Raw genomic sequence first — 72,089 nt, forward strand, 5'->3', positions numbered from 1 at the left:
GGGGCTTCCCCCAGTGGCTTGTAGATTCCCGACTTAGACAGTTAGCCTGCTTGGGATGTAATAATTTGCTTGCAGTGAAGTGGAGGGACACACGGAATGTTTTCACTTTGTCCTCCATTCACACAGATACGACAGTTGAAATTCCAACGGTGACTGGTGTTGTTGAGAAGCCCCCCTGTGTCAACGAATACAACCTTAACATGGGAGGGGTAGACTTCAATGACCAGATGATGGTGCCATAATAATGGCCCGTAGAGCCAGAAGCTGGTATATAAAAGTGTCTGTATACTTATTTCAATTGGCTCTGCTGTGTCCTGACGCTATGTGCTATACAAAGCATCAGAAAGAACTGGATCCTTCCTAAAATTCTAGGAAGAGATCATCACAGCCTATCCGTTTCCATACAGTGCCGTGCCCCAATTTCCCAATCCAAATGCAGTGAGCGGGCTGCACGAGAGGCACTTTCCAGAAGTCCTCCGTGGTACCTCTACCCAAAGAACACCCCAAAGAAGATGTCGTGTCTGCAGAAAACGCAGATATAGGCATGACACCTGCTTTTATTGTCTCTCCTGTCCTGACCAACCTGGTCTTTGTGTTGGTGACTGTTTCTGTTGCTACCACACACTAGTGGAGTATTAGCGTAGGGTACAGCATGGCACAGTAGGACACACTTACACAGGGTCTCGAAAGATGTTAGATGGTAACCGCATTTTGAGAGACCCTAACCTGGAATGTTCAAAGGTTACTGTGTTTTATTATTAACCTTACCATTATTTGCTTTGCAGGTACGCCATTATGCTGCAGCACAGCTTTATTTATTTTGACAGCAACAGGGTTTGCTCTCACGCTATGTATATCTATGACTCCAGCACTGTAGGAGGTAATTTCACCACCACCGTAAAAAAGCTATTCAGCTGCAGCACTGATTTATTTATTTTGACAGCAACATTATTTGCTCTCACGGTATGTAAATCACTGACTCCAGCGCTGTAGGAGGTGATTTCACTACCACAGTTAAAAGAAGAGCATATATGCCGAAGCACTGAATTCTATAATGGTTTTAGGGCACTCTCCCAGATGATATGGGAAATAGTACTTATAGATTGCACTATAGTTTATATACATATATGTTTACAGCTCCATGTATGGGTTAAACGACCAACGGCCACCACTCTAGCCCAGTCCTCTTCTTAATTTATCTTATCTTTAAAAAATACTAATGGGAATTAAGATAATATTGCATAATGTTAAGGGCTTTAATTCTTCGCACAAGAGAAGGAAAGCCTTTGGATCTTATAGACACTTGGGAGCAGACATTTTGCTCCTTCAGGAGACCCACTTCTCAGATTCCAACCAGCCTAGTTACTTTGATCGCCTCTATAAATATAAATATGAGTCTAGGTCTAGGGGGGTGGCAATATTTGTCCAAAATTTGGTTTGTTTAGATGTGCAGCACATTTACAAAGACCCCGCAAGTATATTTATGATAATCCATGGCTCGATCTGTGGCAAATCAAATACGATAGCGAATATCTATGCACCCTAATGACTCTCAAACCTCTTTTTTTACCTCATTCTTTCAGGTTCTAGACAGGTATCTTTTCCCCCATCTATTAATTGGAGGAGACTTTAATCTGGTGACACATCCTGGGTTGGACAGAAGCCAAGTAGTAAGTAATGCCAATGCCTTCCTAAAACCATCACCCACTTGCTCAGTTCCCACCAACTTCTAAACTCTTGGCGGGCTCATAATGTGAGAGCTCTGGATTATACTTTCTACTCACACCCCCTCGACAGCTACTCCGGGCTGGACTATATTTACAGTACTCCCGTCTTGTTAGCAAACTCAAATTCAGCAAACATACATCCATGCACGTGGTCTGATCATAACATGGTACTGTTATCATATTTAGGGATCTCCCCAACAAATGCCACCTGGCATCTTAATGAATCATTCCTCTCAGATCCTGAATTAGTTACTAAGGTCTCATACTGCTTAGACAAATTTTCGTATCAATAACACAACACAAACTTCCCCCACTATTCTGTGGGCTGCCCATAAGGCAGTAATTCGAGGACATCTGATAGAACTAGCCACAGCAAAGAAAAAGCGAAAGCTCACGGTCATTACTAAGCTCTCAGATGAGCTGACTAGACTATACCATATCCATAACCAGTCCTATTCCCCTGACACTCTCAGATAGATTAACATTAAGAGAATCAAACCAGACATGATCCTTTCTGAGCAAACAGAGAAATTGCTAAGATGGTCAAAGGCCCGATTTTTATTACATAGCAATTCCACTTCATCAATGTTCGTCATGAAACTTAATTCTACCATTCAACCTCCACACTCCTATAAACTCAGGAATGGTAGGGGCAATATTGTTTCCCACCCCTCAGATGTAGTCAAAATTTTCTCTAAATTCTACCAAGATCTATTATTGGCTCCCTCCTCCCAGCCTAGTTTGGCGTCTAGGTCCTGGTTGTCTCTCCCACTCCAATCTGAAGAGCAAATTAAGACCTTAAATGTCCCTTGTAGCGAAGAGGAACTCCTGGAAATTATAGCATCCCTGAAACCCTCAAAAGCCCCAGGTCCAGACGGATTTTCTTCCTCTTACTACAAAAAAGTTTTCTAGTCAATTAGTGCCCATCTTAAAAATCTTTATAATTATATTCTTAAAGGACACACCTTCCCAGAGACATGTTAATGGCAAACATGTCTTTGATACCAAAACCAAACAAAGATCACACTCTCCCACAAAATGACTGCCCTATTTCATAAACAACGATCTAAAACTTTTTGGTCGCCTCATGGCTGATGGACTCTCTGCTATTATTCCTAAGCTGATCTCCCCAGACCAAACAGGATTTATCCCCACAAGACATATCACAGATAATATCTATCTGGCCACAAACATAATACAAGATGCTGATATGTTTTCCCAGAAAACCCTTTTACTGAGCCTCGACATTCATAAGCCCTTTGACAGCGTGACATTGCCTTACTTAGAATCTATCCTCACCAAATTTGGGTTTCAGGGAGCTCTTGTCCATGGCTTTAGGGCTTTAAATCATCATCTACGCACTTGCATTAAGCTCCCAGAATGTACCTTGGATTATTTTACACTGGGCCGCAGAACCAGACAGGGTTGCCCCCTCTCCCCTTTATCGTTCAGATTGGCGATCAAGCTCAAACTGGCTCGCTCAATTTTCCAGAACACTAGCATTAAGGGATATAAGAAAGGGGATCAAGAATTCAAACAAAGTATATATGCAGACGATGTCCTCTTATTCTTATCAGACCCTGTAGTTTCTTTGCCAAATTTGATCTTCACTCTAAATATCTTTAAAGACTTGTTGGGTCTAGGGGTTAATCTGTCAAAATGTGTTGTACACTTGATCAATATCCCACAAACCACACTTTCTGGTATCTAGTCCACATTTGGCTTTGCTCTGTTTGGTGAAGCACTAGCATACCGAGGAGTCAAATTGGCCCCTTCTCTCTGTAAACTCTACTTTGCTAATAACCCCTAGGTATTCTCTTGTATCAAGCAATTATTGTGCTTGTGGTCTTCCTGCCATATTACATTTTTAGGCTGGATACAGGCCATCAAGATGTTTATACTCCCAAAGCTGTTTTTTTTTTACTTTAGGTCCTCACCTAAAGTAAAAAAGGATTTTATGTATCCCCTCAAACCATAGAACTTATACAGAAGGAGGTGAATATATTTGTCTGGCAGGCCAAGAAGCCCCGTCTGAGCAGGAGACTACTGCATAGACCACCAGGCTTGGGAAGTCTGGGACTGCCAAACTTATGGCAATACTATATTTCTGCCAAACGGATACAATTGGCACAATGGCATGCCCCCCCGAGGACATACAGTGGCTCCAAATTGAACAAGCCTGTATTACCTCCCCGGTCTCCTATGGGTGGACCAACTTAAGCCTGAAGACCGAACGCTATTAAATTGTGTAGTAGGCGAATCAATACACTATATACTCTGCGCTGGGTTATATATTCTACACTGACTGCATTATATACTCTGCACTATATTATATATACTACACTGACTGCACTATTGTCAGAAACCATTATATATACTACACTGACTGCACTATTGTCAGAAACCATGAATCAGACTGAGGCAGAAGTACAGTTAAATCACACGTGTTTATTAACCGCTTCGCGCCCGCCCTATAGCCAAAAGACGGCTACAGAGTGGACGCTAACTGCCGGGAGGCCTTCCCTGGACGGCCTCCTGTTTACTTCCGCAATGCGTGCTCCCGCGTGCTGGCCGTGTCCCTCGGACACAGCCAGTCACAGTTCGCTGGAAACGGCCAATCACAACGGCCATTTACAGCGCGATCGGCCTATCCAATGAGAGATGATCTCATATGTATACATATGAGATCATCTCTCAGCGCCGCTCTCCCTTCTCACACAGACAGCATGTGAGAAGGGACAGATGAACGGCTGCAGTAAGTGAAAAAAAAAAAGTACCATCCGCCCCAGTGCCATCCTCCCCCAGTGCCATCCTCCCCCAGTGCCATCCGCCCCAGTGCCATCCTGCCCAGTGCCATCCTTGCCCAGTGCCATCCTCCCCAGTGCCATCCTCCCCAGTGCTACCTGCCCCCAGTGCCACCTGTTGTCAGTGCCATTTATCCCCAGTGCCATCTGTCATCAGTGCCACGTATAAGTGCCATCTGTCATCAGTGCCACGTGTCATCAGTGCCACATAGTGCCATCTGTCATAAGTGCCACATATTAGTGCCATCTGTCATCAGTGCCACGCATCAGTGCCACCTGTCATCAGTGTCACGCGTCATCGGTGCCACATATTAGTGCCATCTGTCATCGGTGCCACGTATTAGTGCCATCTGCCATCAGTGCCACATATTAGTGCCATCTGTCATCAGTGCTACGTATTAGTGCCACGTGTCATCAGTGCCACGTATAAGTGCCATCTGTCATCAGTGCCACGTATAAGTGCCATCTGTCATCAGTGCCACATATTAGTGCTATCTGTCATCAGTGCCACGTATAAGTGTCATCAGTGCCGCGTATTAGTGCCATCTGTCATGAGTGTCATTATCCTGGTGCTCCAGGGCCTTCAAAAGCGTAATAGGTAGTCAACAAGTTAGATGTGTAATTTATGCTCCTAGAACACATGATGGTGCTCCCTGCTAGGGATGAGCTTCGTGTTCGAGTCGAACATAAGTTCGACTCGAACATCGGCTGTTCGCCCGTTCGGCGAATTCGAACATTATGGACCGTTCGCGCCAAATTCTTGTGGCACTCACGGCCCACAATGCACTGCGATGGTGCAGTGCATTGCTGGCTCATGATTGGCCAAGCATGCACTGTGACCCTGCATGCTTGGCCAATCACAGCGCCGGCAGCGAGGAGAGCCATGATTGGCCACAGGCAGGATGCCTGTGGCCAATCATAGCTCAGGCTGTGTAGTACACGCCCCACACTATATAAGGCCGCCAGCGCGGCGGCCTTGTGTAGTGTGTTGGCGTCTGTAGCAGTTAGTGGGTGTTCTCTGTACCTTCAACACAGTATACACTGATCGTTGTAAAGAAAGGTTACCCTCGCGCCACAGTAATTATAGAAAAAAGAAAAATACACAAACAAAAAAGATTATGGTTGCAGCAAAGCACCGACAGGGGTTCAAACCCTCCCCTGAGTGAGTAAAAGACAAATGTATAAAAGTGGTGTTGCGCTCCTTAAATAAATATAGCAGTAAATATGTGAAGTGCACAATGTACAAAATTAAAAGTGAATATTCCTACAAACTATAAACGCATGAAAAAAAGGTGCATTCAATAAAGTGCATACAAGTGCTCGGGTAGGTACATAATATATCCAAAGTGCACAGATTGCAGTGATAGTAGAATCTGCAACGTGATTAAAAAACACTCAATAATCTAATATCAAAGGTGCAACAAGGAAAAAATACATATATGACAATAAAATCAAAAAAAATAAATAAATTATATAAAGTATATTTCACAGTCCGCATTAGATCATGCACTGCAAAAAAATATATTAATCCACTCTATGTGCAAATATCTGGTAATCCCGTGAGTGAGAGAAAAAAAAAAATATATATAACAATAAAATTATAGACAGATTAATGTATTGTATAAAGTATATTCCACAGTCCGTATCGGATCATGCACTGAAAAAAGTCCACTCTGTGTGCAAATATCTGCTAATCCCGTGAGTGACTCTTTATTCCATAGGTGATAGCGTGCAAGGTGTCCACACACTGGTAGCAATGGCTACCTTACCTTACTGCTGTAAGGGAACAGCATATATCCTTTTGAGCAGGTGGTAGATGTAAACAACAACCTCTCTCGGTCCTCAGTCAAAGGTAGCATATACATCCATAGGAGAAGAGAAAATGCTAATAGTGAAGTATGTAATGCAATCCGAACTTTATTTTTTAAAAAGGACACAGTCCAGGGTACTCACATTTAGCATAAACCATAAATGCAAAAAACTTTACACGAAGCGACAGCATCAAACGAACGAGCAGGTAGTGTGTACTACGAACGTCACTTCCGGTATCCTCCTAGTCCAATCCTACGCGTATCGTCACTTGGACATGTGACTTCATCAGGGAATAGATTGTAGGAGGACGCTGCCCCTTAAATACCGGGTATAGATCGCGGCCATTTTCTTGTAGCCCGCTAACTACTATAATAGCATTTGGATGGCAAACACCTTCGGCCATCTTGCTGTAGCCAGTATATTAAAAAAAGGGGGTACGAACGCTATGGTCGTCGTTTCCCAATACGTATTATCAAGTAGGGGGAGAAAGAAGGTCCCTCACGTCACGATACACCTCATATAATTTACCACTAATTGCACTTTCGGAGAAACGAGCGTTCTAGTGGCCATCTTTCCGAAGCGCAAAACGCCTTGTCATGAGTCGTGGCGGCCATCTTCCCATAGTTCAAAGGACAGTGAAGTAAACCGCTAGCTATACTCATAACAACAGACGGAACAGAATATAGGCTATCGGACGTACATCCCATTACTACTTCAATGGCCTAATAAAGTACATTATATAGCCACAGAAATATCTATATGGTTACAATAATAGAGCCTTGCTCCATAGTGCTTATGGCTTATGAGCACTCACGGCTAAAAAACAAACAACAAAACAATAGCAACTACGGCCAAACTGCCAAGGATAATATATTACACTAAGGTTAAAACATTATAAAATAGCAGTGGCGCTGGGTTATGTACACATATGTAGCTATTGGGGTCACCCTTATTAAAAGGGGGAAATATAAAATGATAACATAAAATTGAGATACAGAAAAAGTAAAAAGTTAAAATTAAAATTAGAGCATATATTTAATCACAAAGCTAACCAGAGAGTTTTAATTTAAATCTTTTAAAAAATACCCAAAAGACCATATCTAAAACCTATCGTCCATCAATAAACAGGGGATTATAGACCTAGAGTAGGTTAAAATATTATACTAAGGAACCTACCCTAATTTAAGATAGTAATAACAGTATCAATAAAATCAATCATAATTGCAACAGGGGTTCCAAACACAGACTAGATAAAAATATATATATATTGAGCCTTATCCTGATGTAGGGTGGTGATATCAATATTCAACATCAATTCAGTATGATTACTAGAGGGGAGTTAGCCCAGACCGGAAGAGATATTCTACCTCAAAGGAGGAGATGGGAGAGTGGCTAAATGATACGAAAAAAATTCAGAAAAAAATTATTTCCTGGTGGATACCGGAAGAGAGGTCAGACAGTACCCACTATAACATAGTATCACAAGCTTAAGGATTATTAAAAACTTATTAAAAATTATTAAAAGATTATTAAGAATATATATCACAGGGTAGACCCCTAAGGATATTAAAATTACTAAAAAATTACTAAAAATCGCTAATGAAACAGTTAAGATCGAAGTCAACATTCAGGCCCTGAGGTACAAAGGTGTCTAACGTGAATATCCACTTGGATTCTAATTGGCTGAGTGTTCTAACCTTGTGACCTCCCCGCCAGTGCTTCTTATAGGGCTCAATTCCCCAAAACGTGAGGTGGGTTGGGTCTTTATTATGATGTGTGCAGAAATGCCTTGATACACTATGTTTATCGAACCCATTGATAATATTCTTAACATGTTCTTTTATTCGCACTCTTAGGGGTCTCTTAGTGCGGCCTATATACTGTAGGCCACAGCTACACTGTAAAGCATACACAGCGCCTTCTGTGTTACAGCATATGAAGTCTTTCACCTTATAGGAGTTCCCTGTACTTGTAGATTGAAAAATGAACTTCTTTTCAGGTGGACATCTCGTTCTCTTACATGCGTAACACCGCTTACAAGGGAAGAAGCCTTTTCCCGTAAAAAAGGTCAGCCCATTGAATGGTGGATCGGGGATATTTTTTACAACCTTATCTCTTAGATGGCCACTAGAACGCTCGTTTCTCCGAAAGTGCAATTAGTGGTAAATTATATGAGGTGTATCGTGACGTGAGGGACCTTCTTTCTCCCCCTACTTGATAATACGTATTGGGAAACGATGACCATAGCGTTCGTACCCCCTTTTTTTAATATACTGGCTACAGCAAGATGGCCGAAGGTGTTTGCCATCCAAATGCTATTATAGTAGTTAGCGGGCTACAAGAAAATGGCCGCGATCTATACCCGGTATTTAAGGGGCAGCGTCCTCCTACAATCTATTCCCTGATGAAGTCACATGTCCAAGTGACGATACGCGTAGGATTGGACTAGGAGGATACCGGAAGTGACGTTCGTAGTACACACTACCTGCTCGTTCGTTTGATGCTGTCGCTTCGTGTAAAGTTTTTTGCATTTATGGTTTATGCTAAATGTGAGTACCCTGGACTGTGTCCTTTTTAAAAAATAAAGTTCGGATTGCATTACATACTTCACTATTAGCATTTTCTCTTCTCCTATGGATGTATATGCTACCTTTGACTGAGGACCGAGAGAGGGGGGCATCCATTGTTGTTTACATCTACCACCTGCTCAAAAGGATATATGCTGTTCCCTTACAGCAGTAAGGTAAGGTAGCCATTGCTACCAGTGTGTGGACACCTTGCACGCTATCACCTATGGAATAAAGAGTCACTCACGGGATTAGCAGATATTTGCACACAGAGTGGACTTTTTTCAGTGCATGATCCGATACGGACTGTGGAATATACTTTATACAATACATTAATCTGTCTATAATTTTATTGTTATATATATTTTTTTTTTCTCTCACTCACGGGATTACCAGATATTTGCACATAGAGTGGATTAATATATTTTTTTGCAGTGCATGATCTAATGCGGACTGTGAAATATACTTTATATAATTTATTTATTTTTTTTGATTTTATTGTCATATATGTATTTTTTCCTTGTTGCACCTTTGATATTAGATTATTGAGTGTTTTTTAATCACGTTGCAGATTCTACTATCACTGCAATCTGTGCACTTTGGATATATTATGTACCTACCCGAGCACTTGTATGCACTTTATTGAATGCACCTTTTTTTCATGCGTTTATAGTTTGTAGGAATATTCACTTTTAATTTTGTACATTGTGCACTTCACATATTTACTGCTATATTTATTTAAGGAGCGCAACACCACTTTTATACATTTGTCTTATACACTGATCGTTATCGGCCGATTTTTCGTTCTTGCTCTTCTGTAGTGGTTGTTGTCTGCGTGCCCTGACCGCAGTATACACCGCTATATTCACCTATATAGCTAGCGATATATCTATCTTTTATAATAGAGCTTGCAGTCAGTGTTAGGAGATTGTGCGTGCTGTCTGCATGCTCTGAACCCAGTATACACCGCTATATCCACCTATATACAGTGGTGTGAAAAAGTGTTTGCCCCCTTCCTCATTTCCTGTTCCTTTGCATGTTTGTCACACTTAAGTGTTTCGGAACATCAAACCAATTTAAACAATAGTCAAGGACAACACAAGTAAACACAAAATGCAATTTGTAAATGAAGGTGTTTATTATTAAAGGTGAAAAAAAATCCAAACCATCATGGCCCTGTGTGAAAAAGTGATTGCCCCCCTTGTTAAAACATACTATAACTGTGGTTGTCCACACCTGAGTTCAATTTCTCTAGCCACACCCAGGCCTGATTATTGCCACACCTGTTCACAATCAAGGCATCACTTAAATAGGAGCTGCTTGACACAGTAAGGTCCACCAGAAGATCCTTAAAAGCTACACATCATGCCAAGACCCAAAGAAATTCAGGAACAATTGAGAAAGAAAGTAATTGAGATCTATCAGTCTGGAAAGGGTTATAAAGCCATTTCCAAAGCTTCGAATCCAGCGAACCACAGTGAGAGCCATTATCCACAAATGGCGAAGACATGGAACAGTGGTGAACCTTCCCAGGAGTGGCCGGCCGCCCAAAATTACCCCAAGAGCGCAGCGATGACTCATCCAAGAGGTCACAAAAGACCCCACAACAACGTCCAAGGAACTGCAGGCCTCACTTGCCTCAGTTAAGGTCAGCGTTCATGCCTCCACCATCAGGAAAAGACTGGGCAAAAATGGCCTGCATGGCAGAGTTCCAAGGAGAAAACCACTGCTGAGCAAAAAGAACATCAAAGCTCGTCTCAATTTCTCCACAACACATCTTGATGATCCCCAAGACTTTTGGGACAACATTCTGTGGACCGATGAGACAAAAGTGGAACTCTTTGGAAGGTGTGTGTCCAAGTATATCTGGCGTAGAAGGAACACTGCATTTCATAAAAAGAACATTATACCAACAGTAAAATATGGTGGTGGTAGTGTGATGGTCTGGGGCTGTTTTGCTGCTTCAGGACCTGGAAGACTTGCCGTGATAAAAGGAACTATGAATTCTGCTGTCAACCAAGAGATCCTGAAGGAGAATGTCCGACCATCTGTTCTTGTACTCAAGCTGAAACGAACTTGGGTTCTGCAGCAGGACAATGATCCTAAACACACCAGAAAGTCCACCACCGAATGGCTGAAGAAAAACAAAATGAAGACTTTGGAGTGGCCTAGCCAAAGTCCTGACCTGAATCTTATTGAGATGTTGTGGTATGACCTTAAAAAGGTCGTTCATGCTCGAAAACCCTCTAATGTAACTGAATTAGGACAATTCTGCAAAGATGAGTGGGCCAAAATTCCTCCAGGACGCTGTAAAAGCCTCATTGCACGTTATCGCAAACGCTTGGTTGCAGTTGTTGCTGCTAAGGGTGGCCCAACCAGTTATTAGGTTTAGGGGGCAATCACTTTTTCACACAGGGCCATGATGGTTTGGATTTTTTTTCACCTTTAATAATAAACACCTTCATTTACAAATTGCATTTTGTGTTTACTTGTGTTGTCCTTGACTATTGTTTAAATTGGTTTGATGTTCCGAAACACTTAAGTTTGACAAACATGCAAAGGAACAGGAAATGAGGAAGGGGGCAAACACTTTTTCACACCACTGTAGCTAACTATCTTGCCATTTTTTAATAGAGCTGTCAGTCAGTGTTAGGAGATTGTGCGTGCTGTCTGCGTGCTCTGAACGCAGTATACACTGCTATATCCACCTATATAGCTAACTATCTTACTCGTTTTAAATAGAGCTTTCAGTTAGTGTTAGGAGCTTGTGCGTGCTGTCTGCGTGCTCTGAACGCAGTATATACCGCTATATCCACCTATATAGCTAACTCTCTTGCTCGTTTTAAATAGAGCTTGCAGTCAGCGGTAGGAGATTGTGCATGCTGTCTGCGTGCTCTGAACGCAGTATACACCGCTATATCCACCTATATAGCTAACTATCTTGCTCGTTTTAAATAGAGCTTTCAGTCAGTGTTAGGAGATTGTGCGTGCTGTCTGAGTGCTCTGAACGCAGTATTCACCGCTATATCCACCTATATAGCTAACTATCTTGCTCTTTTTAAATAGAGCTTGCAGTCAGCGGTAGGAGATTGTGCGTGCTGTCTGCGTGCTCTGAACCCAGTATACACCGCTATATACACCTATATAGCTAAATATCTTGCTCGTTTTAAATAGAGCTTGCAGTCAGCGTTAGGAGATTGTGCGTGCTGACTGCGTGCTCTGAACCCAGTATACACCGCTATATCCACCTATATAGCTAACTATCTTGCTCGTTTTAAATAGAGCTTGCAGTCAGCGGTAGGAGATTGTGCGTGCTGTCTGCGTGCTCTGAACCCAGTATACACCGCTATATCCACCTATATAGCTAACTATCTTGCTCGTTTTAAATAGAGCTTGCAGTCAGCGGTAGGAGATTGTGCGTGCTGTCTGTATGCTCTAAACCCAGTATACACCGCTATATCCACCTACATAGCTCTTCTCTATTTGAGCCATCTGCCATCTGCCATCTGCAGGAGTTAGTGAAAGTTGTGTGTGCCTCCAGCACAATATACACTACCCAATTGCTGGTTTTCCCAACTCCCTTCAGGCCATTACCATGTCTGGAAGGCCAGCAAGGAGAGGCAGACAGGCGTGAGCCGATAAAAGAGGGCAAGCAGGCTCTGTGTCTAGAGACAACAGTGCTGGTCGTGGACGCAGTGCATTGTCATCATCAACACGTGGCCATGGGACACCCTTGTCCTTCTTTTCGGACGCTGGACATGTTGAGCCGCAACATGCCAACGACTTGGTAGAGTGGATGACCAAGCCCTCTTCATCCTCTTCATCCTCTCTCACCCAGGCTCAGGGTACTAGCAAAGCAGCTGCCAACGCATCGTCTTCCCTCCTCTCAATGTCATCATCAGTAACTCCTTCCCTAGACCCACCACGTCCTCCTGAGGAGTCTCCAGAACTCTTTGAGCACAGTGTTGGGTACATGCTCCTGGAGGATGCCCAGTGTTTTGTAGGCTCTGATGATGATACTAAGCTAGAGGAAGGCAGTAGCTTGAATGCAGAGAGAGGGGATGCTCAAGAAGGACAGCAATCTGGCAGTCATGCTCCACAAGCTGCAGCATACTGCCAGGTTTGCTCCAGCGATGAAGAGGGAGGGGATGATGAGGGCACTGACTCCACGTGGGTGCCTGGTAGGAGAGAGGAGGAGGCACATTTCCAACGAGGCAAGATGCCCTCCAGGGGCCAGCTTAGGGGCAGCACACCGACTGAATCACACTGCAGCGCTCCACCTGTGCAGGGTGCTGCCTCTGCGCGTTATTCTAAAAGTTCTTTGGTGTGGGCCTTTTTTGAGACGAGTGCATCAGATCGCACCGCTGCTATTTGCAACATATGTCTCAAGCGTATCTCACGTGGCCAAAACATCAGCCGCTTGGGCACCACATGCTTGACCAGACATATGTTGACCTGCCATGCAGCTCGTTGGCAAGCGTACCTCAAAGACCCACACCAAAGAACAAAGCGGACCTCTCCTTGCTCCTCATCAGCTGGGATCTCCAACCCCACTAGACCTTCAGTTCTCTCTGAAACCTGCTCTGAAAGGAATGAAGGTGTAGAATTAGGTGTGTCACAGCCAAGTGCTTCCGGGCACTCTGCTAGCAGTACACCCACGTCCGATTATAGCAGGCAAATGTCCCTGCCCCAGCTGCTGAACTGGCGAAAGAAGTTCACTCCCAGCCATCCACATGCCCAGCGGTTGAATGCTAGCTTGGCTAAATTGCTAGCACTTCAATTGCTGCCTTTTCAGTTGGTAGACTCGGCCCCCTTCCGTGAGTTTGTAAAATGTGCGGTTCCTCAGTGGTAGGTCCCCAAACGCCACTTTTTCTCACGGAAGGCAATTCCGGCTCTCTACCGGCATGTGGAAGGCAATGTCCTTGCCTCGCTGGACAGGGCGGTCAGTGGTAAGGTGCATATTACTGCTGACTCATGGTCCAGCAGGCATGGACAGGGACTCTTCTGGCAGCTGGGAAGGATGCAGGACAAGGTGCAGTAGTGTTGGAGGTTGTTCCGCCACCACGCCTCCAAAATGCTACTATTGGTTGTGACACACCTCTCTCCTCCACCCCCTCCTCTTCTTCTTCCTCCATGGCCTCTTCCAGTGCTCTGTCCTCAGAACCAGCGGTGCTCCGTAGGCGTTCCAGGGGCTACGCAAGTACGCAGGCAAAACGATGCCATGCCGTGCTTGCGCTGGTTTGTTTGGGGGACAGGAGCCACACTGGGGCGGATGTTTTGTCAGCTCTGCAGGGGCAGGCCGAGAGGTGGTTGATGCCACGCCAGCTTAAGCCAGGAATGGTGGTTTGCGACAATGGCACCAACCTCCTCTCCGCCCTCCGACAGGGACAACTGACCCATGTGCCCTGTGTGGCTCACGTCCTTAACCTGGTGGTGCAGCGGTTCTTGGGCAGGTACCCGGGCTTACAGGATGTCCTGAAGCAGGCCAGGAAAGTCTGTGTTCATTTCCGCTGATCATTTAATGCCTGTGCTCAGCTGGCTGAGCTCTAAAAGGAGTTGAACCTGCCCAAGAACCGCTTTATATGTGATATGCCCACCAGGTGGAACTCAACGTTGGCCATGCTGCAGCAGCTGCACATGCAGCAGAGAGCCATCAATGAGTACCTGTGCGACTACGGCACCAGGACAGGGTCAGGGGAGCTAGGTTTTTTCTCACCACGCCAGTGGGGCATGATCAGGGATGCATGCACTGTCCTGTCACCGTTTGAGGAGGCCACAAGGATGGTGAGCAGTGACAGTGCATGCATCAGTGACACTGTACCTCTTGTCCACCTCTTGGAGCATACGCTGCGTGGAATAATGGACAGGGCACTTGAGGCAGAACAGAGGCAGGAAGAGGAGGACTTCCTTGCCTCTCAAGGCCCCCTTTATCCAGACAGTGTTCCTGCTGTGCCACCCATCACACAGGAAGAGGATGAGGAGGAGGAGGAGGAGGATGATTGTGTCAGCATGGAGGTGGAGGCTGGCACTCAGCATCAGCAGCAGCAGCAGCAGCAGCAGCAGCAGCAGCAGCAGTCTTGTAGGGATGATTTACAGTCCCAAGAAACCCGTGGACTTGTACGTGGCTGGGAGGAGGTAGCTGCGGATCATGTTGTCCTTAGTGACCCAGAGGACTCCAGACTGAATGCCTCAGCTAACCTACGCTGCATGGCCTCTCTGATCCTGCAAAGCCTGCGGAAGGATCCTCGTATTCTTCGGATCAAGGAGAGGGACCATTACTGGCTGGCCACTCTCCTTGATCCACGGTACAAGGGTAAGGTTGCCGACCTTATCTTGCCATCACAGAGGATGAGACATCTCCGGGAGGCCTTGCAGAAAGGTCTGTGCAACGCATTCCCAGAGACTGGGAGGTCACAAACTCCTGGTCCTGGACAACGTGTTGCTGAGGCATCGGTCAGAAGGAGCGGTGGAGAAGGTGGCCGTCTGACCGATGCTTTCAGACAATTTTTTAGTCCGCAGCCCCAAGGTATCATTGGTTCCAGCAACCATCGCCAGCGTCTGATTTACATGGTGCAGGAATAACTAGGGGCAAGGTCAGATTTGGACACCTTTCCCACCGAAAATCCTCTGGCTTACTGGGTCTTGAGGATGGATCACTGGCCAGAGCTTGCACAGTATGCAATTGAGCTACTGGCCTGTCCTGCATCCAGCGTTCTTTCGGAACGCACCTTCAGTGCTGCTGGTGGCTTTGTTACCGATCACAGGGTGCGCCTGTCCACTGAATCAGTTGATCGACTGACCTTCATCAAGATGAATTAGTCTTGGATCATCCACAGCTACCAAGCACCTGAAGCTGATGTAACTGAATAATTTTTTTTTAAATATCACATCCCTTCAAGACTGCCTATGCTGATGCTGAGTGACTGTCCTGTTATGTTGATTGTCAATTTTTGATGCAATGCTTTGCAGCAGGGCTAATTCCTGCACTACAACTAGAATATATGGGAGAGGTTGCAGTGTCGTGGCACCAGCACCAGTGCCTAAGGCCCAATTTTTCTGCCCCTGTTTAACAGGGGCGTTTAATTACAATTTTTGATGCAATGCTTTGCAGCAGGGCTAATTCCTGCACTAAAACTAGAGTATATGGGAGAGGTTGCAGTGTAGTGGCACCAGCACCAGTGCCTAAGGCCCAATTTTTCTGCCCCTGTTTAACAGGGACATGTAATTACAATTCTTGATATAATATTTCACAGGAGGGCCCGTTCCTGTGCCCACCCAGAGTAACTGTGAGGACTTATAGTGTTGTGGCACCAGCACCACAACCACCAAAGGTCAATTTTTCTACCACTGTTCAACAATGGCATGTAATTACAATTCTTGATATAATCGTTCACAGCAGGGCGCTCCAGCGCCCAGCAAGAGTCACTTTGAGGGCTTACAATGTTGTGGCAAAACCAACACCTTGTTCCGCCATTTCTGCAGAGCATATAGGGCAGGCCCCTACTTTCAAACATCCAACTTACAAACATCTCCTACTTGCAAACGGAAGGAGACAACAGCAAGTGAGATTAAAAAAGACGGACGGCAAAAAAATTATACAGGGGTGATAACCCTTCCTTATGTTTTCCAAAAAGCTTAAAAATTGTTTTTTTGATTGGAGCTACACTTTAAAAATGTACCAGTTGAAAATTACAAACAGATTCAACTTAACACAACAAACCTACACAGTCCCTGTCTTGTTTGCACCGCCTGTATACTGCTGTTCTGAGTATATAGGACCTGGGGGCCACACATATTTCCTTTTTTTAATATGGGTACGGGGTTCCCCTTAATATGCGTACAGGACCCAAAGAGGCTGGTAATGGGCAGGGAGGGCTACCCATGCCATTTTTCTCAATGATTTTCAACCATATTGCAGGAACCAGATATAACATTAAAACCGTAAGCAGTTTTAAATGACGTTATTTCCGTTAAATGTCATGTCAGTGTAGGGACTGTTCTAAACACGGGAAACACGTGGCACTTCACAGGCATACTACAGACACCCCCCAGGCACGATATTTAAAGGAATATTTCACTTTTTTTTCACTTTAATCGTCATTAAAATCAGTGCTCCCGCCAAAATGGCAGTTTTTAAAACTTTTTTTTGCATTGACCCATGTCTCCTGGGACAGGAGCCAGGTCCCCAAACCCTTTTTAGGACAGTATCTTGCATATTAGCCATTAAAATTAGCACTTTTAATTTCGAACGTTCGAGTCCCATAGACTTCAATGGGGTTCTAAGGTTCTTACAAATTTGGGGTCCGTTCGAAAGTTCTGATGCGAACCGAACCGGGGGGTGTTTGGCTTATCCCTACTCCCTGCATGTTGGGCCTCTCTATGTGGCCAGGCTGTGAAAAAGTCCCACACATGTGGTATTGTAATACTCAGGAGGAGTAGCAGAATTTTTTTGGGGGTGTCATTTGTGGTATACACATGCCATGTGAGAGAAATAACCTATTACAATGACAATTAAATACATTGGAATGTCTACTTTCCAAAAAGGGTCATTTGGGGGGTATTTGTACCTTCCTGGCTTGTTAGGATCGCAAGAAATGATATAGGCCACCAGTACATCAGATGTGATCAATTTTGTATGATTCGCACCACAGCTTCTAGACTCTCTAACTTTCACAAAGACCAAAAAATATTCACTAATTTGGGTTATTTTTACCAAAGATATGTAGCAGTATAAATTGTGGCCAAAATTTATGAAGAAAAATTTATAATTTGCATAATTTTGTCACAGAAACAAAGAAATATGTGTTGTTTTTCAAAATTTTCAGCCTTTTTTCATTTATAGCGCAAACAATATAAACCCCAGAGGTGATCAAATACCACCAAAAGAAAACTCTATTTGTGGGAAAAAAAGGACAAAAAATTAATTTGGGTACAGCGTTGCATGACTGAGTAATTGTCATTCAAAGTGTGAGAGCACCGAAAGCTGAAAATTGGTCTGGGCAGGAAGGGTGTTTAAGTGCCCAGTAAGCAAGTGGTTAATAATAATAATAATAATAATAATAAGGTTAACAGAGTAAACATAGTCAAAACATCTATATACTCTGCACTGGGTTACATGTTCTACACTGACTGCACTATATACTCTGAACTGTATTATATATTCTCCACTGACTGCAAGCTCAATCCACTAACTAACCTGCCTAATCTCTCTCCATGCATAAACACTATACACAGCCACTGTGTAAGCAGCCTTATATAGTGCGGGGCTTGGCCAAAGACACCCTACTTTGGCCAATCATGGCTCTCACAGCACATCACATGTGATTCACCCCAAAGCATACAGGTCAGGTACATGCTTTGGCCAATCAGCAGCCTTCAATGCACTGCGATCCTGCAGTGCATTTTGGGGCGCAGCAAGGCAGGTGAATGTCCCGCAAGCACTTCATATGTTCATTTGTTATAAGAACAAATGAACACTCGATTTTTTATTAGCACTTTTAAATTTATTTCCCATTGAAATGCACTGGCCAATAGTATGCTCTTAAAGCACTGCCATTTTCCTCTGTGTTCTTTGTTCCTAGGATTTTATCCCATTCAATATCTTCTTTTGAAATTCAGTGTCTTTGTATTACCCTTGTGCTTCCTATTTCTGTGATTTATATCATACTTAATGTGATTGTAGCCGTATCAGTGCAATTGTGACAGAGAAAATTGAGTACTGTCTGTAATACTTTTTTTATTTGCACTAACATACAATTTTTCAGGACAAGCTTTCGGGGTATGCCCCCTTCTTCAAGGTCCAAGCAGTACTGATTTACAAATTTTTAAGCAGAATGTAAAAAAAAAAAAAAAGAAACACATCTCTGAGGGAAAGGAGAGAAAAAAAAAACACATACAAATCAATGGCAATAAAGATAACAGCAGAGTTAGTGAGATAAGACAGAAAAAAAGGAAACCTATATCTCTCTCACAACCAGACCACACTATAGAAGACCTCAATGTTTTAGTTCTTAAAGGGAATTTCAGAACTATCCAGGAAAGGAAAACTTTTGAACTAAGAATGATAATTCTTTTTGACACAAAAAATAATGGCCTGAATTTAGATATAGGTTTCCTTACCCATTATACTAAAGTTTTACAACCCACTCTGTGACTAGCACCCAAGTCCCCCCCCCCCCCCCTCCATTCCATAGCTCTCCCTTTGTCTTATCTCACTAACTCTGCTGTTATCTTTATTGCCACTGATTTGTATGTGTTTTTTTTCTCTCCTTTCCCTCAGAGATGTTTTTCTTTTTTTTGTTGTTTTTACATTCTGCTTAAAAATTTGTAAATCAGTACTGCTTGGACCTTGAAGAAGGGGACATACACCGAAAGCTTGTCCTGAAAAATTGTATGTTAGTGCAAATAAAAAAAGGATAACGGGCAGTACTCAATTTTCTCTGTGATTTATATGAAACCAATTGACCTGTGGTTGCTGTTTCCTAAGTTGCCCCGTATTTCCACATCCTCACTCAGGTTTGTATTGTTAGTAATCAGTAGGTCTAGTAACGCATTTTTTCTTGTTGGTGCATTCACCTGACCCATGAAATTGTCCTGTGTAGTACTGACCCCCAAAGCAGCGGCTGATTTGTTGGGCTTATCGTTACCTTCTTGACCTCGTGTACGTCTAGGGGTTTCCCGAGGTAGATGGCCCAAAGAATTGTAGAAACTGACACTGGATCCGCTTTTGGGATTTTCATTTGCAAAAAACGAGTAGACAAAACACATTCTCTCAATGAGGGATAGATGGTTTAGGTAGAAAGTTCAGGTACTCTTGGAACTGCTCAAAATAGGAAGTATCTCACCATAGGAATCCAGAGAATAGCCACTCACAACTGGATTCTTACAGCTCTGGATAGACCTCCTCTGATTTGGCCTAGCAGCCAATAGAGTGTTCAGATAAAGCAAAGCCTCTGCCACTGACTTGCATATAGAACGGTTGAATAAAGTCTCTGCCATAGACCTGTTGTAGAAAACTTGTAGAATAAAGTCTCTGCCACAGACTTGTTGTAGAACACTTGTAGTAACTGAAGGATGTAGAAAAATTTTGAGAGCCCTCATACGGTACCAATATCTTGCAGCCGGTCCAGCAATACTGTACGAGTGTAGATTCACTTGGTGTCTTTCAACTGAGAAGCCAGCCTTCAGCGTGACCATCTCCCGAAGAGTCCTCCCCTGGTTGCTTGCTAAGTTGCTGGGCCTCTCCACAGATGAGACGGCACCGGAACACCTTTGAATCCTCCCTCCAGTTACTTTGCCTCAGGCTAGCCAGCCCCGAGACTCGGAATTGGATGGATCCGCACCCCAGGCCTTGAGAGCCATGGGGGCTGATCAGGAGGACCAGGACCAAACCGACAGAAAGATCTTCTGGACCGGAACCCAGAAGCACGTGATGTCAGTATCTTAAGTACCCTCTCCCAGAGTGCACAGCAGGATGACTCTCCCACTGGGCTGGTTCCGAGAAAAAGTGTCACTCAATGCGCCCAGCTGAATTGCATTCTCACACTTGCCAGTGATGACAGCGCCACCTGTGGCCAAGCAGAACACTGTGCAATCCAGCTAGACTGGTACTGATTAATTTGGTATAATTAAACCCAAACTGTGGTTCTAAGAACTTTAAATAGAGAAAAAAACACATAGCGCGTGCTCTTCAGGAGCCGATGCTACACCTGCAAGATATTTAGGAATAGACAAACCTTAGATGAATGTGCGGTTCCTTCCACCCAGTCTATATCTGAATAATTAAAATCCCCCATTATAATGACACTTCCCATCCTTGCCACTAAAGATGAGCCGAACACCCCCCCCCCCCCCCCCCCCCGGTTCGGTTCGCACCAGAACCTGCGAACAGACCTAAACTTTGTGTGAACTTTAGAACCCTATCAAACGTTCAAAATCTAAAGTGCTAATTTTAAAGGCTAATATGCAAGTTATTGTCCTAAAAAGTGTTTGGGGACCTGGGTCCTGCCCCAGGGGACATGTATCAATGCAAAAAAAAGTTTTAAAAATGCCTGTTTTTTCGGGAGCAGTGATTTTAATAATGCTTAAAGTGAAACAATAAAAGTGTAATATTCCTTTAAATTTTGTACCTAGGGGGTGTGTATAGTATGCCTATAAAGGGGCGCATGTTTCCCGTGATTAGAACTGTCCCTGCACAAAGTGTCATTTCTGCAGGAAAAAAGTCATTTAAAATCACTTGCGGCTATAATGAATTGTCGGCTCCCGTAATACAGAGAACAGTCATTGAAAGTCATTGATTAAAAAAAAAAAAAAAGCGTGAGGTTCCCCCAAATTCAATTACCAGTCACATTTAAAAAAAAATGACATGTGGTTCCCCCTAATATCCATACCAGACCCTTCAGGTTCCCCCTAAAAATCCATCCCAGACCCTTTATCCGAGCACGCAACCTGGCAGGCTGCAGGAAAAGAGGGGGGGATGAGAGAGCGCCCCCCAACTGTATCAGGCCACATGCTCTCAACATTGGGAAGATGCTTTGGGGGTCTGTGACCCCTCAAAGCACCTTGTCCCCATGTTGATGAGGACAAGGGCCTCATTCCCACAACCCTGGCCGGTGGTTGTAGGGGTCTGTGGGCGGGGGGCTTATCAGAATCTGGAAGCCCCCTTTAACAAGGGGACCCCCAGATCCTGGCCCCCCTGTTTGAAATGGTAAGGGGGTACAAAAGTACCCCTACCATTTCACAAAGAAAGTTTAAAAGAATGTTAAAAAATACACACACACCGTTGAAAAAGTCCTTTATTAAAAATAAAAAATAAAAAAAAAGATTCCAGCGGTGGTAATCCACTCTTGCTATCCAGCGACGGATGATCATCTCTCCGGGGTCCAGCCATGGCTGATCTGATCCAGCGACAGGTGATCTCTCCGTCCAGCGCAGTGCAGTCCATCCATCCTCTATCTCCACTGGCAGAGACACTGCGGGGATCCCGGCAGCCTGACATTTCTTATATGAGGAGGGCGGGGCCACCCGTCACCTGACTCTGCCCCCTCTGATGCAAGTGGGGAAGCCTGGCTTCCCCAATGACGTATGGCTGACCCGCCCCCCTCTGATGTAACGCAGGTTTCCGTTACATCAGAGGGGGCGGGGTCACCCACGCGTCATTGGGGAAGACAGGCTTCCCCACTTGCGTCAGAGGGGGGACAGAGTCAGGTGACGGGTGCCCACTTCAGTCTGAGTGCCTTTCCTTCCCTACATGTGGCGTCACGATCACGTGACTTCATCAGAGGATAAAGGGAAGGCACAGAAAGATGTCTTTAAATAGTCTCCACTATTAACTATAACGAGCCACCATTTTCTTGTTGCTCAATTTGAAAATGGTATAGCGGCCATTTTCCCAGAGACTGTGTGTGTATACGAGCACGGCCATTTTCTTGGTTATTTATTACTATGGAGCGCAGCCATTTTCTTGGTTGTCAATTGATATATAGTGTGGCCAATTACTTGGTTATCTTGTACTCCGCGCGACCACATACCCAGAAATCTTGTATGTCAGACTGGTTTATTCATTCACTGTTATGTGGTGTGCGGTAGCTGCCAAAAAAATCTTCAAAAAAGTTCAAAATTTTCAAAAAAGGGGAGTAAATGTACAGGCTGCACACAACAAAGCTAGTGCATAAATATAGGTAAAAAAAATCTGATGTTAATTATGCTTAAAAACGGGTGGAAATAGACATCAGTACTGACGTATGCATAAAATAAATTTATGATAAATAGTGCAAATGTGCAAAAGTATATAAAATGCATGTGTATAAATGAGAAGAGAAGGAAGAGAGGGGTACATCTAAAATATTGAAATTAAGGATACACATGGAATAGCACGCTGGGAAACAAATATGTGGATAAATATAGGGGGGTAAAAATGATAAAAATCTAAAAGTCGCTAAGAAAGCAGTTGCAGTCAAATTCAATATTTAAACCTCTGGGCGAGAAAGTATCCAACATAAAGATCCATTTAGATTCCAGCTGACTAAGGGTCCTAAACTTATGGCCCCCTCGTCAGTGTTTAATATAAGGTTCTATTCCCCAGAATTTTAACTCACTGGGGTCCTTATTGTGTCATAACAAAAAGTGTTTTGACACACTGTGCTTATCATAACCCTTAAGTATATTTTGGACATATTCTTTAATCCAGATCTTCAAGGGTCTCTCAAGTGCATCTGATATATTGTAGGCCGCAGCCGCATTCGAGGGCATACACAGCTCCTTCCGTATTGCAGCAAATAAAGTCTTTGACCTCATATGTATCTCCCGTGCTTGTGGATATAAACTTGAATTTCTTTTCATTTGGACGTTTGGTTCTCATACACGCAAAACATCTTTTGGAGGAATATAAACCCTTTCCCGTGGAAAAAGTAAACGGTTTCTTGGGTAGATCTAGTACATTTTTCACAACTTTATCCTGAATAGTTGGTGTTCTTTTATATATAAATCTAGGGTTAGTTGGTAAAGTGTCTTGTATTTGTTTATCTGCCAGAAGTATATGCCAATGTCATTGATAATTCATTCTATCTTCTTGTGCTGTACACTATAGTCCAAAATTATGGGTGCTACATCCATTGTTGACTCTCGTTTAATGTTATCTTTAATTAGTTTGTTGCAATTCATACCTGTCACTTCTGCTATCTTCTTCTTAATAAACAGATGATCATAGCCTTTTCTGGTGAATCTCTGTCCCATCTTCTCTACCTGATCCAGAAACATTTCTATATTCGTACAATAGCACCTTAGTTGTCCTTTGGGGACATTGAAGAGACAGTTTTTGTGGTGACAGATCTATCGGGAGGTAGATGTTCCTATTGATGTTTTTAAAATGTGTTTGTGACCTCAGTATCGATCCTTCTTGTATGATTTCCAAGTCTAAGAATGTTATCTTCTCACAAATTTCCCAAGACAGTTTGATATACCTGTCGTTTATATGGAGATTTTTGAAAAATATAGTAAGTTGATTGGGATCTCCCTTCCACAGGATAAGGACGTCATTAATATATCTTTTGTAGTTCACCAGGTCTGTTATTAAAAACGTTTTCCTCCTCCCACTGGGCCATAAATAGCCCTGCTACACTTGGAGCAAATTTGCCTCCCATCGCAAATCCAGTCTGTTGATGCTAATAGTTTTTATTGTACCAGAAATAGTTGTTCTTTAGACAAAAATCTAGACATTTTATTAAAAACTTTCTCTGTATACACAGTAGCTTAGTATGTTTCCTCAAACCCCATTTCGCAGCTTCACAAGCTTGGTGGTATAGTATTATCGTATATAAAGATGAAACATCTGCAGTAGCCATTATCTACAGGCCATCTTCCTTGGGGATACTCTTGATGATCTGTAACATCTGCTTCGTATCCCTTAGGTATGCTTCGCTCTGTACAGCTAGTTGTAGATAATGATCTATGTACTGGCCTATTCTGGAGGTGAGTGAATCAATTCCATTCACTATTGGCCTCGGTGGTGGATTGATATTATCTTTATGTATTTTAGGGAGTGAATATATTATTGGTATACGACATGAGTCTGGTATTAAAAATCTGTCTTCTTTTTTATTTAGTATGTTTTTCTTTAATCCTAGGTGCACTACTTGTTCAAGTGCACTCCTAAACTTAAACATGGGATTTTCCAATAGCTTAATATAAGTGTTTTCATCCTCAAGCATACTCTTCATACTATTATGATATTGTTCCTTTGAGAGGACTACAATCGCACCTCCCTTGTCCGCTGGACGAATGACAAGGTCCTTCCTTTTTGTAAGTTTAAGAATGCCACTTTTTATGTAGTTCGGTTCTTCCTTCTTCTTTATCTTCAGATCCTTAATTTCCTCTAAAACCACTCTTTTAAAAACCTCAATATGTTTATTATCTTTCACGGGGGGGGGGGGGTTAAAAACAGATTTGTTTCTCAGTGTGCTGTGCAATATTCCATCCTCTCCAGATCCTGGAGGTCTCTGTTTGAAAGGGTTTCCTGCCATTTTTTAATATTAACATTTCTAACGAATTTCTGAATGCCAATATACGTCTGGAATTTGTCCAGATTGTTAGCAGGTGCATTTTTCAGGCCTTTGTCTAACACCCCTATCTCTTCATGTGTGAGTGGATGTCCACTAAGGTTAAAAATACTCTCTCGCTTTATTCCCTTTTTCTTTTGCTCTCTCTTTCCTGATCGCCGTCCTCTCTGAAATTCCCACAAAATCTAAATCCTCCTACATCAGCAGCTCCAGTTCTCCCATCTTGTCAGCCAGACGTCTGGCATTAATGTACAAGCCTCACAGTTTTGTTTGGTCGCATACGTGTTGGTTGTTATGAGGCTGTAATTTGGATTTCTCAAAATACCTACCGCTAATGCCCCAACACTACCCTCTGATCCTAGTTCCCCACTGGCTATCTCTACATCTGGACCCTCCCCCGTCACCTAGTTTAAAAGCCCCTCTAACTTTTTGGCCATCTTCTCTCCCAGCTGAGCGGCACCCTCCCCATTTAGGTGAAGTCCTTTCCTGCTAAAGAGCTGGTAACTGACAGAATAGTCTGTCCGGTTCTCCAGGAACCCAAACCCCTCCTTTCTGCTCCTCAGCCACTTGTTAATTCCCCTAATCTCCCTGGTGTGGCTCAAGGTACAGGTAGTATTTCTGAAAATACTACCTTGGAGGTCCTATTCTTCAATTTAGCTCCTAAGTCCCTAAAATCTTTTTTTAGGACACTCCATCTTCCTCTGACTTTTGTCATTGGTACCAATGTGTACCATGACAGCTACCAATGTGTAACATGTTGCTAAAGGTATTTAAGGATGTAAATGTGTAGAGAACGTCTTAATTATGAAAAGATGCAAAGAAACACAAAGTTCTAACAACATGTAATGTTCTACTGTTATGTTTTGTTTCAGGACACTGGAGACATGTTGCAGTATCAGAATCTATGGGGTTGATTTACTAATGACAAACACACTGTGCACTCTGCAAGTGCAATTGCTCCAGGGCTTTGTACATGTGGGAGAGCTCTGCTGACTTCCATTATCCAATTATGTGCAAGCAAAAATTCATTTTTTTTTTCCTTGCATGTGATCGGCTATTCTTTGCAAAGTGAAGCTTACCTCATTTACTAAGATCTGGAGCCCCTGCACTTGCAGAGTGCAGCTACACTTTGCAAAGTGCACAGTCTAGTTGCCTTTAGTAAATCAACCCCTATATTCAACTCCTATAAGACAATGTAACCACACTCAACAATATAAAAAAATAATATAACCATTAATCTGTTACAGTGCACATACTTTAGCCAAGTATGTTACAGAATTCTTGGTGCTTTTTGTTGCATGAGGTTTTGTCACACTTGTGCCTTGCGGGAACATGCAAAAAATTCCTGCAACACACAAAAATGCATTGCTCTTTTGGAGATGTGAAGCAAGGCCATTAATTTTTAATGGCACCCTCACGTATCTTGCTAATACATGCATGTTTGTGCTCACCAAAATGCATAGTAAGACAGTACCATTCATTTTGGTACAGCACAATTTTAAACATAAGTCAGTCACTTCTTTCTGTATTTCTTGTACATACGGCAACCCATTAATTTCAAATTAAAAACGTGATACATGAAAATGAGCAAAAACCTGCGAGGTGTGAATGGAGCCCAGCACAGGCCACAGTCTGACACAAAAGCATTTGTGAACTTGCACAATATGGCTGAAATGCATTGGATACAATCCAGATAAGGGTACTGTATATTGAGTGGACAGATATGGATAATTTCCCGAACAGCTCTACTTGTTTAACAATTTATTTCACATGCTCCCTGGAGCTGCTTTTTGACACATATAATAGACAACTACCTTCAAAAAAATATATTTTTTGAACAACTACTTTCTCTGAAATTATTTTGTAGTGCTTGCTACATTTACTTCCAATGTCAGCATTATTTAATACAGTATCTCACAAAAGTGAGTACACCCCATACATTTTTGTAAATATTTTATATCTTTTCATGTGACAACACTGAAGAAATTACCCTTTGACACAATGTAAAGTAGTGAGTCTACAGCTTGCATAACAGTGTAAATGTGCTGTCCCCTCAAAATAACTCAACACATATCCATTAATGTCTAAACCACTGCAAAAAAAAAGTGAGTACAACCCTAAGTGAAAATGTCCAAACTGGGCTCAATTAGCCATTTTCCCATCCCAGTGTCATGCAACGCGTTAGTGTTACAAGGTCTGAGGTGTGAATGGGGAGCAGGTTTGTTCAATTTTATGTTATTGCTCTCTCTCATACTGGCCACTGGACCAACAGAAGAACAAACACTGTTCAACATGGCACATCATAGCAATGAACTCTAAAAAATAGTTAAATAAGACAAACACACTTTTGAAAAATATCTTTATTAAAAATAAAAAAAATAAAAAAAAGATTCCAGCGGTGGTAATCCACTCTTGCTATCCAGCGACGGACGGTCATCTCTCCAGCGATGGCTCATCTCATCCAGCGCAGCGAATCCATCCTTCTTCTGTCTCCGCGGAGGAGACACTGCAAGGATTCCGGCGGCCTGGCGTTTCTTATATACGGAGGGCGGGGCCACCCGTCACCTGACCCCGCCCCCTCTGACGCAAGGGGAAACCCAGGGTTCCCTGTGACGTATGGGTGACCCTGCACCCCTCTGATGTAACACAGGCAGGTTTCCGTTACATCAGAGGGGGCGGGGTCACCCATACGTCACGGGGAACCCGGGGTTTCCCCTTGCGTCAGAGGGGGGTGGGGTCAGGTGACGGGTGGCCCCGCCCTCCGTATATAAGAAACGTCAGGCCGCCGGAATCCTTGCAGTGTCTCCTCTGCGGAGACAGAAGAAGGATGTATTCGCTGCGCTGGATGAGATGAGCCATCGCTGGAGAGATGACCGTCCGTCGCTGGATAGCAAGAGTGGATTACCACCGCTGGAATCTTTTTTTTATTTTTTTTATTTTTAATAAAGATATTTTTCAAAAGTGTGTTTGTTTTATTTAACAATTTTTTACACTTTCTTTGTGAAATGGTAGGGGTATTTTTGTACCCCCTTACCATTTCAAACAGGGGGGGGGCGGGATCTGGGGGTCCCCTTGTTAAAGGGGGCTTCCAGATTCTGATAAGCCCCCCGCCCGCAGACCTCCACAACCACCGGCCACGGTTGTGGGGATGAGGCCCTTGTCCTCATCAACATGGGGACAAGGTGCTTTGAGGGGTCACAGACCCCCAAAGCATCCTCCCAATGTTGAGGGCATGTGGCCTGGTACGGTTCAGGAGGGAGGGGGGGCCGCTCTCTCATCCCCCCCTCTTTTCCTGCGGCCTGCCAGGTTGCGTGCTCGGATAAAGGGTCTGGTATGGATTTTTAGGGGGACCCCCACGTCAATTTTTTTTGTAAATTTGAGCGGGGTTCCCCTTAATATCCATACCAGACCTGAAGGGTCTGGTTATGGATATTTAGGGGGAACCCCACGTCAAATTTTTTCTTAAATTTGAGGCAGGGTTCCCCTTAATATCCATACCAGACCTGAAGGGCCTGGTAATTGAATTTGGGGGACCCCCACGCTTTTTTATTTATTTATTTATTTATTTTTTCTATCAATGACTTTCAATGAGTGTTCTCTGTATTACGGAGCCGACAATTCATAATAGCTGCGAGTGATTTTAAAGGACTTTTTTTCCTGCATAAATGACACTTTGTGCAGGGACAATTCTAAGCACCAGAAACATGAGCCCCTTCACAGGCATACTATAGACACCCCCCCCCCCCTACGAAATTTAAAGGAATATTACACTTTTATTGTTTCAATTTAATCATTATTAAAATCACTGCTCCTGAAAAAAACTGCAGTTTTTAAAACTTTTTTTTGCATTGATACATGTTCCCTGGGGCAGGACCCGGGTCCCCAAACACTTTTTTAGGACAGTAACTTGCAAATTAGTCTTTAAAATTAGCACTTTAGATTTTGAATGTTGGAGTCCCATAGACTTTAACAGGGGTTCTAAAGTATGCTATAGACTAGCTCCGTCGAATCTTCTTTATACATTCGACAGACACCATAAGCCTTAAAGACAGATTCGACCGTAATTCATGTGGATTTTCAGACGAATGCAATTTTTGAACGAAAAACGAAATAAATAAAAACGAATTTCGGGAGTAACTAAATAAATTAAGTTTTCGGACGAAAACGAAATTCCGAAACAAAATATTTTACTCTGCACATGTCTATTGCCTACAGTCAAGCATGGTGGTGGGAGTGTCAAGGTCTGGGGCTGCATAAGTGTTGCTGGCACTGGGGAGCTACACTTTATTGAGGGAACCATAAATGCCAACATGTACTGTGACATACTGAAGCAGAGCATGATCTCCTCCCTTCAGATACTGGGCCTCAGGGCAGAATCCCAACATGATAATGACCCCAAACACACCTCCAAGACAACGACTGCTTTGCTAAAGAAGCTGAGGGTAAAAGTGAGGCACTGGTCAATCATGTCTCCAGATCTAAATCCTATTGAGCATCTGTGGGGCATTTTCAAAAAGAGGGTGGAGGAGTGCAAGGTCTACAACATCCACAAGCCCAGTGATGTCGTCATGGAGGAGTGGAAGAGGACTCCATTGGCAACCTGTGACGCTCTGGTGAACTCCATACCGAAGAGGGTTAAGGCAGTGTTGGAAAATAATGGAGGCCACACAAAATATTGACACTTTGGGCCCAATTTGGGCATTTTCACTTAGGGATGTACTCACGTTTGTTGCCAGCAGTTTAGACATAGATGTGTTGAGTTATTTTGAGGGGACAGCAAATTTACACTGTTATAAAAGCCGTACACTCACTACTTTACATTGTAGCAAAGTGTTTTTCAGTGAATTTCTTAAGTGTTGTCATATGAAATTATATAATAAAATATTTAAAAAAATGTAAGGGGTGTACTCACTGTTCTCAGATACTGTAGTATATTTATTTACATTCTACATGGTCTAGTTTATACATGTACATGAAATAGAGTGCATTGCACTGAGTGACATACCATTGCACAGACACCTATTTCAAATGCTTGGAGATGCGCGATAAAAGAATGTGTCACATTTCTTCTATTTGTTCTTCATTTAATCCTTAGTCCCGGTGCAGTGCTCACCACAGTCTGTATTATAGCATGGGGCTGTGCATCACTAAGCATTTTGTTCAGATGATTGGACAGCTAAGAATCAAATTAAATGATTCCAAGAAGCATCACTGACACCACAGGATGTTATTGATGGCACAATTCCTACGTGTGTATTACGGGTGTATTACATATTAGAGTACATCCATTGGAAAATGGCCGCAGAGAAGATGAGCTGCAGAACAGTTTGCAGATACCATTGATATGTAATCATATGTCTGTAGTCCTATTCACCGAGATAGATATGGTGTTTTAAATATTAATTATTTTAATTCATTATAATTTTCTCCTAAAAATGTTACATTCACACATATATACTGTTTAGGTGTGGAGTTGTTATTTTTTTCACATAAAAGAGGCATTGAGGAGTTGATAACCTTATTTTCTAATGATTTTTTTTTTTTTTTATCATAAGCTCTTGAAGCATTATTTTATAACCACCTCAATGGTTCCTTTTCTCATTCTTCAGAATACACAGCTCATTGGAACTCATGGTTATCAACAGCCAGAAGCTAGAAGTATTTTAAGGAGCAATTACCCATGCGACAATCTATGTAAATTGACTTTTACAGTAAAAATGCCTCAAAAATCGATATAATGTGTGCGGTAAATCCATTTGATCCTAGTAGAATTGCTTTTAATAAAATGGAAAAAAATAACAATTTTGATACTTAAAAAGCAAAAATGCACAGTAATGACAATCCCACATTAGTTATGCTTCTGTAGCTTGAGCCTACTGAGTAATTTAGGGGTTCCTGCAGACTCAAAATATTGTATAGTAACTCACAAGTTTATTTGGGGAATTTACATAATTAAGTATTGTGACTGCAAGGTAACACAATAGATATTTATGTTTAAAAAAAAAACTTAAATTCTAAAACATGAATAACAAAAATAACAGCTTCTAATATTCTATTCATCTTTGCTGATGAAGGAGAGACAGATAAATATATGCCTGAATGGCTTCTTACAGCTTCATAAATAGTAATGGAGAAATCACTTGCATGTACTGAATAGTGGATGTGCATTTTGGAGTGAAAAATTATATTCTAATGCCGCGTACACACGAGCGAAATGTCCGACAGAAAAAGTCTGACGGAAGCTTTTCATCATATATTCCAATCGTGTGTATGCCTCATCTGACTTTTTTTCCCGAAAATTCTGACGGACCTAGAAATAGAACATGTTCTAAATATTTCTGACGGAACCAATTCCTATCAGGAAAACCGCTTGTCTGTATGCTGTTTCGATGGACCAAAAACGATGCATGCTCTGAAGCAAGTACGAGATGGAAGCTATTGGCTACTGGCTATTGAACTTTATTTTCTAGTCCCCTCTTGTGTGTTGTATGTCACCACATTCTTGACGGTCAGACTTTCGTGTGATCATGTGAACGCAAGACAGTTTCAGCAGAATTCCGCCAGAAAAACCTTCAGGCCGCGTACACACGCGCGGACTGTTGGCCCAACTTTGTCCGTCCAACAGTTTGAGCGAACAGTCCGCTCAAACTTAGCATGGACGGACATGGCCACACACGACGGACGAACAGTTTGCTGAAACCGTGCGCGATGACGTGAACGGCACGTACGACGGGACGAAAAATACGACGTCCTATACACTGCAATGCAACCTTCCGACGTGGAAATCCTTTCTGAGCATGCGCGAGACTTAGTTGGCCGAACAAGCCTACACACGAGCGAACAGTCCGCTGAAACCTTGTTTCAGCGGACAGTTTTTCGGAATTTCCGTAAGACCTTGTTCGGCCAACTGTCCGCTGAAACTGTCCACTGAAGCCCCACACACGAGCGGACTGTCCGCCCAAACACTGTTCAGCGGACAAGGTTGGGCGAACAGTCCGCGCGTGTGTACGCGGCCTCAGAGTTTATTCTGATGGGAAAACCGATCGTGTGTACAGAGCATAAGGCTGAGCTACCAGCAGTCGATATTCAACACAAGACCAAAGAAAATTCCCAGCTCAACTCGCCAACTAGTCTGCTACCAACCAAATTATCCCATCTAACAGTTTGCATTAAAAACAGGGGTTCAGTTAGCACACATTTACAAGTACATGAGTAAGCTCCAGAGCTGATCCGAGGCACCCCGATATTTCTGCAGTCCAAACTAAAATTTATGAGAGTCTCTACAGTGGAAGCACATGCATTCTAATGGGTAGATGGAGGGCAGGTGAGCCGAAGGTAGCCCACTCCTCTTTAAAGGCACAGAGACTCACCAGTAGGCTACCTCCAGCGCACCTGCCCTCCATCTATTTATTAGAATGCATGTGTTTCCACTGTGGAGACTCTCATAAATTTACAAGAGTTAGGACTGCGTGAAATATTGGGGTGCCTTGGAGCGGCTGTGAAGCTCACTAATGTATTTGCAAATGTGTGCTAACTAAACCCCTGTTTTTAACACAAACTGTTAGACAGGATAATTTGGTTGGTAGCAGACTGGTTGTCGAGCTGAGCTTGGAATTTTCTTTGGTTTTGTTTTGTATGCGTTGCCCTTCCATGTGCTCCTTGCTGTGAAGGCCAGTTATAAATGGGTTCAGTGGCCATTTGTTTGTTACAGCAGCCCTTATTCACCTTTCTTTTATTCCCTCAATGCTCTATTTGGTATACCCACACATAATAAAGAATGTGATGTACTGCCCCTTCCCCCCACATTAGAACATTTATGGAATACAAGAAATAGCTTTGGACTTCTGTGATTAAATAAATATACTTGGACCCCTATACCTTTGGTGTGGTGCTCCCATTCTCCTTGTACCTTTTCTTGATTACACACATGTTAGAAATAGACATTATGGATGTACATTCACATAGAGGAACTCTAAGCCAACTTTGAATCTAATTGCAAATTACATTTCCTCAGCTGGCAGCAGAGAGAGTGAAAACAAAGCAGTTGCAGGCTGGCATCATAGGCCAAATATGCTCAAGAAAATAAATATAGCGCGCTAAGTGCCAAAAATGTTAAATAAATATCACATTTGAAACCGATGCGACTTTGATAAAAAAAATGCTAAAAAGTCCCATGCAGATAATTTGTTGCAAACATCAATGACCTTAAAGCAATAAATGTTCCAAATCCCAAGTAAAGTGCTTGTGCTCTACAAAGTGGATATGAATCCGTGCTTGTTAAGTGCTTGATATGTGCTCACAAGATGGTGCCCCCAGATAGATGTGAACTCAACCCTCCAAGTGGAGCAACTATTTCTAGGTTGGTCAAACACACATGTTGGGCTGTCCCTGTGGATTTTCTGTGGGCTGATGTGGTTTAAGATAGTTGTTACCTCATATGAATGGACGTAATAAGGCGTGCCTCATTTCTCTATGTACTAGCGATGTTTGGGGCAGAAAAAGCTTCATTGCGCAGTAACGTTTAAAACATTTATTTCAGATTAAAAAAAGCATGGTATTAGACTCACATGTAAGGGAGCCTAAAAGCCTGGCACCTGTGTAAATAGCAGGTAAGTTTCCAGGAAATCTGCCCATAAGCAGTGGTAAGCCGCCGACGCAGTATACTGGTTGATTTCTGGGCCCGGAAGTGTGTCGTGATGATGTGATGAAGCGTACCGACCTATACATGTTTCAGCCAATCAGACGTCTGTCTTCAGGAAGTTGTGGTTCCGCCATTTTAGTTTAGGATATCAATACCCTCACTTTAGGTCACATGTGTGATTATATCCATTCAGGATTTATTGGGATTTTTTTACCTGCTATTTACTTTAGGGTGCTCACAATCTCTTTACTAACAGATTCAGTGTACCAAATACTTAAAACATCACACCTGAACAATTCAGCATAATGTAGATCGTAAGATCAGAGAGTTAAAAATTATAATATAACTTCCAAAAAACAGAAGTGGAAAAAACGTTATTTCTCTATCAGAAACTGATTTGTACCTACAAATACACATTAGAGCCATCTTGTGGTTGAAATTAGGTACTTGTCTCTCTACCTTCATACTAATATGAGGCCATCTAGTGTCTCAAGGTAGTAATTAACCAAAACGCTAATAGATGCAAGAAAAAGATAAATGTATCAAAAAATGTAAAAAATAAAGAAAGAAAAATATATCAGATAAAATAAGAGAAGAACGATGCAAAAAATAAAGAAAGAAAAATATATGAGATAAAAAAAAGAAAGATATAAAAAAAGAGAGAAAGAAAAAAGGATACAAATCGGAGACAAAACTGTCAAATTTTAAAAATTTGTTATAAAACAATTGAGATCCAGCTCAATGTTTAACCCTAATGGTGCAAGGGTCTGGGGCTCAAAGATCCACCTAGACTAATTTTGGGATATCTGTTTAACCATATTAGAACCTCTCCTGTGTCTATCTATAATATCACTATCATAAAAAGATAGAGAGGACGGGTCACAGTTATGTACCATTTTGAAGTGATTTGACACACCGTGTTTTGGGAAAGAATTTTGTATGTTGGCAATGTTCTCCCCAACACATATGGCCAATGTCCGAGACATATGGCCTACGTACTGGTGTCCACAGCTGCACTCTAGAACATAGGTCACGTTTCTGGTATTGCATGTGATAAAACTTTTTATGGGATATTGTTTGTTAGTTTGATTTAAAATTAATACATTTCCTCTGTGCAGCCGAAGTGCTTCTACAGGGTAAGCATCACCCGCATCTGTAGAAACCCTTGAGGTCGAATGGTTGTCCTTTCCCAATTGGGAGGATCAAGAATATTTTTAATTAATCTGGTTCTTAGTCCAGGAGCTCTCCGATAAATTAATTTAGGTTTGAGGGGAAATATTTCTTTACATGTAGGATCTTTTTTGCAGGATTGGGCAATACTTCTTAAAGATCTTCTCTAAGTATTTGTATTGCTTAAAGGGAGTTTTAGTTCTAAGCTAAGCTTGTGAGCACATACTGTATCAAGCACTTATCAAGCACGGATTCATATCCACTTTGTAGAGCACGAGGACTTTACTTGGGATTTAGAGCTTTTATTACTTCAAGGTTATTGATGTTTGCAACAAATTATCTGCATGGGACTTTTTTTTTTCAAAGTCTCATCGGTTTCAAATGTGATATTTATTTAACATTTTTGGCACTTAGTGTGGTATATTTATTTTCTTTACTAGTATCATTTTGCACTTGCAAAGTTTTACTCACTGCAGCTGTCAATTGTAAATTTTCATATCATCACTTACTCATATCAATATTTAGATTTCTTTGGCACATTGTTTTTTTTCTTTTTCTTTTTACAAATATGCTCGAGGCCTTATTAAGTCAATGACGTTACCCAGGATCTCCCACTCTTTGGAGTCATTTATTGTGATTGACATCATGGACAACTTGATTGATGATATATTTATATTGTGAAGGCGCGTAGCCTGTATGATATTCTAGGGGTAATTCTTAAGTGTATAGCTTCCCACTGAGTTCGCTCCAGCCAGGAAACACTATTTAGGACTTGTTGGCGGTGGCGATATTAAAAAACCTGCAGAGGTAATGGAACTTTATACAGATGGAAAAGGATGCTAACACGTGTCTTCTCTTTTTTGGCACATTTTTTTGTGAGACAGTATCTAACAGCCCATTCACTTGAATAGGATGCTCTAAGTGCGACAAATGTGCCAAAAGAGGCTACCGTCTTCCCGTGTTTTCCACGCATTTCCAGAAAGCGTAGGTATAAATGATGTCTTAACAGTGCCCCAAACGTAGCTAGCCACACTCCTCCTCTCAACTATCGTTGTTGGGTGGAGAGGGATGGTGGACTGCTACTGGATTTTTTTTCTCCCTTTTGTTTTTGTTTTTCTCCTAGGATAAAATGTTTTATTTTTTGGGACTGGCTAGAGTTTGTTGTGTGTGTTTTTTTTTTGTTTGTTTGTTCTTGTCTGTATGAGCCTACACATAAATACTACCTAATTAATGTTGATTGGATTGGTGGGGTTTGCCTGGGTTTTGGACAGCCTCCACTGTTATGGGTGTGATGTTCCTCTTCTCTCTTTTTCCTCTTTTTTTTTTTTTTTTTTTTTTGGAGTTGTCCAATTTGAATCTGGTTCTTTTCCTTTGTTATAAAGGCAATCCTTTTATTCTTTGAAAAAAAAACTGTTCTACATTTAGAATAGTGTCATGGCATGTGAGGGGACTGAAAGAACCAGTAAAAAGGAGAGCTATTTTTCTGCACTGGGGCAATATAATTTGTCAATTGCTTTCCTGCAGAAAACACATCTTACACAGGACACAACATCAATATTACAGAACGAGAGGTACCCTATACAATATCATTCATTATACTCTACATATGCGAGAGGTACCAGTATATTAATATCATCAAAAATTTAATTTTCCTGCAGGAAGGCATTGATAGACCCACAGGGCAGATTTGTTTTATTGGTTTGCACATTATTTCCAACTGTATATATTGGGCTCAGTCTATATCCCTCTGCCATATACTGTAGCTCAGAAATATTATGCAAAATTGGGAAGTTTTTTTGGCAGAGCATACTGGTATACTGTTATTGATAATGGGAGATTTTAATAAAGTTTGTAATCCAGTTATGGATCACTTTCCAGCAGGCCAACATGTAGAAGCTTCATTTGCAATTCACCTACAAGAACTGCGGCTTCAGGATATATGGATGGTATTTAATTCTACAGGGCATGCTTGTTCATGTTGCTCCTCTACTTATGGATCACTATCCAGGATTGATTTAGCCCTAGGTATGGAACTTCCTCTCCCATTTGTCTTGGATGTGCTGTATCTAGCAAGGAATGTCTCAGACCATTCACCAATGTCTTTGTCTTTAAAAAGGATTAAACCCAGAATTAAATCAGAGTGGTTGCAGGTGCTGCCGTTGAATAGCCCCATTCCTCAATCTCTGGTCGAATAATGCAGATACTGCAACATCACAGGTGATATGGGATATGATGAAGGCATTTTTAAGAGGAATACTAATACAAACAATTAGCCAGTTTAAAAAATCAAATGTAGGTGGGAAACTCGCCTTGAATATCAATATATCCAGAGCCCTACTTTAATAAATCATTCTATATGAAAAGAGACTCAACTTTTATATGAATGAATGAATGACTTGTATAGCGCTACATATGAGAACTAAATCGCCTCAGGGAGCTTTTGCTGCCAGTGTCTGTCTGGGTTTTCAGAAGAGATGGGTCTTGAGCTTCTTCCTGAAGGTCATTTTCCTCCGAGCGGAAGTCCGTGGGTAGAGCATTCCACAGACGTGGTCCTTGTACTGTGAACCTACGTTCTCCTTTTAATTTGTAATAGGTCTTGGGGATGTGGAGGATGTTCTGGTTAGGTGACCGGAGAGTACGACCTGGGGTGTAGTGCTTTATTTTGTTGCAGAGGTATTGCGGAGCTTTTCCTTGTGCACGTTCGTGAGTGAGGCAGAGGGTCTTGAATGTAACTCGATCCTTCACAGCTAGCCAATGGAGGGTCCTCAGGAACGGGGTGATTGATTCCCATGTTTTTTTCCATTTACCAGTCTGGCCGCTGTGTTCTGGATGGTTTGTAGATGTGAAATTTGATATTTTGGAAGTCCTAGGTAGAGGGAATTTGTGTAGTCGAGTCGGGAATTGATGCTTGTTCCAACTACTGCTACTGTATCTTCTTCCGGGATGAAGGGGATGAGTCTACGCAGTAGGCAAAGACGGTAGTGGGATCCGATGACCACTGATCCTATTTGTGCATCCATCGTCATGTTTGAGTCAAATATGACTCAGAGGCTTTTGGCTTTAGTGCTGGGGGTGATGGGTTGTCCGAGGATGGTGAGTGGTGCGGACATCATGGTAGGGTTTTCGTGAAGGAAGAAGAGTTATTTTTTGGATCCGAGTTTAAGGGAGCTCTCCATCATCCAATTGTTGATCGATGATAGACAGTTGCCTGGCATTGGTCTTTTTTGTTGGTGATGAATAGGTAGAGTTCATTGTCATCTGCATAGGAGTGATAAAGTAGATCCTGGTTGCTGATGATTGAGGAGTGGGCGGAGATAAATGTTAAAGAGCATGGGTGACAGGGGTGATCCTTGAGGGATGTAATTTTACGTGCTTCCGAAGTGAACGTTCCTAGTTTCACTTTATGAGATCGGTTTTCTAGAAAGGATGCGAACCAGGGTAAGTCTGAGTCTACAACTCCAGCTACTTCTGTGAGACGAGTAAGCAGGGTTTTGTGGTCTACTGTGTCAAATGCTGCACTGAGGTCCAGCAACACCAGGAGACACAATTCTCCTTCATCTGCTGCTTTGAGGGTGTCATCCCAGGTTTTGAGGTGTGCAGTTTCTGTCCCATAGCCAGGGCAGAAACCTGATTTTAGTGGGTCCAAGAGTTTATGGGAGTCCAAATGGAGATGTAGCTGTTGCACTACTGCTTTCTTGATAACTTTGGAGAAGGTGTTGGCGCTTGTGTCAGGTCTGCAGTTGTTTGGGTCTTTGGGATCAAGGTTAGGCTTCTTTAGGAGGGGTTTGATTGTGCCTTGCTTGAGGGAGGCCGGGTCAATTCCTTCTTTAAATGACTGGTTTATGAGGTATGTTATGATAGGTGTCAGGATGTCGGTACATTCTTTCAAAAGTTTTGTGGAAATGATGTCGTTTGGCAATGTGCTGTCTCTGAGGTTTCTGATAATGGTTTTGGTGGTGTCAATGGTGATTGGGACAAGAGTAAATCTCGTTCGTGGTAGAAACTTTGTGTGTTTTTTTCCTTCTTGTTCTGGCCAAGTGGGGTTATTTGCTATGTTCTGATGAATTATTTCCTAGAAAGGTTGTGATTTTGTCAATGAAAAAATCAGATAACTCATTGCAGAGTTCTTGTGTTTCGTTTGCTAGTGACTCTAAACTGGTGGGGTTCAAAGTCTGGGCGACTAGTTTGAAGAATGCTCGAGGGAGGTTTATGGCTTTTGAGATGGTTGCAGAGAAATCTTCTTTTTTTGCTATGAAGATGGCTTTGTGGTACCTTGTGGTGAGAGATTTGTAATTTGTGTGGTTTTCCATTGTTCTTTCTTTCTCCAAGCTCCTTTAGTTCTTCTGCGTTCTTGTTTCAGTGATGTAAGTGAGTCATTGAACCAGCCCGAATTGTTTTTGTGGGTGGGTGCTCTGTGTATTGGTCAGACTATGTTTGCTGTCTGTAATAATTCTGTGTTAAGGGAGTTGAGTGTGTCTTCAGTTGAGTAGTTTTGGGGTTAACACCGCTATTTTGTTGGATAGTGTAGTTTTGAAGAGTTGTGAGTATAGTTTCTTCTGTGATCTTGTCCAGTGTATTGTCATTGAGTGTTTTGTGTTGGTATTTGGTAAGTGATGTTTATATTGAATTTGATCACGTGGTCAATCCAAGGCAATGGCATGTTTTCAAGTGTATTAATATCCATGTTTTGTTTGAAGATGAGGTCGAGGGTATGGCCCGAAGCATGCGTGGGAGCATTTATCAGTTGCTGCAGGCCTAGTGCTGCTTTCAGTTGGTTGATGCAAGCTGTAGAGATGGAGTCCTGGGAGGAGTTTGCCCAGAGCTTAAAGTCCCCAAGTAGCAGGAGATTTTTGGTTTTCAAGGCATATGCAGAGATTAATTTGAAGGTGCAAGGAAGTGTGTGTTTGGTCCCGGTGGTCTGTAGCACAGTAACGTGAAGGTTGTCCTGGGGTGTTGTTTGACATTGAAGTGTGAGTGTTTCCATGAATGGCAGTGAGCTCTGTAAAGTTGGTTTTGTGAACATGAGATGAGATCACTGCTAGGCCACCTCCTCTTTGACCGACTCTGTGCTTCATTAGGATGCAGTAGTTCTCAGGCATTAACTCTGCTAGAATGGTGTTACAGTCAGGTGCCAGCTTTCCATGAGGAAGAGACAGTCTGTGTTGTGTTGAGTGATAAAATCATTAATTTTGTGTTTGTGCTTGACTGCTGATCTAGTGTTTATCAGGGTGCATGGTAGGTGTTGTCGTGGATGTGGTGTATTCCTGTTTTGAATGGTTGGTTTCAAATTTGTTCTTAAAAGTTGTTATATTCATAGTATTGTTAGGGTGGTGGTTGTGTAGTACCGGTATTCCTTAGGCTGCAGAGGGTGTCAAATGAATAATTGATGGTGCACCTGATAGGAGAGTGTTCTGGGGTGCGTGTTATGATAAAGTGAGTGGCTTGAGGTGCCATGGAGCCGCTTGGGCTCTGTCCTGGAGCACAGTTGGCGTGGGGGTGATCGGTTGTGCGGTGGTGGAGGGGGTAGCAGCGACGGGTGCTGCAAGCTGGGGCAACCCGTTTAACCACTTCAGGCTCGGACCACTTTTCAGCCTAAGGACCAGAGGTCTTTTTACAATTTCGCACTGCACTGCTTTAACTAGTAATTGCGCGGTCATGCAATATTGTACCCAAACGAAATTTGCGTCCATTTCTTCCCACAAATAGAGCTTTCTTTTGATGGTATTTGATTGCCTTTGCGATTTTTATTTTTTGCGATATAAATGGAAAAAGACCGAAAATTTTGAAAAAAAAAAATATTTTCTTCTTTTTGTTATAAGAAAAATTGATTGAATAAACTAAATTTTAGTCATACATTTAGGGCAAAATGTATTCAGCCACATGTCTTTAGTAAAAAAAATGTCAATAAGCGTATATTTATTGGTTTGTGCAAAAGTTATAGCGTCTACAAACTAGAGTACATTTTCTGGAATTTACACAGCTTTTAAATTATGACTGCCTATCTCATTTCTTGAGGTGCTAAAATGGCAGGGCAGTACAAACCCCCCCCAAATGACCCCATTTTGAAAAGTAGACACCCCAAGGAAATTGCTGAGGGGTATGTTGAGCCCATTGAATATTTTTTTTTGTTCTAAGGGATTGAATAATGACAAAAAAAATAAAAAATTTACAAAAAGTTGTCACTAAATGATATATTGCTCACACATGCCATGGTTATATGTGGAATTGCACCCCAAAATATATTCTGCTACTTCTCCCGAGTATGGGGATGCCACATGTGTGGGACTTTTTGGGAGCCTAGTTGCGCACGGCACCCCGAAAACCAATCACCACCTTCAGGATTTCTAAGGGTGAAAATTTTTGATTTCACTCCTCACTACCTATCACAGTTTCGAAGGCCATAAAATGCCAAAATAGCACAAAACCCCCCAAAATGACCCCATTTTGGAAAGTAGACCCCAAGCTATTTGCTGAGAGGCATGTTGAGTCCATGGAATATTTTATATTTTGCCACAAGTTGCGGGAATATTACAAACTTTTTTTTTTTTGCACAAAGTTGTCACTAAATGATATATTGCTCATACATGCTATAGGCATATGTGAAATTACACCCCAAAATACATTCTGTTGCTTCTCCTGAGTACAGGGATACCACATGTGTGGGACTTTTTGGGAGCCTAGCCGTGTACAGGACCCCGAAATCCAAGCACCGCCTTCAGGATTTCTAAGGGCATTAATTTTTTATTTTACTCCTCACTACCTATCACTACCTATCACAGTTTTGAAGGCCATAAAATGCCAAGATTGCACAAACCCCCCCCAAATTACCCCATTTTGGAAAGTAGACACCCCAAGCTATTTGTTGAGGGGCATGTTGAGACCATTGAATATTTTTTTTTTGTCCCAAAGGATTGAATAATGACAAAAAATAAACATAATTTTTTTTTTACAAAAAGTTGTCACTAAATTATATATTGCTCACACATGCCATGGTTATATGTGAAATTGCACCCCAAAATACATTTTTCTGCTTCTCCTGAGTACGGGGATACCACATGTGTGGGACTTTTTGGGAGCCTAGCTGCGTACGGGGCCCCGAAAACCAATCACCGCCTTCAGGATTTCTAAGGGCATTAATTTTTTATTTTACTCCTCACTACCTATCACTACCTATCACAGTTTTGAAGGCCATAAAATGCCAAGATTGCACAAACCCCCCCCAAATTACCCCATTTTGGAAAGTAGACACCCCAAGCTATTTGTTGAGGGGCATGTTGAGACCATTGAATATTTTTTTTTTGTCCCAAAGGATTGAATAATGACAAAAAATAAACATAATTTTTTTTTTTACAAAAAGTTGTCACTAAATTATATATTGCTCACACATGCCATGGTTATATGTGAAATTGCACCCCAAAATACATTTTTCTGCTTCTCCTGAGTACGGGGATACCACATGTGTGGGACTTTTTGGGAGCCTAGCTGCGTACGGGGCCCCGAAAACCAATCACCGCCTTCAGGATTTCTAAGGGTGAAAATTTTTGATTTCACTCCTCGCTACCTATCACAGTTTCGAAGGCCATAAAATGCCAAAATGGCACAACCCCCCCCCCCCCCAAATGACCCCATTTTGGAAAGTAGACACCCCAAGCTATTTACTGGGAGGCATGTTGAGTCCATGGAATATTTTCTATTTTGCCACAAGTTGCGGGAATAGTACAAACTTTTTATTTTTTTGCTCAAAGTTGTCACTAAATGATATATTGCTCACACATGCTATGGGCCTATGTGAAATGATACCCCAAAATACATTCTGCTGTTTCTCCTGAGTATGGGGATACCACATGTGTGGGACTTTTTGGGAGTCTAGCCGCGTACGGGACCCCGAAATCCAAGCATCGCCTTCAGGATTTCTAAGGGCATTCATTTTTTATTTCACTCCTCACTACCTATCACAGTTTTGAAGGCCATAAAATGCCAAGATGGCACAAAACCCCCCCAAATGACCCCATTTTGGAAAGTAGACACCCCAAGCTATTTGCTGAGGGGCATGTTGAGACCATTGAATATTTTTTTTTGTCCCAAGGGATTGAATAATGACAAAAAATAAAAATATATTTTTTTTTACAAAGAGTTGTCACTAAATTATATATTGCTCACACATGCCATGGTTATATGTGGAATTGCACCTCAAAATACATTTTGCTGCTTCTCCTGAGTACGGGGATACCACATGTGTGGGACTTTTTGGGAGCCTAGCTGCGTACGGGGCCCCAAAAAACAATCGCCACCTTCTGGATTTCTAAAGGGCTCAAATTTTTGATTTCACTCCTCACTACCTATTACAGTTTCGAAGGCCATAAAATGCCAAAGTAGCACAAAACCCCCCCAAATGACCCCATTTTGGAAAGTAGACACCCCAAGCTATTTGCTGAGAGTCATGTTGGCTGAACGAAAAAAAAGAGATTGATCGGTGGGTATGCCCACCATTAGAATACCACCCACTTCTAATGATGGACATACATGCACCATTTATATATGTCGAAGCATGGGGGCATCCTCCCACAAAAAAGTTATGCCACGTACACACAGTCAAACTTTTCCACGGCAAGCCCTCCGTCGGAATTTCGACCGTATGTACGCGGCATTAGGAGCAAAATCGCTCCTCCGCCCCTGCTGCCCCCATGCTTCGGGCATATATGCTCTTTTTTTTTAACTGTAGTGGTGAAATCACCTCCTACAGTGTTGGAGTCGCAGCTTTATGTATCGTGGGAGCAAACGCTGTTGCTGTCAAGATAAATAAATCCACGCTGCAACTGAATGGCGTACCTGCTAAGCAAATTATGGTTAAGATTAAAACAAAGTAACATTACAGTATAACAGTAAAACCTTACCATACCATACCTGCAAAGAAAATGCCAAAAAAAAACAGTAAAAATAAAACATTTTTTAACACAACCTGTGCCTAAAATATATATATGCCGAAGCATGGGGGCATCCTCCCGCAAAAAAGTTATGCCGCATACACATGGTCAAACTTTTCCACGGGCAAGCCCTCCGTCGGAATTTCGACCGTATGTACGCGGCATTAGGAGCAAAATCGCTCCTCCGCCCCTGCTGCCCCCATGCTTCGGGCATATATGCTCTTTTTTTTAACTGTAGTGGTGAAATCACCTCCTACAGTGTTGGAGTCGCGGCTTTATGTATCGTGGGAGATAACGCTGTTGCTGTCAAGATAAATAAATCCACGCTGCAACTGAATGGCGTACCTGCTAAGCAAATTATGGTTAACATTAAAACAAAGTAACATTACAGTTTTTATTTCACTCCTCACTACCTATCACAGTTTTGAAGGCCATAAAATGCCAAGATGGCACAAAACCCCCCCAAATGACCCCATTTTGGAAAGTAGACACCCCAAGCTATTTGCTGAGGGGCATGTTGAGACCATTGAATATTTTTTTTTGTCCCAAGGGATTGAATAATGACAAAAAATAAAAATATTTTTTTTTTTACAAAAAGTTGTCACTAAATTATATATTGCTCACACATGCCATGGTTATATGTGGAATTGCACCTCAAAATACATTTTGCTGCTTCTCCTGAGTACGTGGATACCACATGTGTGGGACTTTTTGGGAGCCTAGCTGCGTACGGGGCCCCAAAAACCAATCGCCACCTTCTGGATTTCTAAGGGCGCAAATTTTTGATTTCACTCCTCACTACCTATTACAGTTTCGAAGGCCATAAAATGCCAAAGTAGCACAAAACCCCCCCAAATGACCCCATTTTGGAAAGTAGACACCCCAAGCTATTTGCTGAGAGTCATGTTGGCTGAACGAAAAAAAAGAGATTGATCGGTGGGTATGCCCACCATTAGAATACCACCCACTTCTAATGATGGACATACATGCACCATTTATATATGTCGAAGCATGGGGGCATCCTCCCACAAAAAAGTTATGCCACGTACACACAGTCAAACTTTTCCACGGGCAAGCCCTCCGTCGGAAATTCCGACCGTATGTACGCGGCATTAGGAGCAAAATCGCTCCTCCGCCCCTGCTGCCCCTATGCTTCGGGCATATATGCTCTTTTTTTTTAACTCTAGTGGTGAAATCACCTCCTACAGTGTTGGAGTCGCAGCTTTATGTATCGTGGGAGCAAACGCTGTTGCTGTCAAGATAAATAAATCCACGCTGCAACTGAATGGCGTACCTGCTAAGCAAATTATGGTTAAGATTAAAACAAAGTAACATTACAGTATAACAGTAAAACCTTACCATACCATACCTGCAAAGAAAATGCCAAAAAAACAGTAAAAATAAAACATTTTTTAACACAACCTGTGCCTAAAATATATATATGCCGAAGCATGGGGGCATCCTCCCGCAAAAAAGTTATGCCGCATACACATGGTCAAACTTTTCCACGGGCAAGCCCTCCGTCGGAATTTCGACCGTATGTACGCGGCATTAGGAGCAAAATCGCTCCTCCGCCCCTGCTGCCCCCATGCTTCGGGCATATATGCTCTTTTTTTTAACTGTAGTGGTGAAATCACCTCCTACAGTGTTGGAGTCGCGGCTTTATGTATCGTGGGAGCAAACGCTGTTGCTGTCAAGATAAATAAATCCACGCTGCAACTGAATGGCGTACCTGCTAAGCAAATTATGGTTAACATTAAAACAAAGTAACATTACAGTTTTTATTTCACTCCTCACTACCTATCACAGTTTTGAAGGCCATAAAATGCCAAGATGGCACAAAACCCCCCCAAATGACCCCATTTTGGAAAGTAGACACCCCAAGCTATTTGCTGAGGGGCATGTTGAGACCATTGAATATTTTTTTTTGTCCCAAGGGATTGAATAATGACAAAAAATAAAAATATTTTTTTTTTTACAAAAAGTTGTCACTAAATTATATATTGCTCACACATGCCATGGTTATATGTGGAATTGCACCTCAAAATACATTTTGCTGCTTCTCCTGAGTACGTGGATACCACATGTGTGGGACTTTTTGGGAGCCTAGCTGCGTACGGGGCCCCAAAAACCAATCGCCACCTTCTGGATTTCTAAGGGCGCAAATTTTTGATTTCACTCCTCACTACCTATTACAGTTTCGAAGGCCATAAAATGCCAAAGTAGCACAAAACCCCCCCAAATGACCCCATTTTGGAAAGTAGACACCCCAAGCTATTTGCTGAGAGTCATGTTGGCTGAACGAAAAAAAAGAGATTGATCGGTGGGTATGCCCACCATTAGAATACCACCCACTTCTAATGATGGACATACATGCACCATTTATATATGTCGAAGCATGGGGGCATCCTCCCACAAAAAAGTTATGCCACGTACACACAGTCAAACTTTTCCACGGGCAAGCCCTCCGTCGGAAATTTCGACCGTATGTACGCGGCATTAGGAGCAAAATCGCTCCTCCGCCCCTGCTGCCCCTATGCTTTGGGCATATATGCTCTTTTTTTTTAACTCTAGTGGTGAAATCACCTCCTACAGTGTTGGAGTCGCAGCTTTATGTATCGTGGGAGCAAACGCTGTTGCTGTCAAGATAAATAAATCCACGCTGCAACTGAATGGCGTACCTGCTAAGCAAATTATGGTTAAGATTAAAACAAAGTAACATTACAGTATAACAGTAAAACCTTACCATACCATACCTGCAAAGAAAATGCCAAAAAAAACAGTAAAAATAAAACATTTTTTAACACAACCTGTGCCTAAAATATATATATGCCGAAGCATGGGGGCATCCTCCCGCAAAAATGTTATGCCGCGTACACACGGTCAAACTTTTCCACGGGCAAGCCCTCCATCGGAATTTCGACCGTATGTACGCGGCATTAGGAGCAAAATCGCTCCTCCGCCCCTGCTGCCCCCATGCTTCGGGCATATATGCTCTTTTTTTTTAACTGTAGTGGTGAAATCACCTCCTACAGCGTTGGAGTCGCGGCTTTATGTATCGTGGGAGCAAACGCTGTTGCTGTCAAGATAAATAAATCCACGCTGCAACTGAATGGCGTACCTGCTAAGCAAATTATGGTTAACATTAAAACAAAGTAACATTACAGTATAACAGTAAAACCTTACCATATCATACCTGCAAAGCAAATGCCAAAAAAAACTGTAAAAAATAAAACATTTTTTAACACAACCTGTACCTAAAATATATATATGCCGAAGCATGGGGGCATCCTCCCGCAAAAATGTTATGCCGCATACACACGGTCAAACTTTTCAATGGGCAAGCCCTCCGTCGGAATTTCGACCGTATGTACGCGGCATTAGGAGCAAAATCGCTCCTCCACCCCTGTTGCCCCCATGCTTCGGGCATATATGCTCTTTTTTTTAACTGTAGTGGTGAAATCACCTCCTACAGCGTTGGAGTCGCGGCTTTATGTATCGTGGGAGCAAACACTGTTGCTGTCAAGATAAATAAATCCACGCTGCAACTGAATGGCGTACCTGCTAAGCAAATTATGGTTAACGTTTAAAACAAAGTAACATTACAGTATAACAGTAAAACCTTACCATACCATACCTGCAAAGCAAATGCCAAAAAAACTGTAAAAATAAAACATTTTTTAACACAACCTGTGCCTAAAATATATATATGCCGAAGCATGGGGGCATCCTCCCGCAAAAAAGTTATGCCGCATACACATGGTCAAACTTTTCCACGGGCAAGCCCTCCGTCAGAATTTTGACCGTATGTATGCGGCATTAGGAGCAAAATCGCTCCTCCTCCCCTGCTGCCCCCATGCTTCGGCATATATGCTCTTTTTTTTTAACTGTGGTGGTGAAATCACCTCCTACAGCAATGGAGTCACGGCTTTATGTATCGTTGGAGCAAACACTATTGCTGTCAAGATAAATAAATCCGCGCTGCAGCTGAATAGCGTACCTGAAAACAAAAAAAATGGTTAACAATAAAACACAGTAAACAGTAAAGTATAAAAAATTCGAGAGAAGAGAGAGAGAACAATATAACGACAACTATTTTTGGTTTTTATATTTTATTTTATTTTTTTTATTTTTTATTTTACTTTATTTTTTTTTACACTTTTTTTCGAACTGTAAACTGTAACAACTGTAACATTTTGGGTCTCTCAAAATGCGATGGCATCTTGGGAGACCCTGTGTTAGTGTGCCTAGCCTGTGAAATGCTGTACCCTACGCTAATACTTCACTAGTTCATGGTAGCGTTAAAAACACTCACCAAGGCAAAGACCAGGATTGCCAGGACAGCGTGGACAATAACAACGGGTGTTACGCCTATATCTGCGCTTGGTACAGACACAACATCTTTTTTGGGGGGCTCGTTGGGTAGGGGTACTCGGGATGGCATAAGCATAATGCCTCTCATGCAGCCGGCTTACTGCATTTGGTTGGGAATGGTGAGGTGCAGAACGGTCTGGATACAGAAGCTCTGTGACAACCTCTCTCTGGAAGAAAAGAAAGGTTAAAGTCCCGCCTGAAGCTTTGTATAGCACAAAAGCATTCAGCAAAGCCAATTGAAATAAGTAAGCAGACACTTTTTTGTACCAGCGTCTGGCCTTATGGGAAACTAGATACGGCGCCAACAACTGGTCATTGAGGTCTACCCCTTCCATATTTTTGTTATATTCGTGGACACAGAGGGGTTTCTCCACAATACCAGACGTCGTAGGAATTTGGACCGTCGTGTCTGCATGAAGGGAGGTAAGAATGAAAACATTCTTATTATCCCTCCACTTCATAGCAAGCAAATTATTACACCGATAGCAGGCTCTCTCCCCCAGCCTAAGACGGGAATCTACAAGCCGCTGGGGAAAGCCCCGGCGATTAGGTCGCACGGTGCCACATGCTCCAATCTGATGATCAAACAAGTGACTAAACAGTGGCACGCTCGTGTAATAATTGTCCACGTACAAGTGGTACCCCTTTCCGAATAAGGGTGACACCAAGTTCCACACTATCTTGCCAGCGCTTCCTATGTAGTCAGGGCAGTTCTCTGGCTCTACGTAACTATCTTTACCCTCATAAATCATAAAGCTCCATGTATAGCCTGTGGCCCTGTCACAACACTTATAGAGCTTGACCCCGTATCTGGTACGCTTGTTGGGAATGTATTGTTTGAATGACAAGCGACCAGTAAGCTTAATCAGGGACTCATCAACGCAGACAACTTGATGGGGAGTAAACAAGTCTGCAAAACGTTGGTTGAAGTGGTTTATGAGGGGCCGAATTTTGTAGAGCCGATCGTATTCAGGGTCTCCACGATGACGACAAAGTTCATTGTCATTGAAGTGCATGAACCGCAAGATCTGCTCGTATCGTTTCCTGGACATGGAGTTAGAGAACACGGGCATGTGGTCAGTCGGATGCGTGGACCAATAAGCCCGCAACGTCATGAATTTATGTGTGCCCATGTTGAGGGAAAGGCCCAGAAAGGTCTTAAATTCGGAAACCATAACTGGTTTCCAATCTCTGGCAAGGGAAGGCAACTGGGGATTAGCGGCGATGTGTTGACCAGCATATAAATTAGTTTGGTCCACAATAGATCTATAGAGATCTTCCGTGAAATACAGAGAATAAAAATCAAGTGGCGTAAAATCATCTGTATCCACCTGAATACCGGGTTGGGCAGTGAATGGGGGAAGTACTGGTGCTGCAGAAGTGGTGGGCACCCAATCAGGATTGGCGAATTCTGCAGGGCACTATGGGAACGACGGGCCTGCCTTTGTCTTCTTCTTGGTGGCAGCGGGACACTACTTGTGCTTGCCACCTCGCCAGCTTGAACTGCACTTATGGGACTCGCCATGTCACCACGTGATACTGCAGTGCTGGATGTACGTCCAGGGTGTACTAGGCCGCTGGTGCTTGCCAGTTCACCAGAAGGATGAGCAACGCTAGTACTGGCTTTCTGCTCCATACGAGGGACCTGCGGTTCCTGCACCTCAACAACATCAGAAGATCGGGGTCGGGTACGCCTGTTAAAAAAACTGTTAGCGATCGCAGGGATCAAGCCTGACTCTGCGAACGCTGCAGTTATGTGTGTTGTGTTTTTTAAGTGACAGTGATCGATCGATACTGCACTTGGGTGGGCTGGGCTGGGCAGAGGGGCAAAACGCAGGTGCTAGCAGGTATCTGGATTGATCCTGCTAACAATGCGTTTATTTAGAACCCTAAACTGCTGGGCACGCTAGTATAGATCTGATCAGATCAGATATTGATCTGTTCAGATTCTATACCACTAAGGGAGGTGTATGCTTTGCGCGTGGGTGTTAGCAGTACTGGCACTAACCTAGCACTGCTTGGGGCGACGCAGACCCTATCTGACCCTAAAACCGTATTGATATCACCCGCCGGGTGATCAGGGGGTTAAACCTTTATTGGGTAATAAATGGCGGGTGCCCTGATGCTATAAAAAGCGAACTACCTAACCAGCGTCACCCGTAACACTTATACGGTGATCACTGGTGAAAGGGTTAACTAAGGGCAATCAGGGGGTTAAAACCTTTATTGGGTATTTATATGGGGGTACCTGACGCTATATAAAAACCTGACGGGGGAACCTAAATAACTAAATAACTAACTGTCTTACCAGCATCACCAGTGACACTTATACAGTGATCGCTGGTGAAAGGGTTAACTCTAGGGGCAATCAAGGGGTTAAAACCTTTATTAGGTTATATATCGGGGTACCTAACGCTATAAAAACCTGGCGGTGAACCTAAAAAAAAAACTAGCTTCCTAGCGGGACCAGTGACACTAATGCAGCGATCAGAAAAACAATCGCTTAGTGACACTGGTAAAAGGGGGTGAATGGGTTAACTGGGAGGGCAATCAAGGGGTTAAACCTTTATTAGGGGGGGTAGGGGGCTACCCTGGACCTAAAGGGGCCTAACACTAGCTGCCCTGACACTTTTTACAGTCACAACTGACACTAAATGCAGTGATCAGTAAATAAATGATCACTGCAATTGTGACTGGGGGGGGGGGGGGGGGCGATCGTGGGGGTTATCGGGGGTTGACTGGGGTGAAAAGTGTGCCTATGTGTGCCTACGTGTCAGTGTAGTGTTGGTGAACTTACTTGGATGTCTTCTCTCCTCGCCGTCCGGTCAAAAAGACCGCCACGAGGGGAGTGACATCACTTCCTCCTTCCTGTGTTTACACTTACACAGGGGAGGAAGCTTCTCATTCGCCAGGAGCGATCAAGAGGGGATGGCCAGAAACCAACGCCCATCCCCTCATCCCGGATCGCTCCTGAAGCTAAACGGACTGCCGCATCCAGCGGGAGGGGGTACCCCCCACCCGCTGGAAGGCAAGCACGTACATGTACGTGCTTGTGCCTGTACATGCCATTCTGATGACGTACATTGGCATGCGGCGGTCCTTAATTGGTTAACGTCGGGAGGAGATGTCTGTTGAAAAACTGAAGAGTTAAAGTAAAAAAAAGTTTAGACTAAGTTTAAAAGTTTGAAAGTCTTAAAGTTAGTAGAATTCTATGTACTTTTTTCTGTCCAGGGTGTAGCAAGATGGCCGCTGGCACTTCTATATCCTTTTGGCTGGTCCGGGTGTTGCAAGATGGCCGCCGTCAGCACAGGAGGCCATAAGATGGCAAACAGCCAGATTTTCCAGCAATCACTCAGGCAGACTCAAAAATACAGAGCAGGACCAGAGCAGGGGATGCTGATGTATTATTTGTGTAAGCATGAATGCTCTCTGGGCCAGCAGGTGTAAGTATGGTGCTACATTGAGGTACAGGAGGCCGACAGACCACTATTGAGTGGGGCTGATGGCAGCTAGGTAATCCAGCCATCAGGCTGAAAAATATAGGTAATGACCTGAACAGGGGATGTAGATGTACAGTCTGTGCAAGTAATAACACTCCCCAAGCCAGCAGGAGTGAGGATGGTGCTGGATTGAGGCCTGAAAGATGGTGGCGGACCGCGACTGGGGGTAGCCAGCAACGGCCGGATTTAACCAGCGATCGGGTAGGCAGGATGAAAAATACAGGTCAGGATCGGTGCAGGGGACGCAGATGAATAATCTATTGGAGTAGGAATGCTCCCCAGGCCAGCAGATGCATAGATGGTGCAGGATTAAAGCAGGATCGCTGGAGCTCCTTCGCAATGTGTCTGCTGACTGGGAGGATTAAAGGACAGTCCTGGAAAAAGCAGAACAAGATCTCCTATTTGTAAGGAGTAGATATTACGAGGAAGGGGAAAGGAATGTAAAAATGTTAGCTGTATTAGTCAAATATCAGACCCGTTCAAATTATATCCCAGCGGTATGTTTGCCAGCAGCAGACATCTCACATATTCAGATGGATATTATATCATCCTTTTTATCCTTGTAAGGGGATTTATATAGGAGCAAGGTGACTTATAAATTGGACCAACTTGGGTCTCCCCTGGAGATACCCTCAATTTCTGCAGATGACAGAGAAAAACTTAATTCACCACTCACATTTGAGATAATAACAAGAGCCCTTTCAGAATCGGCTAGGTAAAGAGTCAGGTACTGACAATGATGTAACTAACTGAGTTAAGTTAAACATCATTACTTAAAGCCATTACTTTAGAGGGCAACGAGTAATCGAACTGATTACTCTTGCCCTCATGGTAACGCCGTTCCCATTACTTGGGTAGCGTTACCGCAATTACATCTACCGCCACTAGGGGCGCAGCATATTGTCACCCGCCGCGATCGGAAAGGCCGTGGCTTTGGCCTAGCTCCAGAGCGGTGGCCATCTTGGTGCACCCATTGGCCATTTACAATGTGATTTCTCCGTCAACTGAGTGTTCACTTGTAAACAAATTGTCATGATAATGCCGGTTCCTCTCTCCCCTCTGTGTACAGATCTGTACAGTGGAGGGAAAAGATCAGATGGCAGCAGCGCTGTGGGCTGGATCTGTAGTGCCCACAGCGCTGCTCTGTGACAATTACAGTCACAGACATCCCTCCATAACCTGCCAATACTCTGAAATACCCTGGCAATACTCTACAATAGTCTGCAATATCATGCCAATACTCTGCAATACCCTGGCATACTCTGCCATACCCTTCCAATACCCTGCCAATACTCTGCAATACCCTGCCAATACTTTGCAATACCCTGCCAATACCCTGCCAATACTCTGCAATACCCTGACAATACTCTGCAATACCCTGACAATACTCTGCCATACCCTGACAATACTCTGCCATACCCAGCCAATATTCTGCCATACCCAGCCAATACTCTGCTATACCCAGCCAATACTCTGCCATACCCTGCCAAACTCTGCCATACTCTGCTATACTCGGTAATACCCAGCCATACTCTGCCATACTCTGCAATATTCGGTAATACCCAGCCATACTCTGCCATACTCTGCCATACTCTGCAATACTCAGTAATACCCAGCCATGCTCAGCCATACTCAGCCAATATTACAGTGGGGGAGATTGTGGATATTACAGTGGGGGAGAGGTGTATTACAGTGGGGGAGATTGTGGATATTACAGTGGGGAGATGTATATTACAGTGGGGAGATTGTGGATATTACAGTGGGGACTATATCGTGGTGGAATTTTCACAGGTTTTTGCAAATTCAATTATTTGATGATCCGAAAAATGATCCGATCCGTGACTCTGATCCAATCCGTGAGTTTGGGAGGGGGCAGATATACAGAGGGGAAACAGATATATGTGTATGGGGGGATGACAGACGTGTAGTGGGGTACAGAAGGGGAACATATATATGTGTGCAGGGGGGACAGACGTGCAAGGGGGTACAGAGGGGAAATAGACATGCAGGGGGGTACAGAGGGGAAATAAAAGTGCAGGGGGAAACGCACTCCTTACATTAATACTAGACCCGCCCCTTAGAATATAAAAAAAAAAGTCACAGCTACTTTGCTGAGTAACTAATTACTTTTCAAGTTACTAACACAATTACTTTTTGGGAGAAGTAATTTGTAAACTAATTACTTTTTTAAAGTAAGATGACCAACACTGGGTACTGATGGCTTGGCGCTGGAGATTTATAAGACCTATGGAGAAATACTGCTCCCGGAATTATTAAAAATGCTTAATCAGGCATTTGACACAGGTAGGCTCCCAGAATCAATGAATGAGGCAACTATCATCGTTATACCCAAACCAGATAAAGATCAGACACTACCAGAGTCTTATCAGCAAATCTCATTGCGAAACTCAGATGTAAAGGTATTGGCAAGGGTCTTAGGGAAAATGATACACCAGGACCAGACAGGTTTCATCCCAGGAAGGTCCAAAGCAATACATTTGAGGACATTGTTTCTTAACCTGCAGATGACTCCTGATAATGTGGGGAAAAGACCAGTTTTGTCCCTTGAAGCAGCAAAAGTGTGGGCATATCTGTGGGAGGTCTTTGAAATAGTGGACATATCTGCCCTAGTATCTAGGTTCCTATTCGTGCTAGTTTGGTGGATGCGATTTGTTTCTGGTTGCTGACTTTGCTTGTTCCTGACTCTGATTCTTGGATTACCCCTTGGATTTACATTGATCTTTTGGTTGCTGACTTTGCTTGTTTCCCGACTCTGATTCTTGGATTACCACTTGGATTTACGCTGATCTCATTGCCTACCCTGCCTGTTTCCGAAACTGCCTTCTGGTAGACCCCTGTGTACTTCTGCCTTGGTCCGCTGTCTGGGATTGTGTTTTCACCCACCGGGTTCCTATTTTCAGCCTCTACTAACCGTGAGTTATTTATTGGTGGTTCTCTGTTAGGCTGTTTGCACCATCTATTGCGGTCCCTTTATTCTGTCTGCAGGATCTCAACCATCTCTCCACCTGATGCTGGGATAACAAGACTACCGGTCAGGAAACTGGAGAGGCAGTGGAATTTCTTGGAAGACCTGACACTTTCAGAGGATAAGCAGGATAACCTTGGATTGTATAAAGTTAATACTAATATAGAGGCACAAGGTAATGGCCAAGAAAGAGAGCTTGCACAGGAGGAGGGAGATAATACTATTAAAAATTATATTAGAAGTCCATCTGGAAATGTGACTTATAAATTGGACCAACTTGGGGACTTTCTCCATCCCCTGGAGATACCCTCAATTTCTGCAGATAAGAGAGAAAGACTTAATTCCCCACTCACATTGGAGGAAATGACAAGAGCTGTTTCAGAATCTGCTAGCGGTAAAGAGTCAGGTACTGATGGCTTGGCGCTGGAGATTTATAAGACCTATGGAGAAATACTGCTCCCGGAATGGACATATCTGTGGGAGGCCCTTGAAAGAATTGTTTCTTAACCACTTCAGCCCCGGAATGATTTACCCCCTTCCTGACCAGACACTTTTTGCGATTCGGCACTGCCTCGCTTTAACTGACAATTGCGAGTTCGGCTACCAAACAAAATTTACATCCTTTTTTCCCACAAATAGAGCTTTCTTTTGGTGGTATTTGATCACCTCTGCAGTTTTTATTTTTAGCGCTATAAACAAACAAATAGAGACAAAAAAAACGCATTCTTTTTTACTTTTTGCTATAATAAATATCCCCAACAAATATATAAAACAAGTTCTTTTCCCTCAATTTAGGCTGATACAAATTCTTCTACATATTTTTGGTAAAAGAAATTGCAATAAGCGTTTATTGATTGGTTTGCTCAAAAGTTATAGCGTTTACATTGCATTTTTATTGATAATTTTTTTTTACTAGTAATGGCGGCAATCACAACAATTTTTATCATGACTGCGACATTATGGGGGACACATCAGACAATTTTGACACATTTTTGGGACCATTGGCATTAAAACAGCAATCAATGCTAAAAAATTGCATTGATTACTGTAAAAATGTCACTGGCAGTGAAGGGGTTAACCACTAGGTGGCGCTGTAGGGGTTAAGTGTCAAAGGGAGTGATTCTAATGGCGCGTACACACAACCGGACTTTCTGGCAGAAACGCAGTTCCGATGGAGCTCCAGCGGATTTCTGACCGTACACACAAACGGACCAAAGTCTGTTCGTTTTAAACGTGATGACGATTCCGTTGGATTCTGTCGGATAGATTTGAAACATGTTCTATTTCTAAGTCCATCTGAATTTTTGAAGAAAAAAGTCAGATGAAGCCCACACACGATAGTAATATCTGACGGCATGATTCCATCTGACCTTTTCTGCCAGAAAGTCCGGTCTTGTGTACGCGGCATAACTGTGGGGGGAGGGGCTGTGTGTGACACGTCATTGATCACTGCTCCCGATTACAGGGAGTGCTGATCATTGACAGTGTCACTAGGCAGAACGGGGAGATGCCATTAATAGACTTAATCGCAAAGATGCAATTGAAAAATGGCTAAAATATAAATATATCTAAAATATATAGCTATTTAATTGGCCAACTCCAGGGAAAGGCTACCTGTCAAGCTAGATGGGGGTGGGAAAAGGACCTAGGAGATCTAACAAATGAACAATGGCAAAATATTTTGGAACAAGTACAATCAGTTTCACCCAAGCAAACTCTAATACAATTATACATAATCCATAGGGTGTATAGGGCCCCAGTTAAATTGTATTACTGGGGTAGACGAGATGTATCTGATTGTCCCCGGTGTAGGAGAACCTCAGCTGACCTAATACATATGCTATGGAAATGTCCCAAATTATTTAGGTACTGGCAAAAAATAATTGATACTATTAACTGGGTATATTAAATACAGGTACAAAGGGATCCTAAAATATGTTTACTGGTGCCTAGAAAAAAAACACACACCAACAATTAGGATAGCAATTAACAAGATGTTGTATTGCACGCAAGCTAATCGCACTAAAATTGATTATTTCAAATGTGCCAACATACGAGGAATGGCGCTTACAGGTTAATGACACTATATTAAAAGAAGGTTTGTCGAAATAGGGGGTCAATATAAAAGTTTAATAAAATATTTTTTTTCCTTTTATAATAGCAACAAATGGAACTTCAGGGGTGGATGGTTCTTTTTCAAATTATAGAAAATGTGCGGAAGGATAAATGAAAGAGGGTGGAATAAGGGAAAGTAAATAAAAGGTAGGAGGAGAGAAAGAGAGAGAGAAGAGAGAGGCGGAAAAAAGAGGAAAAAGAAAGGGAGAGGGAGAAGAAAGAGAAAAAAAGAGAAAAGGGAAGAAAGGTGGAAAAAGAGAAAGGAAGAGTAGAGGGATACATTTTAGGCTATAAATGGATTGTATAGATAGGTGTACTTATAGTTATATATGGTCTTATTGCAGGGGGAATTTCTTCCTGAGGATGGATATAGGATGAGGTAGATAAAACTGGGGGAGAGAAGGGGGGAAAGGGATGAGTTATTTACATGAATAATAGTGTTGATGTAATTTAGGGAAAGATAGGCGGTGTATGTGTATTGGCCTCTTGGTTTGTATATTTTTTTTGTTTGTTTTTTTTTTGTTTTCAATATGTATTTAGTTGTTTTTGTTCTAAGTGTTGTAAACTAAAATTGGTGCCAATAACAATTATGAATTGGAAAGCCAGCATACTATTAGCATGCAAAAAAGGGGGAATTTACTCAAGGTATAGAATGATAATCCTGACACTTTTTAAAACTCTGATTCGGCCACATCTGGATTATGCCGTTCAGAAAGGGGCGATCAAGATAATAAGGTGACTGGAGGACCTCAGTTATGAGGAAAGACTATGTACGTTAAATGTATTCTCCCTGGAGAAGAGACATGATAGTGACATACAAATGCCTCAATGGTGAGCCCAGCATAGGGAGGAAACTATTTAGTTTCAGGGAGTATAAGAAGCCATGGGGCCACTCAATGAGATTTGAAGAGAAGTGGTTTAACCTCAAACTGCGTAGGGGTTTTTTCACTGTCATGACAGTAAGGATGTGGAACTCACTTCCATATTTCGGTGGTGTCAGCGGGAAGCATTGATAGCTTCAAGAAACTCTTGGATGGGCATTTTAGTTAACAGAGTATACAGGGATATGGGATATGATTTTAGATATGAGCACACACAGGTTGAAATGGATGGACTGGTGTATTTATTCAACCTTACCAACTATGTAAAGAAATTTTACATTGGTAATGTTGCCCTTTAGACTTTAAAGTTGCTCCCCGCTGAGTGGTATTTTTTTTTTTTTAATTTCTTTCAAATGTTATATGTCCCCCATGCCCTCCATGGCCATGCCCATATATACATGTAAAATGTAGTGAAGCAGCGCTAAATAATGCTAAATCAATCCTTGAGTGTAAAGTGCTAATGGTAAAGTGCTAATAATGTTCATTAAATAACTCTAAACCAATCCTTAGGTATAACGTGCTAATAATAAAGTGCTGATAATGTTCTCACTTCCCAACATGCAAAACAGTGCAATACAATGGCATCAAAAACAAGTCAACAAAACAATACGAGGATAAGAGATCCAATATGCAATATTCTCTTTGGAAATAAAAATATGTGCAAAAAAGTGAAACAAAAGGAGAGGGAAAGGAAAAAGAGTCCAATTGCAGGTAAAATGATAGCTTGTAGAAATCCTTCCTGTGTGTGCTAGCCTCTCACCTTAAAAATAGACCCCAGTGGGTCTAGTCGTGCATCAACAGACATATACCACCGATGTGTTCTTTTCTCCTCCGTGAGTATATCCTGGAAAGATGATCACTGTTTCTCCATAGAATCCAAGTTCCAAGGGCAGCTCCTTTAAAACATTCTTTTTATTTCCCTTCCTGCCTTTCCTGCTTGCAGTGATGGATTTTGGGAGATATATTTTATAGTTGAGGTCATTTCGTCAAGTCCAAATATTGGTGCTGTAAAATCTTGGCTTGGGTAATTTAATTAGTATCTGCTGTCCTGGGGGTTTGTTTCCCTTGTACTCGTGCTCCTCTCATGCTCCTCTTGTGCTTCTGCTCCTGACATTACAGCCAGACCCCACCTATGCCATTTTTCCATGCCATTTTTCCAAAAAGTTTGTAACCTGCAGGATTTGGCTCTCATAGACTTTAATAGTGTTTGAAGCTATGTTTGTGTTTTGTAAATTCTTTCAATTGTTCAGGGGAACATTTAGTGGACTGAACTTTGTTTGGTTAACTCATCACTACTAGCAATGCCCTCGGAATCTCATGACACAGTGAAATTAATGCTAAGCTATAGGTAACTGTATTATAAGTCCCAAATTTGTCCATTGGTGAGCTCACACCTGAGTCTCTGTCAGGGACCTGAACAACTGCACAGTAAGAAATCCTTTCCAGACTTTCTAGAGTAACAAAGTATCAACAAATCTACTGTCTCTTTAGCATACTACACATTGAAAGAAATAAAAGAAGTGTGTTTATTTAGGATGATTCACATTTAAAAAAATATCTCTTACTAAACAATTTACTTTATTCTGCAGACACTTCTTTCTTCCCAGCCTGTGTTGCAGAACATTCCTCCCTCTGATGTCACTCACTCTGCAAGCTGGCACATGCATCTCCCCTTTCAGTAGTCCCAGATTAGCTCAATTCTGGTTGGGTCCTGATCCCCAAGTGCGGGCTCAATATGGCATTAAGACGCTACGAGATGTTATGCCTGCGAGTACGCTGTTGACCTTTCTCCAGCTTTCCCAGATGTTACTGCTGACAGGTTGGATGTTTTTTCATTATGTTAACCTATGCCATGCCAACAGAGCTCAATTTCCCACTCCTTTGGACATTCCCTCCCTAGACAGGGAAGAGAGGGCTGTCTTGAGCAATGCCCCAAATTGGTAATCCTCTCTAATACAAATTACGTTTTTACATCGTGTATACTATACGCCAGTGAGATTGCAAAGAATATACTCAGACAGAGACTCTCATTTTCATGGCTGCCAGACTCACTTGGGTACCTACTTTCACATGTTTTGGAAGTGCCCTAGAATTTATACCTTTTGGTCAGATGTATTTGAGCTTATTAACCTTAGGCTTGAGTTGTCGGTCCTTATGTCACTGGAACTGGCTCTGTTGGGAAATCGCGGTGAGGCTCAAATGTACCATCATAGAAAATGATTGTTTACTTGTTTGTTTTTTAGCAAAAGGAAATCCTCTGTATCCCCCCCTTCTGCGCTCGTGTGCCGTTCGGGACCCCTGTAAGTCCAGTCACGGGTCTAGCGGACTCGATCGCTGAAGGGATACCCGCGATTGTCTCACGGGGAGGCTGAACGGGGATATGCCATTGTAAAAGCATCTCCCCATTCTGCCTAGCAACAAGTGACACTGATCTCTGCTCCATGTGATTGGAGCAGAGATCAGTGTTCACTAACACAAAGCCCAGCCCCCCACAGTTAGTAACACGCCCCTAGGAACACTTAACCCCTACACTGCCACCCTCTTCACTGCCAGTGTCATTTACACAGGAATCGGTGCATTTGTATAGCACTGATTGCTGTATAAATGACAATGGTCCCAAAAATGTGTCGAAAATGTCCGATATGTCCGCCATAATGTCGCAGTTACAATAAAAATCACTGATCGCAGTCATTACTAGTAAAAAAAAATTATTAATAAAAATGCCATAAAACTATCCCCTATTTTGCAAACGCTATAACTTTTGCGCAAACCAATCAATAATCGCTTATTGTGATTTTTTTTTACCAAAAAATATGTAGAAGAATACGTATCAGCCTAAACTGAGGGAAAAAAACGTTTTTTCATATATTTTTGGGGGATATTTATTATAATAAAAAAGAATGCGTTTTTTTCAAAATTGTCGCTCTATTTTTGTTTATAGCGCAAAAATTTAAAACTGCAGGTGTGATCAAATTCCACCAAAAGAAAGCTCTATTTGTGGGAAAAAAGGACATCAATTTTGTTTGGGAGCCATGTCGCATGACCGTGCAATTGTCAGTTAAAGCGACAATGTGCCGAATCGGAAAAAGTGGTCTGGCCTTAAGCCAGCAAAATGGTCCGGTCTGAAAGTGGTTAATAAAGCAATCCTGATTGTTAAAAAAAATAAAAAAACTGTAAAATCAGTCTGTATATCAGTCTCTGGCACACCTAATAAGCAATGTTACTGCAGGCACAATAGTGAATAGACACAGTCAGTTTTAAACCAGAAAGACAGAATTTTTATTGAAAGATTTTCTTTTAACAAAAAACAAACAACAATATAAGCATGTAGCCTGAATAGATGAACTGTGTACTATTGAATGACAGATTAAGAGCAATGAAATTCAGCAATATGATCTGGATACCTTCAGGGGAGTCTTTAAGGCTAATAACCCTGAAAGCAGATAACCACAAAAAATGATGACTGCTTGAGCATGATAAGAATACTCACAAATAACCAACAAGTTTGTTTAAATTGAGCTCTATGGGTCCAGGCAGGAAGATAGCAATGGAATGACCAGGTTTGTGTCAGACCACTCTTATCTATTCTCCAACACCACAGCCTCAAAGAACCATTCAAAACACAGTATATAGTTCAGTGATGACAAACCTTGGTACCCCAGATGTTTTGGAACTACATTTCCCATGCTTCTCATGCACTCTGCAGTGTAGTTGAGCATCATGGGAAATGTAGTTTCAAAACATCTGGGGTGCCAAGGTTCGCCATCACTGATATAGTTCAATTAAAATGTAACCTTTAAGTTATATTGACCTGCTTATTTTTTTTAAATAGAGTCCTGGGTTAAAGTATGGGCCCTTGGGATTTAATCCCCTTTGGGGAAAGATATGATATAGTTTCTCAGAAGAAAAGAAGGCCTTGCATCTTCAGCTTCAGATGTACTGACAAGCAGGGTGATGCAAATGGTACTTGTGGAGTTTCAGCAAGCAGGAGAATTCTTGTCTTTCTCTAATTTAGTTTAAGCAGCAAGATGATGGTGTCTGCATGCAGTGTTCTTTTGTTATGAGGAGAGTGGCAAGTGCCCACTCACCAATCCTGTGACAGAAGGCCCAACGGAGCGATGTCCTGGAACAGGTTCCTCAGGTTCCCTGACTGGCTACCTGATGACTGGAATGCCTTGCAATGTCTGCAGAGATGCACCTGGAGTTATGACCTGAGCCCTTCCCTGGTGAGATGCTCATGACCGACCATGGAGCTGTGGCAGGAGACAGTCACACTGACCCTGGATCTGTGGCAGGATAGTCACACAGACAGAGAAACAGCAGCCCCCTCTCTTGTGCCCGGTCTTCTCCTTGACTCGTGGTGTCTCCTTACTCCTAGGCAACCTCGTGGTGTCCTTGAAGTAACTGGACTTTGTTCATTTCTTATGCCGCGTACACACGGTCGGAGAATCCGTCGGAATGCGTCTTATCGGACCGTGTCGTCAGATAATCCGACTGTGTGTGGTATACATCGGACTGATTCCATCTGAATCTCCATCGGACCCAATTTTCCAACATGTTGGAAATATTTCCCGTCCAACTGGGCCGGTCGCACCTAATCCGATCATGTGTAGAGCATTTTTGATCGGACCAAGTGCCACGCATGCTCAGATCAAATTCCTACATCAAAGCTATTGGCTACTAGCCTGAACGTAGTCCCATAGTAACGAAATTACGTCATTACTTTCTGAATGATCGGATTTTTCAACAACTTAGTCTGACCGTGTGTATGCAACAGTTTCGGACAAAATCTGACGGACAAAATCCGACGGACAAAATCCGACGGACAAAATCAGACGGATTTGGTTGTCGAAATCTCCGACCATGTGTACAGGGGCTTAGACTGCTTCCTTCTCAAAAGCAATTGTATTTTAGCAGCTCAAAGAGATAAGCAATGTATTGACATAAAGAGAAAACAGATGGTAGAAAACAGTGAGCATGCCACTGCCAGTAGTGCCAAAGTGCTCATTACCTGTATCCGAAAATATTTAACATCTGTCCACAAGATGGCTCCACTTACTGACACTAAACTTTATAAAAACATGCAAGGGAAATGGCGAGCTTGTTTTAGACCTTCTAAAGTTGTGAAAAAATATAGAAAGTTATATCAAACACAAGCCTAAAACAATGTATAAATAACTCAGCAGAAACCTGTTGTTATAAAGACAGTGTTTAAACCTGAATAATGTCAAAGGGAGCACTTTAGTAGAATAGCAGATTTTGTTAAAAAATGCTATGGTTCATTGGAGCTGGTTACATGTTTTACAAGTTCACTGAACTAGGTGTAAACTATTCTCATCTGTATATACCAATCACATAAATCAATATTTAATAGTGAAAGTTTATTTTGCCACCCATCAGTGAAAAGCTGTTATATGTACAATTTCCCAGTTTGCTCTACATGTTATCTACATTTTAAATTTGTCTATTGTAAATGCTTTCCATTTATCCTACATTTTTGGTATCTAATCATTTTAAACAGCATTAATGTGTGACAGTTCATTGCATACTGTACAATACTGCTGCTGGTGTCTGTATTAGTACATTTTATTATTATTACTACTAAGGCTCCCTAGGCAAAAGACAGTGAAATTAAAATAAGGTTACAGTATGTGAAATGTGAAATTTCCATACCTACTAACATATCTGCATCCTTATTCCATTTGTATATGTCACACAATATTAGTGCAATGGATTATCAAACCAGTATTGCGTTGAGTAAATAGATGCTAAACATGTGAAGCCTAAAAAATGCGTGCACCTGTCAAAAAGTGACAAAGTATGGTACCTAAATTGTCCATACTCAGACTCATTTAGATGGTCAGTTTACAGTTACCTGTGAATGATGATAGAATTTTTGCTTTTACATTTGTATGTGCGTGTACTTGGGGGCAGGGGTCTTTTAAAAAAAATATTTTGAGGTGTTATTTCATTTCATTTTTTTCTTTTTACTTTTTTTTCTTAACTTTATTGAAATACATTTTCATTTAGGAAAATGGACAGGTGTGAAAGGGGACAAATGATGTAAAATAAATGTGCATTACCAATGCAGGACACATAGATACTTTGCCTTCACTACAATTGCTTACATACAGTATGACTACAATTGACCACGGGAGTAAAAAAAAAAGCCTTTAGTAGGATGTATGCAGCAACTTTGATCTTACACAGGGCTGAGACTTATTGCCCTATCCTTGAGTAAGAAAACTGTGGGGTTGATTTACTAAAGCCTAGTACACGCGATCGGATTTTCGGCAGGGAATTGTGTGATGACAGACGGTTTGCCTAAAATCCGACCATTAGTATGCTCTATCACACAATTGTTGACCAACTTTCTGCCAACAAATGTTGGATGGCAGGCTAGTAAATTTTCAGAGGACAATGGTCTGCTGTCAGATTTTCCTATCATGTGTATACACAAATCCATGACACAAAAATCAATGGTACAAACACACATGCTCGGAAGCGAGGACGAGCTGAAAGCAGTCGGTTTTGTAAACTAGCATTCGTAATGGAGAATTAACATTTGTGACATACATGGCAAATTATGAAATCTCGAAATGCAGTGCACATTCTCTTCTTCTTTAATGGGATAATAATGAAGCTGCTTTGCTGGTGATACTGATGGAGTTATGGCAAACATCTTTTCAAAGGTTTTTCTTTTCTAGTGGTCTCAAGAATAATATTATGCTTGTTTTTTTTTTCATTTTTTTTTTTTTGTGCAAGTTACCACAACGCCATTATCCCATAGTTTTTAATATCAAAGATACAACTATGTTGTTGTCCCTTTGTTAATTTTATATTGTATATTTAAAAATGTAACTGCCTACTCCCAAACTGTCATTTGAAGTAAAACACATAGCCAAGTATTATTCTCCACTCCAATTTTTTATTGTTCATAAAAAAAAATTTAATTAAAAAAGCTATCTGCCATCCAAATACAAATAACTTAACCAAAAAGTGCATTTTATGCATACAGAAATATAGAAAATATAACAAATAAAATAATTATTCAACCAAAAAAAAAAAAGAATAAGTGGTGAAGGGGTGAAAATCCCCAGTCCAGCAGGCTTATTGGGGGTCTTGTGAATTGTATTGCCACTGACCGCCATGCTGCTGTGGTGGGTGGGGTGGCTGTGGTATGTGGGTTGGCTGTGGAGGTGGTGGATGGGAGTCCCAAAATCACACAGGTGTGTGTTTTCAGAGATTTGGCTCCTCCTTTGAGTTCCTCACACCTGCTCCTTTGCTCACCATCCATCTGCCTTAATTTATTGGCAGTCAGCATGGCAAATCCCTCAGCCTCATCTGGGTCTGTCCTGGTGGCAGTAATGGCCTGGCCAAAGAAGGCAGATGTGGCCTCGTCCAGATTCCTGCTCTTCCTGGACCTTTTAGCAGGAGGGTGTAAGGGAGGGATGTGGGACTCCGCCTGGCTGCTGACCACCAGCTCCTCCTGACTGACACTTTCCTGTGTATGAAAATGGGACATAATTAGAATCTTTTTTAAGGTTTGGTCATCAATCACACACACTTTTAATCTCCTTACTGTTGCAAATTGAATGTGGATAAATAGAAAAGACTATCATTCTGACCCCAGCATTTTTTATTCTTGTACAAATCATTTTTGGTCACTGCTGTCTGTTGATATGGAAACCACTTCGTTAAGTCAGAAATATTTTAACAATAATGTCTAGTTATCATCATTTAATTTTGGATACAAATATGTTCAACAGTGCTATACATGGGTCAAGCTTGGCTCCTCCACATCTTCATCCTGTGCAGAAGGACCTGGGTGGACTTCTGGAGCTGTGGCCTCAGCAGATGTCGAAAGGAGTTTAGACAGCAATGGCCTGGGTTCTGTCTGGTAGGACAAAAAACGCAGGCTGTTGTAATACCAAAGCCTGGGGATATATATGTCATTTGCTGATGCTCCAGATCTTTGTGAGTCCATTACCTTGTTGAACTCCCTTTTTAAAAGTACTCCTCAGGTTTGAGATTTTTGTCTTGACATTGTTGATGTCTGCCCTGGGGTACACTGGCTTCACCAACTCAAGCATTTTCTATAACGCTGCCTTCCTCAAGATTTTATTGGAGTCATTTTGACTCTTGACCTTCCAGAGACAGGGCAATTATATGATGCCTGCAAGACAGAACACAAGACAAAAAACATAATGTCTGGCTTAACTCATAAGCTGCTCCCAATCTAGGCCTCAATCTAAGCAGTATAGGCCACTACCCACCTATGCAGCAATTTCCAAATTGTCCCTTCGTTTTCTGGCTCCTTTCATGTGTTGGCAATCTTTCATCCTCTATTCCAAGATCGTTCCTACAGCTGTTACATCGACTGTGTGTTATGGCTTTATTTACACGGCACATGCTGGAAAATCCGCTCTCAGTGCGTCATGACACTGGGGCGTGATCAGCTACATTGCGACACAAGCACGGTAGAACATTCGGGAGGGACAACATGGCGGATTTGGTGGCACCAAGAAAATGAGGAAACAGTCAAGCCACCAGAAGGGGCTACCCTCGCTTGGGCCCCTATAGGGGAGGCAACAAGGCTATCTTCCCACCAAAAACATAAGTGACAACTTCAAACACACTCATTTAGCCACAGGGGTGATTCTAGGTTGGCCAAAGGCCATGGGCTGTCTCCTGCACCGTCCAGTTCCCCTGGACGGTGCAGGCAGGAGACAGCTGGAGACAGCTGGTCTGTCTCACTGAGTGAGAGCATACGACCTCAGTTATTTCCTGGTGATTTTAAAGGCACAATATAGAGCGGTGCACTAACGCACCAAACCCATGTGAGTACCCTGTACTAGGGCTTTATTTTGTGTCCACAAAAACCCGTTTTAAATGATATTGCACTATGGAGTTTCTTTCTGCTGTTTATATGAGGAGGTAGAGTCATTGAGCAATTTGGGACCTTGCAACTAACCAGGAATCCTTTTAAGGTGATTCACAAGCGTGCATTGACCAAACTTAGCTGTGAGGTCACAGGTTTTGAAGTGAACGGCTATTACCTAAGGGTGGGGGGCTCCTAAGTGAGATCACAGCAATAAGAATTTTTTTTTATCACGGTCACCAATCAAGTCACGTTTATTATCTTTTCAATAAGGACTTTATATTACCGTATTTATCGGGGTATAACACGCACCGGCGTATAACACGCACCCCAAGTTTAGAAGGGCATTTTAAGGAAAAAAGTTATAAGAGGGAAGTTTAAGGGAAAAAAAACTTACATTTAAATGCCAGTCAATGCAGCCTTATCAGTGTGCAGCTGCAGCCTTGTCCATCATTGCAGAATGATCAGTGTCATTTGCAGCCAGTATGGGCAGGACTGCAAGCTGAGCCGAATACACAGTACAGTCGGCTCTGTCTTTTTTGGCAGCGCTCATTAGAGAAACAGCAGGGAGGCGGGACAACGAGCGGAGCCGAGCAATCGGTATTTTTCGGCCGCGCCCGGTATTTTTGACTCGCAGACAGTGGGGATCGGCGTATAACACGCACCCACAACTTTCCCCCGATTTTAATCTTTTTTTAATTAGGTTATCACAAACTCATATGCACTTTACGGATCACTTTTTGTGTCACATTATATATGTTATATATATATATATAATTATAAGGATGTATGTGTTTGTTCACATTTTATGATATAGGAATTTGTATCCTGAAAACGGTCACTTATATATTATTATAACATATTATATGTATATTATATTTTACTGCCTATTTATACCCACTGCAGTTTTAGCAGCTCATTAGGGAGAGGGCACAGCACATGATTTATTTTTATTCTGTTATCACACGATAGTATGGGATGTGATTAGTGTTAGCAGCTGTCAATATATCCCTTAGTACTAAGGGAAATTTATTAGGTAGCTCGCAAGACCTTTTACACTTTCCCTACATCTAGTCTAGTGTAGGGAAGTGCAGGTGACGTCTAGTCCAAAGCCTTGTTTCCACTGAGCGGATTGGGTCGGTACGGTTCGTTATGGTATGCTATTTTGAGTATTCCCATTATGAAAGCGGCCCATACAACTGAACCATACCGCACCATTCAGGGTCCTGCTTCAGATGTGGGGCCATAGAACAGTACAGTTAGGGCGGAGCTACGATACATTCCACTGATTGGCGGGCAGAAAAACGTCTGCCAATCAGTGTGACGCCACGCTAGGCATTTTTTTTTAAACCCCGTATGGCCCCTGATGGTCCGACTTGCAGTGGAAACGCTCACCTGAGTAGGCAGGACCATGCTAACCCTTCCAAACTGTACCAAGCCGAACCGATCCACTCAGTGGAAACAAAGCACAAGTGTCCACAAGTGCTAGCTCCCATCATGAGGTATCAATGGACGTGTTTCAGGGGTGCAACCCCTTCTTCTGACCTAGTTTAGTTATGAGGAAGGGGTTGAACCCCCAAAACGCGTCCATTGATACCCTGTGATGGGAGATAGCACATGTTGAAACACTGTGTGTTTTGGGGGTTTCTAAAATGACATGTTTGTAACTACACACATTTCTGGCAGGGGATCATAAGGGACATTTAATAGTTCAGCCTCTACGTGTATGTGGCTTCAAATTTTGGTTTTGAGAGGGATGTGATCCCCCTATCTGAGGAAAGCAACATCCACACAGCCTTGGGATACTAATGTCTCATTTGACCTTCACTTTACCAAAATCAAACTTTGTAAGTTCCTGAGTTGAGGATGTGTATTTTATATTTTCAAACATGCCTGTTTAGCCACAAAAAAGGCAAAATAATGGCAAACATACATGTTATACACCAAGATGTTTGTTTTAAAACCTTAAAACTCACATGTGGATTTGAGTAAAATATTTTTTACTAAACAATGTGTGGCTTATTATTTCAATCCTCAATACCAGTGTATTTGTTAAGTTGTTGTAGTTACAGTGACAATGTGCTCTTAACTGTGGCCAACTCCGGCAATTTTGTGGCCTCCAAAAAAGGAGTTGAAAAGCCATAATGTTTTGTAATTCATGCATTAGATCCATTAAGAACAAAAACATTGTGCGTGTGTAGCAGATCCACAGCACACCATAGTAGTTAGCTGATGAAGAGATTGTCACCCCATGTAGCAGATGAGGTACGTTTGCACCATTGTGGCCAAAATAAAGGCCATTTGAGAACATTTTATACAGATAAGAAACACAGACAACAGTAATTCAAATGAAATATAAGTTTATGATCCAATAAAAATATTATTCAGGATCAGCTCCAATTTGCTTCCAAGACACTGCCCCACAAAATAATCAAGGTATTTTATAAGTATATCTCTGGCATTTTGGAAGGGCAATCCAGCATAGCCAGTTTCTAGAGCCGTCATCATGCCCACAGACGGCCGAGCTGCAGCCTCTTCAGCTGGGCCTGCCACTGCAGGGTCTGCATCAGTTGGCACTGAGGCAAGGTAGCTGCTAGCATTCCTCCATAAAAAAGTATGCAGTATACAGCAGCACAATACCACATGGTTGATTTTGTATAGTGCCAGGTTAATTGTTAAAAACAGCCTGAACCACCCTCCTGTCATCAAAGAGCCTGTAATTAAATATTCTCTGCTCTGGGGTGAGGTTCCTCATAGGAAATGGCTTCATAAGATGTCCCCTCAAAGCAGAGGCCTCATCTGCAACAAAAACAAAATTGAGGCTCTCAACATTCTTCTCAGCAGGTGGCAAGTTTAGAGTGCCATTCTGGAGCCACTTGTAGAACTCTGCATAATGACTCCTCCATCAGAGTTGTGGCCGTTCTTCCAAACATCAAGATACAAAAACTCATATGTGGCAGACACTACAGCTAGCAGGATTATGCTGCAAAAGCCATTATAATTGTAATAATATGAGCCCGAGTTGGGTGGTGGGACAATCTGGAAATGTTTTAAATTGATAGCACCACCACAGTTGGGAAAATCCCACTGATGGTGGAACTGGGCTGCAACATTCAGCAGTTGCTGGGGGTTTGACAGAAACTGTAGATTAAAAAAAATAAAAAAATGACTACTTCTGCACATAATATTGCAAGTAGATTTGACGCAAACATGCTTAACCAACATATACATGCTGCACTGGTGAGAGCAGACGTGCTGTCAGAAGCTCCGTCAGAAGCTCTGGCCTTTCTAGCCCTACAACTCTCCCTGGACCTCCAGCAGCCTGAACCGGCAACGTTATCCCCCATGCCCTCATACGACCAACTCTGCCTACCTCCACATCGCGCCATCCACCACTGCCGTCTCGATCACAGCCCACCAGCCTCTCCGGGCAGGCTTTCAGGACACACTGCAGCTCCGGCCTAACCCCGCCCGTGCCGCATCGCCGGCCATCAGCTCGCCCCTTCATCCCCCCTTCATTTATCCATTTCTCTGCGGCAGGCCCAGGCACCCATGCCGACCGGACCCCCCTCATCCACAAACGCCACTACACCAGCAACAGGAAGCCGAGACCAGGATAGCCCGCGGCTCCGACCTAGCCCGGCGGCCATCTTGGTCCACCCAGTCCACCTAAATACTGCCTCAAAAAATCACCAGGACCCGGATTCATCCCACGAACCCCCCCAGCAGGTTCTAATGGAACCTGGTCCCATTCCTGACCAGTCACCAGGGTGGGCAACACCCAAAGCCACCATTGGTAGCCTCTGCTCTAGCTAGCTAGACGAGGAAGACTGTGGCTGCGACTGAGCCCCAGCCCATGCCTGTCATGGTTATGCAGTGACCTTCCTGTGTTTGCTTACCTTCCCTCATGTCTTCAGACTAAGAAGCCAGCCACTTCCACCTGGTGGTTTTTATAACCTCTCCTCTAAGCATGGCCCCACCCCAGGCCCTATCAGGGAGCCCTATATAAACCTGTGCACTGCAGGCCTCAGTGCTGATCAACCATTGTGTATTCTTTGTGTGTTAGCTTCCTGTTTCCTGCCGTGTGCTCTGCTACTGTTTTCCGTTACCGACTTTGGCGTGTCTTGACTATCCTTGTTTGCCTGTGATCCTGACCTTTTGGCGTGTACCCGACTATTCTCTTGTCTGCTTGTGGCCCCGACCTTGGCTTTGTCCCTCATCCCTATCCTCCTGTTGCCTACTGTGGGTGTGAGCTGGGGAACCCTGGGGGTCGCGACCTGGAGCCAGTTGCAGCCAAGTCCATCCTCACCACTGGAGGCTCTGGTGAACACCTGCTGGCTCTTAGACTCCGCGCCCCGGGGAATCTTATGCTCTATCCCGAGTGGGATCTGTCCCCCGTCAGCAGCAGCCAGCCGTAGGGTCCACAACCTTGCGGTGCACTCCTGATCCTTCGGTGTGCACCTGTCACCTCGCCTCAAGGTGACCTGACAGTTTGATCAGCCATGGACCCGGCTGACGTGCCGCTTCCTGCAGATGATCCATTGCAGAGCTTAGTTCGGCGACTTGAGACTCAAGAATCGCATCAGACCCAGGCGATGCAATTCCTTCAGGATTTGGCATCCCGTTTTTTAACAGGTTCAGGCCTCATTAGGACCCCCGGTTCAACAACCTCAACCGCTATCTGCCGCTGCACCTATCACATCAGTCGCAGCCCCACATTCATTACAACTACCAGCTCCGGTCCGTTTCTCTGGGGACTCCAAGGCTTGCAGGGGGTTCCTTAGCCAGTGCACAATTCATTTTGAACTTCTGCCCCAAAACTTCCTGTCCGATCGGGCAAAAGTCGCATATATCATATCCCTCCTGTCCGGCAAGGCGTTAGCCTGGGCCGCTCCTCTGTGGGAACTGAATGATCCAGTGGTTTCTACCCTGTCTGATTTCTTGAAACTTTTTTGGAATATCTTCGAGGAACCGGGTCGTGTCTCCTCAGTGGCTAGCGCTCTTTTACGTCTCCGTCAAGAGTCCGCTTCTGTGGGACAGTATGCTCTTCAGTTCCGTCTCCTCACAGCTGAATTGAGCTGGAATAATGAGGCCCTAGTTGCAACCTTTTTACATGGCCTCTCTGATAGAGTGAAGGATGAATTAGCAGGAAGATCCCTTCCTGCTGATCTGGACAGTGTCATCACCTTGTGTAACCAGATTGATATTCGCTTTCAGGAGAGGGCCCTGGAAAAAAGACACCAGCACTCCCCGTTCTTTAGGCAGCCTGAGTCCCCAGTCCCTTCTCCTCGATCCGAGGAGCACCCCCTGCCTACCGAGGAACCTATGCAGTTGGGCTGGACTAAGTTATCTCCCGAAGAATGCGCTAGGCGCAGAACTCTGGGCCTATGCCTCTATTGTGGGGCCAAAGGTCATTTCCGTGACACTTGTTCTCTTCGTCCGGAAAAACGCTCAGGGCTAATACATCTGGAAGGTGGAGTATTAGACCCTGAAATATCACCTTCACCTTCTCGTCTTCTCCTTTCTGTGTTGCTTCATGTCGGTGCTTCCTCTCGTTCGGTCTCAGCACATCTGGATTCCGGAGCCGCTGCCAATTTCATGGATTGGGAAACTGCATCCTCCATGAGACTTACCCTTTTGCCCCTTACAACA

The sequence above is a fragment of the Lithobates pipiens genome, unplaced genomic scaffold (genome assembly GCF_037356315.1).
Source record: "Lithobates pipiens isolate NorthernLeopardFrog02 unplaced genomic scaffold, aLitPip1_a1.2 Scaffold_27, whole genome shotgun sequence".
Taxonomy (NCBI): Eukaryota; Metazoa; Chordata; class Amphibia; order Anura; family Ranidae; genus Lithobates; species Lithobates pipiens.